The sequence below is a fragment of the Pinus tabuliformis genome, chromosome 6, assembly GCF_031772625.1.
Source record: "Pinus tabuliformis cultivar Carrire ecotype Pingquan chromosome 6, CPIR1, whole genome shotgun sequence".
Classification (NCBI taxonomy): domain Eukaryota; kingdom Viridiplantae; phylum Streptophyta; class Pinopsida; order Pinales; family Pinaceae; genus Pinus; species Pinus tabuliformis.
The window spans coordinates 463,219,755-463,291,843 of record NC_142292.1 but is presented as its reverse complement, the minus strand read 5'-3'; the positions used below and the strand labels follow the sequence as shown (position 1 = coordinate 463,291,843).

General features: G+C 37.5%; 1 protein-coding gene and 1 pseudogene across 1 annotated transcript; both read right to left on the bottom strand.

Moving 5' to 3' along the window:
• Positions 1–810: 810 nt before the first annotated feature.
• Positions 811–5,031, bottom strand: LOC149259313 (uncharacterized). Its single transcript, XM_089418061.1, is given in 3 exon segments — positions 811–2,064; positions 2,184–3,813; positions 3,815–5,031. Coding segments are annotated over 3 exon segments (3,045 nt in total). The 5' UTR covers positions 4,784–5,031; the 3' UTR covers positions 811–1,618.
• Positions 5,032–28,919: 23,888 nt separating this feature from the next.
• On the bottom strand, positions 28,920–43,837 carry LOC149259312 (uncharacterized; annotated as a pseudogene).
• Positions 43,838–72,089: the final 28,252 nt, after the last annotated feature.

Genomic DNA, 72,089 nt, shown 5'->3' with positions numbered 1-72,089 from the left:
CTCTCTTGTGCTTGGTTTTCTCTCTTACAACCATTCTTGAGTTGTTTTCTCTTTCTAGGGTTTCACTCCTTTTGTATGATATCTATTAAAGTGTTGTGTTGCCTTAATATTAATTATTTCTCTTTATTACATATTTATGATTAATATTAATTCCATTCAATTATTTCTTATAAATTTAACCTATAAAAATAATAAAAAATCAAATGTGAATACATAAGAACCGTTCATAATACATTTAAAATTTTATTTTAAAAATATAAAGTTGTTCATAATACATTTAAAATTTCATTTTAAAAATTTAAAAGTTGGAAAGTGTTAGAGAAGCATGTATCTCAAGAAGACTAAGATTGGAATCAGAACACATGATCTTAATTGACTAGACCTGCAAAACAACAATCCACTTATTAACATGAGAAATGCGTTTATGACTTGAACACTATTATTATGTTTTATGGCAAATAAGTTAAATGTAATAGTCATTTTAATTTTAATATCAAATATCATTTTTCCCTGTGAGACTATTATGTTATTGTATCTGCAATTACATATGCATTTTTCATTTTAATGTGGTTTAAGGTGTGTGAATTAATTAATAAGTGGGTTGTAAATTTATTTGGTGATTGTTTTAAAGAGAATATAATTAAAAGTATTAGATAAATTTATTATAGGGATAGATAATGAAAAAAATGGGTATAATGGTTAAGGGTATGGGATTTTTTTTTTTTAAATAGGCTTTAGCAATCATACACCAATTTTATATCTACCCTCAATTAAAAAGAATATGTAATAAAACTTTCTATATATACACAATTTTCAGTAACAAAATGAAAATTACTCAAATTTATTCTATTTCATACGACTCTTGGAGGTAGCCTTCAGACTCTGGTATGCTGTTTGTATATCCTCCTTTGGTAGTTACTACTTTTTGTGCTTACAATTCATCTGCTGATGCCTTATTAAAGGGTAAAATACACTACAATTCTCAATGCAATAACTAGACAGCAAAGCCTCATGACTACCCTTAAATGGTAGATGAGATTCAGCGAAGTTACTGTCAGTCACCCATCCATGATGATGAGCTCAAGGATATATATACCGCATTGCTTTTCAGCTATTACTTTGTCATCATCTCTTTGATAGAACAATCTCAAAACAGGCTACCCTGCATAAGTTGTTTCACAGTTGGGCTACCAAAAGGTCCTATTATATACACTAAAGGGAATGTGAAACTCAAAGGATTCTTGCTTTGAAGGCTATGCTACAGAACAACAGCTCATATACGTGCTGCTATGGAGAGAGTTAGATCCTAGCTCTGCTATAACTTGTTACCAAATCTGGCTGGTGGATCTCCTGATGCCTTTGATGAAGACCAAACAGGTCTATTCTTTGCCTGCAACGTTGTTCTTGGTGATTTGGCGGATAACAACTGCTTCTGTGCAAGGGATTGATGAAATGTTTCCACTGGGATAGATGCATCTCCTGTTTGGAACAAACTAATAAAACCATTGTATGATAGAGATCTAGTACTTCTCTGTGAATCAAATTCTCCTACAGTTCAGCAAGGTATAGGGCATCACTGAACAGTGCTTTTAATATCAGCTATAAATTAAGATAAAGGTCACAAGTCTATGCCACATTTATTGTCATCAAATGGACATGTGCTAGTGCATACAGAAGGGGAAGCATATCTAAAAGCACTGGGATTCCTCTTGAGATGGGGAGACAAAGTGGTAGCTGCTTCCTTTCTAATTCGTTCATCTGTGCTGCAGAAAAGCAACATTTTCACAACTTCCCTCATGGAAGGCCTGTTGATGGGCAGAGTGCTAGTGCATAACAGAGCCACCCTTAACACCAACATCATTTCTTCTCTATATGAGTTTGCTACTTGTGCATCCAGGATGTTATTGATATCGATGTGAATCTGATTCCGAACCCACCTAACAATGTCTGAGTAATCTCCAAATTCTACATCATTGGGCTTCTTGCCAGTCACAAGCTCCAGCAGGACCACACCAAAGCTGTATATGTCACTTTTCTCATTCACTTTGTGGGTGTAAGCATACTCTGCACACATGTCCATCAATTTAATCAGTTCATATAAAATTGTTTATTTCTTGTTGACTGTCACATATATATACACACATATATTTACAGGCATTAACAGTTCGGTTGTAAATTCTTACCTGGGGCAATATATCCATATGTTCCAGCAACCCCTGATACTACGTTGTTCTCACCCAGCTTCTCTACAATTCTAGCTAAACCAAAATCAGCGATATGGGCCTCCAATTCAGAATCCAGCAATATATTATATGATTTAACATCCCTGTGTATTATTGGAGGGGAACAGCCATGATGCAGGTAGGACATTCCCTTAGCAGCACCAAAAGCAATCTTATAACGAGTAGGCCAATCCAACGTTTCCCCTTGAGAACTATGAAGCCGTTCATACAGGCTACCATTTGGCATGTATTCATACACTAACAGATTAGAATCTGAACTAGATATACAGCAAAGCAGCTTGACAATGTTGGCATGCCTAATCTTCCCTAGAGTCTCCACCTCTGCTTGAAATCCCTTGTCTTGGGCAGACTGCAGTTTTCTGTTGTTCCAGATCCTTTTCACAGCAACAATATCATCATTTCTCAGTGTTGCCTTGTACACTTTGCCCGCACCTCCACTTCCAATAACATTATCTTCTGTCAATCTCTTCAGAATGTCTGACTCATCAAATTCTACCCTATGAAAGGCTGTGAGATTCCATGACTCTGTAATTGATTTAACTGGAGCAAAATTCTTGTATGTCTTATACAAGAAACCTATACCAATCAAGCAGAGTACTACTATCACAGCAATGACCGAAATCAATACCCTATATAGATGACTTTCAGATCTGCCTTTCTGCTGGAAACATGAAGGTAGCATTAATGGCCTGCCTCCACAAAGGCCCAGATTGTCAAGAAAACCTTTGTCATAGGCCAGATTATTGTAACCAAGAGGAACAGAGCCAGACAAAAGGTTGTCAGACACATTCAGAAAACTCAACTTGAGATTGTCTAACTCAGGAGGTATTTTCCCTGAAAGCAAATTGTTTGAGAGGTCAAGGCTGTTAAGAACAGGCAGCAACCCAAGCGATGCAGGAATTGATCCGGTGATGCGGTTGTTGGCAAGGTTAAGCTGAGAAAGACCTTTCCATGATATTATTGTCTCAGGAAGTTCCCCATACAACATATTGTGATCAAGAGAAAGCATCGACAGTGAGGATAATCTAGTGATTTCCACTGGAATAGTCCCTGATATATTGTTGTGACTGGCGAGAAAGCTGCTGAGATTCCACAGTTGTCCAATGCCAGAGGGAATAGTTCCACTGAATTGATTGTTTGATATCTCCAACGCCCACAGACTGGCAGCTTTAGTGATTTGAACAGGAATTTGGCCATGGAAAGCATTGTTTGTCAATCTGAATTCTCCAAGGAAAGGAGAAATCCATAACCCCAGAGGAACCTCACCACTTAGATGGTTATCCTGGACTTGGACACTGGTCAGACTAGGACAATCTCCTAGAAATTCAGGCAGGCTGCCATTAAATTTATTCTTAAAAACAATGAAAGCTATCAGTACTCCGCCTTTACAGACATTCTGCGGAAGAGGACCCGAAAGCTCATTCGTTGATACATCAAACTCAACAAATTTAGAACCCATTCCAATTCCCGGGGGCACTAGTCCTGTGAGCTTGTTGGTAAAAAGCTTGAGATGGACTAAATTAGTAAGCTTTTCAAGCCCAGAGGGTATAGACCCAGAGAGCTTGTTGTTGGAATAACTGCAGTGTCTCTAGGTTTGTCAAATCCCCAATTCCATCGGGGATGCTTCCATTTAGCTCATTGATTGACAGATCCAAATTCACAAGACTCTTAAGATTGTTGATATTGTCTGGAATTGGTCCATATAAATTGTTCTTATATAAAAATAAATCCGTCATGTTTGAAAAGACCATCAATGTGTTGGGGATCCTTCCAGTCAAAAGATTAAGTGAGAGGTCCAACTGTACCATATCTGCCATATTCCCTAATGACTCTGGAATTTCTCCCACTAAATTACAACTCCTCATCCACAACTGCTGTAGCCTTATCAATTTCCCGAGCTCATGTGGGATAACCCCTTGAGCCAGGGGGTTGTTGGCCAGTGTTAAGTATTTCAACGAAGAGAGATTTCCAAGGAAGAAAGGAACAGTACCATTCAACTGATTATAGTGCAAGAACAATACCTCAAGCTTAGGCAACCGTCCGAATCCAGCAGGAATGTCCCCAGAGAAATCGTTGCTTGAGAGGTCCAATTTCACCAGCTCCTCCAGTTTATATATCTCATTCGGCAAGAGCCCACCGAACACGTTCTGAGACAAATTCAAGCTTCGCAAACGGGTGCAATTCAGCAGCCCAGACGGAAAATCCCCCCCAAAATAATTCAAGTACAAGTTCAAGTCCCTCAGATTACTCAATTGACCGATACTATAAGGAATTGTTCCAGTGATATTCAAGTTTTGAAGGTCCAGACCCACAACAGACTTGGTGTTTCTATCACAGGTGACTCCAGTCCAGTTACAGTGGCCGTCACTATTTGAATCAGTTCTCCAATCACTAAGTTCCCCACTAGTATTCCAACTCGCCTTGAATTGCAATAGTAATTGGCCTTCCTCTGACGAGCAATTGCAATGCAAGCAGAGCAACAATCCAAGCAGTAACACAAAGACATAGCCATATGCATTTCCCATTTGGGTAGCGGCCATTTTTCTTAATTTTTCCTCGCAAATTCTCTCAGTTGCTTGTGGAGGCCCCTTGTTCTTTACAGAACGGATGGTTGAATATATTTGCAGAAGCAGTGGTCCATGAACTTGTATCGATTGGCTACCTTTTGCGTGTCAATCAATGAAAAAGCTACAGGCAATTTAATTCCAGTCAATGAATATGATTTTGCTGGGTCAGGAAACCAGCAGCTACGGCAATTTGATTCCATCGTGAATCGTGATTGAAATGCATCCACAAAAGTGAAATTGACATGTGCCATCGCTCTTTCCAAGAAGCCCACGAACGTGCGCGCTCATTGACTTGACCCTGCAAAAACAAATGGAGACAGGGAGCCCGCAGGTCCGTGCTCATTGTATTTAGTGATATATTTTAAATTTAATTTGACATTAAAATTAATCCGTGCACAACGTTCAGCACACTTTCCTTCTGGAAGAAAAACACACTACATCAGATTTTGGTCTGTGACCATTCTACGCGTTCAACCCGAGTCTGGATGACGCAGGGATAGAATTTTACGGCCAATTATTTAGTTTGATTTTCAAATACGGTCTAAAAAATTGTAGATGTTTATTACATGGTCAAATACGGTCTAGATTGATTGTTAAATACGATTAAAAAAAAGCCATATGTGAAAGTTGATAAAAATAAATATTTTTTATTAAGCCGTCGAAATCATTCCAGAACAATGTTTGAGTAGTATAGCCGCAGACATAAAATTTGGTAATTAAATTAATAATGACAAAGTAATTTGGTTAAATACAATAAAATTTATTTGGGTGTCTATCATAAAAGTTGAAATATTTAATATTTTCATTAGGATCTTGTTATTATTTTTAATTGGTTTTTTTTCATATAAAAATGGATATAATTTTATTATAAGCGATAAATATAATATATATAATTGATATTAATGTAAATTTTGTATTGATATTTAAATAATTTATTTAAATTTGAAATTGAGTTGAGAATAGGCGAGAATTGTGCTCTGCAACTCCAATGGCGATCTCTCTTCTACAACTTGCAGGGACCTTCCCACAGGCTCACAACAGACCGGTTGAGGGCGTTTTCGAGCCGGATGGCGTCTCCACCCATCTGGGAAATGAAACACGTTCAGAAGAGGTAACATTACAGTTTTTATTTTTGCAAAATGGGTTTCCTTTGTTACAACCACACCTGCATGCTCCCGATCTCCTCGGTGGGGGCAAAATACTCCTGTTTACTGCTCCTGAGCATGAACCTCGACCTCTCTTGCGTCTGGTCGGTAAATCGGTGGCCTGGGCTCCTGGCTCGCTGCGCGATATCGCGGTTATATCTCTTTCTGTCCAACCTGCGACATCCCCTGGCATCTATTCCGCCACCAGCATGCCGCCGCGTGCGTGGAAACGCGAAGTGGGGCTTTCAATGTCCTGGTACACATCTGAATGGGTGAAAGCTCAAGCAAATGAAAGGGGACGGAGTACAGCGGACCCAATTTTTTCTGGCGCAGCGACAGAGTATTTCAAAAATGTCCCTCATAATCCAAATCTGGAGGCACTAGGTAGCGGACAAAACATAAAAAGGTGGGGTGAATCGGGGTTTGTAGAGAACCTGCTCAAATCACCAGATCGTGGTTCCAAAATGGCGGATACTATCTGCAAGGGCGAAGAACAGATTCAAATCTTCATAAAAAAGACAGAGGGCAGCCATCATTGCATGAGGATCAGAAAGGGGCTAAATATACAAGAGGTAAAGAAGGAAATACAGAACCAACTTGGGACACCCACCAAATACCAAAACCTGATATTCTCTGGTCGTAGTCTATAGGACCTCCTCTCACTTCAGGAATATGGCATCAACAATGATTCAACCATTTTCCTTAATCTGAGACTGCGTGGAGGGTGTAATGGAGACAGCACAAAAACCACAGGCTCCTTTAGAGACGCAATCAGGGGAAAAGAAAAAATGCAGCATAAACCAGCACCAGCACCAGAGATTCCAGGTCCCTATATAGTGGAACAAAAACTGGAATCCCCAACGATCCAAGTACCTCTAACAGAGGTAACTGAACTACACACTAAACTATCCAAAAATGCTGTCATTTGTAGATTTAATGGATACTGGCCAAAATCTGATGCTCTGCATCAATGGATTTACTCCTCATGGACACCAGCCTGTGATATACACCTATGCTCAAAGGGATTTTTCATAGTTAACTTCTGCACAGAACAAGAACGCGACAATATTATCGAACAGGGGCCATGGTTTTGGGGAAATGCTAGCCTCTTCATCACTCCCTGGTTTGCTGAATTTGATGCAAACACTATGAAAATTTCTACAATGCCGGTATGGGTGAGACTCCATAACCTCCCTCTTCATTTTTGGCATCTAAAATTTTTAACAACCATTGGGAATTCCTTGGGGAAATTCCTAAAAATTGATGAAGACAGAGTAAACAGGGGAATTTTCACATTTGCCAGGATTTGCATTGAAGTGGACCTGAGTCAGGGACTGCCTGAACACATCACATTGAAATATAACAATTCACTGGAACACAGCATTCAGATGTCGCAGCTGCATGCAAACTGGACATCTGCAATTCAACTGTCCACTGTCCAGACAGAACCCCAAAGGAAAAAAGAAACAACAAAAAGGACCAAAAGGGTGGCAGCAAACCGACTTGATGGAAGAAGAGGACATGCAGACAGAACCTACAGAAAACCAAACAGAATCTGATATTCATCCGGGGTAGGAAAATACTCAGGAGGAAATTACCCCAGCCCCTCATCTGGGGCCAACCAATGCACATCAACATCAAGCACCTCAGATGGAAGTAAGCAGCATAAAGCGAACTCACGGATCTGAAGGATCTGAATTCGACAAGGAACTCCCATTGATCGCCCTGGAAAACGAGCTGGGCACTATTACACCCTCGCTCGATTAGGAAGGCTGGCGGAGGGTGGAGAAGAAGAAGGGCAGAAAAGCATAGGCCTGCTGAATTTTTATTTTTCTTTTATTGTAATTTATGTCCTCTTTATGGACAGCCTATCTGCATATGCTTCTAGCATTTACAACATGTAATTTTTTTCATATGAATGAAATTATGTCCTTTTTCCACGAAAAAAATAAAAAATAAATAAAAATAAAAATAAAAATTTATTTAAATTTTGTAATGAAATATTTTATTAATAAACAGTTTATTTTGGAGATTGGAATAGATAGATTTAGTATTTTTTTTGGAAATTATTATATTTTTATTTTAAAAAGGACATATGTTAATTTAAGGTTGAACATCTAGGAAATTACACAGAGCTTTTCACATTGAATTGTAAAATGTCTTTCTCCATGCAAAAACTTATTTCAATCTGCAAAGAGAAGTAATTAAAAGTAAAAAGTTTCAATAGAATATGCTTAGCATGTGCTTAGTCTTAACGCTTATCAATGGTTGTAGTGTATTAAAGAGTTTGTTAAGTTGCATTGACTTTTAATAAATTTAAATTAGATTATTTGTGTTGTAATAGTTTTTTTTTATTATATTTATGAAGTTTTTGGCTAATCAACCACATTAATATTTTTGATGTGATTGTACTAGTTGTGTAATTCATTTAAATTAATATAAAATTAACATATTGTGTTTAAAACATTAATGATAATAAACAATTATGGCTGTAGTGTATTAAACAGTTTGTTAAGTTGCATTGACTTTTAATAAATTTAAATTAGAGTATTTGTGTTGTAATAGTTTTTTTATATTATATTTATGAAGTTTTTGGCTATATCAACCACATTAATATTTTAATGTGATTGTACTAGTTGTGTAATTCATTTAAATTAATATAAAATTAACATATTGTGTTTAAAAGATTAATGATAATAAACAATTATGGTTGTAGTGTATTAAAGAGTTTGTTAAGTTGCATTGACTTTTAATAAATTTAAATTAAATTATTTGTGTTGTAATAGTTTTTTTATTATATTTATGAAGTTTTTGGCTATGTCAACCACATTAATATTTTTAATGTGATTGTACTAGTTGTGTAATTCATTTAAATTAATATAAAATTAACATATTGTGTTTAAAAGATTAATGATAATAAACAATTATGGTTGTAGTGTATTAAAGAGTTTGTTAAGTTGCATTGACTTTTAATAAATTTAAATTAGATTATTTGTGTTGTAATAGTTTTTTATTATTATATTTATGAAGTTTTTGGCTATATCAACCACATTAATATTTTTAATGTGATTATACTAGTTGTGTAATTCATTTAAATTAATATAAAATTAAAATATTGTATTTAAAAGATTAATGATAATAAACAATTCAATGTAGGTCACTGATAATTTTTTTTGATATGCACGGTTAAATTATATATAATTATATGAAAAAAATCTATGTATATATATATATATAAAGAAATTGAAAGAAAAAATTATGGTTAAAACATTTTAAATAATGTTAGGTATATTTTTTTGGTCAAATTTGTCTAAAATTCAGCAAAGATTTGTTGGAATTGCAAGTTTAAGTTGTGTAGATTACACAATCCAAATGCCCAAGGGGATTTTCAGTGCATTAAATCCATTTATACATTCAAAAATGCAATTTAAACAATGAAAAATTCACATGGTGCACACACATACAGATAGATTAACCACAAAACACTAAGCACCCAGATGGATCAAATATCTAGAAATGCAAACATTTTTTCAAGTTTTGCATTATAAAAGTCGTTTGCACCTCAAAAAATTTGATCCCTCACAACAATACTATGCTTAAGATAAATCTATATTGGTTTGCACATTAATTCTCCATAAACAAATTTTTTATATGAAACTTCCTTCTTACTGATATATTTCAAAAATAATTTCATAAAATGCACATAATGTGTATTTCTATAGATACAAAATAAATATATGTTAGAAGTAAAATATAAAATTTGTTATGTTAAAGAGTAAATAAATTTCATTTTCATACCAATCATGTTTACTTAAAATGTCCCTTATGGGGTGACATCTAGATCACTCATATAAGATGAAGCATAATCACAGTTCATTAATGTATATCACAATTGCAATTCATTAATGTTACGGGGGATTCACTCAGTGAACATTTGACATCACGTGCGTTCATGCCATACTAAACAATACCCCTAATTTGATTACATATTTGAAAATACCTCTAAAAATCACATTATTTAACCCCCTTCCAATACAAATCCAATACATCTTCCCAATTTAAAAAACCCATACTTTCACTAGATATTGCAGGTATCCATTTTTTCATTAACATTTTTTATACCCATTTAAATATTTTCATTAACTTTGAGCTCCATTTTTTGATACCTGCCAATATAAAAACCCTTTACCCCTAATATATGCTCAATATATTATGCCATTTTTTCCTAAATATGTATCCCTCAATATAAACCCACGTGGTATGGTATTTATCCTTAGTGAATCCCGATGTTTAATGTATGGCATTAAGTGGTCATGATAGATGGCATTCAGAAGTGTCAAGTCTAGACGTGTCGCATAAGTCGGTGATGGTAATCTATACCACAATCAAGGCTATTGTGCAAGCAAATCGCTTGAAGCGAATGTAACGTTCATCTCTCCTCCTCTTACTGTGTATACTCATTATGAAGTAGAATCAAGCAAACTCTAAGGCCACTAGGGAGCATCATCTTCTACAAGGTCAGTTTCTCCAGACACAATCCACTTGAGTTATATCATGCTTGGCTCGAAGTATATGTCCTTCTCAAGTTTCGTATTCCCATATATTGACAAGGTCCAATGCCTTCTGCAATCTCTTGTCACCTTTTGGTTAAATTTTGTTTCCATTCTGGTTGTTTGTTTCCTCCCTTCAAATCCTCCTTTTCAAACCTGCTTCCTCCGCCCTTAACACCTTGACTCCCTACTTCCCCTACCTCTCTCCTTTCAATATACTTCCTCTTACATTGTCATAGCTTAGCAAGGCTCAAGCCTCTTATGACTTCTTAGGATTATTTCCTCAATCCCTCTTTCTCAGCCTTTTATTATGCTCTTTGTCTTTTGAGTTGAAACCCAACCTCTCTTTGGATTTCCCTTAAGTTCTCTATTTCCCCTATTTGAATTCCACATTGGTTAGAAAGCTCACTCTTGGTGAAAATGCCTCGATGCAGAGTAGGTCATCAGAGCATAGGAATCTCTGGAAACAAGGGCTCACCTCTATCTAGAGTACAAATTCATGTAGTAAATTTAGTAGCTACTCACTAGAGAAATACACCCCCCTACCTCTACCTTTACAATTAGATAGAACAATAAACATAATAAAGGAGGAAGCCAAAGTAGAGAGGAGAATTTTAAGCATGATGAGGTCATTGACAATGTAGGTCAATGGATTCTAGACACAAGAATCAAGATAGACAGGTCTAACACAAGTATTAAGATAGACAGGTCTAGCAAATACATGCAAGTGGTTGAGATATATTAACAAATAAAAACAATTATGAGGACAGTCCTTGTTGAATGAAGCATGTGTATACCATATAATTACATACTAGAAGCTAGACAACAAGGCCATACAACTTAAAAAAAATATGACCATTATAAAATATGACCAATATAGAGTCATGACGCTCGAAGAAAAAAAAGAAAAAATAGAGAAAGGCATTGAGATAATAACATCAAATTATGCCTGCACAGTGTTTTCTTTTTCATATGTTTTTATTTTCTAGTATAAATGTTATCAAGCTAATACATCAACTAAGCTACATAAAACCAACTTTGATCATGATACAAATTTGGACGCTATCCAATTTTGTTGTTTAGCATCTGAGATAAATCAATTTTCAACTATGACAATATTCTTGAAGCTATGTTTTTTGATAAAAAAATTGTGATTATGTTGTAAATCTATTTTTTCCTAATAGCAAACCAATAACAGAAACATGTTACTTTTTTTTTTTCATGCCTTAATATAATACAAGAATGGAACTTACACGCAACGAAGAAAATCATGTTTTACAAAAAAAAATCTTAACATATCTTTGAAGTAATTGTTAAAATGCTTTATGAAGAAATAAATAATTGAACTATCTATAAAAGAATATGGGTGAACTTGTAGACGTGGGAGATCATTATTTCCATTCTTTTGGGTTTAAGTGTATTAAATTTTTATTAAAACTACTAAAATATAATTAAAGCTTGAATGAACATTAATTTTTTTTAATATAGTTTTTAAATTATGATATATCTATTTATTTTTTATGGTAAAGTAAAAATTTAAATTAAACATTAACACATGATAATATAACAATATTTGACTGCCTTTAGTAGGCCATTAGGGAATTAATTAAATCAATGGAAAAATCATATTTATGTATTATCCATACTAAATAATTATAATTGTTTATTAATAATTGACTAAGAAAAGTTGATAGAGTTTTTAGACACCATAGTGTACCAATTAGGGAAAAGAAAATTTTATTGAAAAGACTGAGAAAACCAAACTAAACCAAATAGAGCATATCAATTGGATTTTGATGAGTTGGAGGCATCCATGGGGATGGGCTCCTTCTTGTTTCTAGGAGAGCATCCAAAATCTAGAGGGAGGCTAAGATTCTTTTCAATGTGGCCTAGATGTTGATCCATACTCCTTATATTGAGTTGCAATTCATCTAACATAAGAATAATTTCCTCTTTGGTCTTATTTCTTTCAAGGAGAACCCAGCCTGAGAGGAGCTTTAAGTGCAAACACATTTTAATTTGATACATGTAGTTGTATTTCCCTTTGGTGTGTCCAATAGCTGGCACCCAATCTATAGTTCTAGTCAATACTTTCATGTTCATCAATCTGGCTCACTCAATAGCTATATCTCATTCTGCCTCAGTGATTTATACTTGGATATCCTGAGGTATATTCTTTTTATAATGCTAGGCAGAGCTTTCAACTATTTGTTAAGCCCATGAGCCACCATGCTCACAGAAGTAGGCTACAACATAAAATCTTCGAGCCCTTTGATGAGACATTTTTAGCTAGACACCAACCTTTAATAGAAGATTGAGGAATGAAGAACAAAAAGAGGAAGAAACTAGATGGACCCATATCTCAATATGTGAGAGCAGAGGGCGCCTCAGAACCAAAGGGTGGCAAGGCCAGGGGAAAAGAGGAGGCCAAAGAGGGAGGAAACTAGGTTCAAAATATTGCACCATAGTTTTTCACCCTACTAGGCTAGAGGAAAGACAAATTAGAAATCAAAGAAGACAGTTGACACTATCAGAGGAGAAGGAAGGAAAAAATTAAGGTTCCAGAGGGTAAGCCAAGGAGATAGGAATAAAATTAAAGAAAAAATATGAAGTATTCCTATGTCTACGAAGTCTCTTGGAGATCATCTATAATATGTAACATTCATTGATGACCACTCGAGGAAAAATTGGCTCTATTTGCTGAAGTGCACGGATGAAGTATTCGAAAAATTTCAAGAATTTAAAGTTGAAGTAGAGAACCTTACAAAAAGGGGGATAAATATACTAAGACCTGACAATGGAGGGGAATATACATCAAAGGAACTCATAGGTTTTTTGTAAGGAGGTTGGGATTAAGAGGGATCTGATAGTCTAGAGTTACTGAACAAAATAACGATCGATTGAGTAAAGTGATAGAGCCATGTTACATGATCAAGATTTGCCTAAATTTCAGTGGGGTGAAGCAACAAAAACTACTATGTATGTTCAAAATCGAAGCCCTCACAGATCACTAGACAACATGACTCCTGAGGAGGCATTCACTTGGAAGAAACCAAGCATAGACCATCTCTGAATATTTGGTTGTCCTATCTATATTCACATTTTGAAAGATAAGAGAAAAAAGTTGGATGCTACAAGCATGAAAAGAATATTTGTTGGATATAGTAACACTTTAAAGGCATATAGGATCTACATAACAGAAGGGAACCTAATAGAACTAAGTCGAGATGTGATCTTTGATGAAAGTATTGCATTCAAGAAATCGAAGGACCTCCCAATTGACTCTGATGATGAAGAACATACAATATTTGAAGAAGAATGCACTAGGGAGGAAGAGGATTCAAATCATCAAGAAGTAGGTCCTAGTGAACCTATGCAACAAGTCATCATCCCCGAGATTATAAAGAGACCTAATTGGTTAAAGTCTACTCTTATAGATGTAAAGGGACATGGAGCAGCCAAGGGTACATTTAGGGAAAGTAAGAAGCCTAAAAGATATTCAGGGTATGCAGACTATATGACAAATTTAATTGAAGAAAAACCATCCAACATTAAAGAGCTTGTCAAACATCAATAATGGAAAGATACCATGAATGAAGAATATCAATCAATAATGAAAAATGGAGTTTGGGAAATTGTTCCTATACCTGAAGAAAAATTTGTAGGAACTTCCAAGTGGCTCTACAAGATTAAACATGTAGCAGATAGAAGTATTGATAAATATAAGGAAATAGTTGTGGCTAGGGGTTTATCCTAACAAGGAGGCATCGATTATGAAGAGACATTTGCACCAACTACAGGGTATACAACTATACGTTTGTTGGTCTCTTTGGCAACATTGATGGGATGGAGAATCCATCAAATGGATTTAAAGACAACATTCTTGAATGGTACTATCGATGAAGAAGTATATATAGAACAACCCTTGGGATTTGAAGTGAAAGATAGAGAGATTCATGTTTGCATGTTGAACAAGGCACTTTATGGCCTTAAGTAAGCTCCAAGGGCTTGGTATGCTAGAATTGACACATATCTGCAAAGATTGGGCTTCTAGAAGAGCTTTGCTAATCCAAATCTCTATATCAAGGTTGTGAAGGATGAGTCGGTAATCATTCTTCTATATGTGGATGATCTTCTCATGAAATTGTGAGAGTGCAAGAAACAATTGGCAGAAAAATTCAATATGAAGGATCTAGGGTTGATGCACTATTATTTGGGGTTGGAAGTGTGGCAAGGATCTGATGAGATATATCTAGGTTAAGGTAAATATGTGATTGAGATATTGAAAAGGTTTGACATTATGGATTACAGACCTATGATAACCCCTATGGTCACAAACTTGAAGAGACTAAGAAGTTTTGATTCAAGCCCAGTGGATCCGACAAGGTATAGGAAATTGGTTGGATCTTTGATGTATTTGGTAATTACTCGACCATACATTTGTTTTGCAGTGAATATTTTCAGTCATTTCCAAGTAAAGCCCAAGCATGGCCATTGGATTGCATCCAAGCATATACAAAGATATCTACAAGGACCAATCCACTATTGCCTGAAGTATGATAGAAAGAATGATATCCACTTGATTAGATATGTGTATTCCAACTAGGGAGGTAGTGAGATGGATGGGAGAAGCACTATTGGAGGATTTTTTAGTTTGGGATCCTCCATGATATCCCCGATGAGTAGAAATCAAGTATCGATTTCTTTGAGTAGTGCTTAGGTTGAATACATTGCAGCCTGCGAAGTAAGCAAAGAAGTTGTTTGGTTGAGGAAGTTGTTGTCTGACTTGTTTGAAGGACCGATGGACGCTATGGTGATACATTGTGACAAAAATAATTACATAAGGTTGTTTGAAGACCTAGTGTTACATGGAAAGACAAAGCACATAAATAAAAAGTATGACTACATACAAAATCTTGTGCAATATGGAGTGTTGTAGCTACAATATATCTCCACCGATGAGCAGGTAGGTGACATCTTGACAAAATATCTTCCTAATAATAAGCTTGTGTATTTGATAGACAAGCTTGTCTTGGTTGATATATCCTCCCTAGTTGAGAGGGCGAGATAGACACATCATTCTTGTCTTCACTTTGTGAAGAAAGAATGGAGGATTGGGTAAGCATCTAGTTTCCAATACTCTTTGCGGATGAGGTAGTGGATCCAAGAGGTAAGAGTAGTCAAAGAGGAAATTCCTTGAGGATGTGTTATTCCAATATAGGAATTGTTGTCCTAAAAGGACATACCCTGTGAACACTTGGGTGGGGTGTATGCCTTGATATACAATGATGATGGTGTCTATCAATCATTTGTCTCGCCAACATTATGCTCTGATCTTGTGGAGATATAGAGTTGTTAGTCAATGCCTTGCTATCTGACAATGTTGGTTGGTATGATGCAAAGAGATAAGTTGAAATGATAGCTTATGAGATGGCTTACCAATATGACTCTTCTTATGAGATCTCTTCACTTTGATAATTTCCATGTACCATTATGAATACCTCCCTAGTTAAGAGGGAGTGTTGAAATGTGTAACTAGGTTCAGTCTTCATAAATATGGAATGTACTTTTGATTCTTGTAAAATGTAAAAATAAAGAAAATTTATTATTGTTATTTTTGTAGCATGGGTTTCATGCTCAAGATCTTTTTATTTAGAGGTAAAGCACCCATTGAGTGCTTCTAGGGTTTATCCTAGGTTCAAGAAGTCAAAAGAGTCATTGTCATATGAAGAAGACCCCATTTGGCACATTATAACATGTCAAAATAATTATTTTTGTATTTAAAAGTGTTGAAATACCTCAATGACCAAGTCGGCCTGACAGTTAAGAATTCAACCTCATTAAGGCATGATGTCCTCCTTGGAAGCCTATATATAGGAGGGAACTTGACCTCCTATGGACACACACTCACTTCTCATCATCTAAGTGAAGGAGAAGCAAAAGAACGCTAGCGAATAAGGAAGAAGGATGAAGCACAAATGTTTGGATTATTTCTCACTCTCTTTCTCACACGTGCGAAGAAGGAAGGCTAGGGTTTTAATGTTGCAAGATCAAAGTTGAGGAAATTGTAGAAAGAAGGTCAAAGGAAGGTCTATTAGGTCACCTACAAGCCCTAAAAGAAGGAGGAACCCAAGTGAAGGTCAAAGGAAGCCTTGGAAGCCCTGAAATTTCTCACACATGTGGAAGTAGTAACTATTGCAGGCGCCAAAAATTTCATACCTACAGTGGAGGCTGAAAATTTGTAGCTCGGGATTGAAATTGTACAACTGGAAGAGGTTTGACTGGGTTTGACTTGGATAGAGGAAGCACATCATCAAAAAGGTCAGAATTGGTCTTGGAAGGGTATTGGTCTTGGTCTAGAGGTCTTGGAATTCATCATTTGAAGAATCCATAAAAAGAGAAGAGATTTTTAGAATTTGCTCTCAAATGGAGAGGTTTTGGCCTTGACTTGCAACCTACATCTATTTCTTGTATATTGTTGATATTCTTATTTTGGTAGTTGTTTGATGATAAGAATACCATAATAATAAGAGAAGAAGCTAATAATAAAGAAAAATAAAAATACATCACAAGCAATCAACAAGTTTAAGAGAAATCATCTTAGTTGCAACCTTTTAGATTTCTCAACAAATTTGACATCCAAAGCATCTGATATATGTACCCTCGGGTGCTGCAAACAAATATGTGATATCATGTAGTGACTCCTTAACTTGATCAGTCATGCAAGGAGGATCAATCTCATATATCACATGGAATATGACTGCCAAGAAATTCTCTGCCAACCTGTCGTATGCATCTCTAAAACTTGATTCTGACAAGAACCTGTAGTGGAAGTAGAATGGAAACTTACATTGCGGGGTCCAATTCCAATACATTCATGGGAATTCATATCGTGCATAGATACCATCCAATAGAAATGCAGACATATAGAATTTTGGTGTCCGATTTGTCCTCAAAGATGCTTTTGCCTGCCCCACATGATGCTAGAATTAAAATGAAAATATATCTCCCCAATTGAAGACTTTACCATGGGTAACCACCATATTGAGCATATATATCCAGTTCTCCTCAAATATCTCAACGTTCTTTCACCCATGCAGCCGACAACACATAGAAATGATGTACTGATATACGTCCCTACAAATCCTAGTCAAGTAAATTAGAGATGAGCGGTGACAAAACTTAGCAGGCTCTCAGCACTAAGATTTAATGATGTCACTTATGTTGAGATTGGCCCATCTGGTGTAAAAGTTGTTATTGGCATATTTTGTGGGCCTTGTGACAAGCTGACCACCACTTTCACTACAAAGAACAAGATGAGAATCATCCATGTGTGTAAGAATCCAATCAATTACTTCTACACAAGGGATGACTCGAAATCTGCATATGACCTTATCCATCTTGGACTACTTGATATTGATGTAAATCTTCCAAGTTCTTAGTGAACTGTTTCTACATGAATATGTCTTTGATGTCATTCCATGTGACAACAATAGACTTATCTATGAAACTCTGTGTATTTGTATAGATGGGAATGGTAAGATTTGTAACTTCAATTACTTCCTCAATGCTTGCCTCTGAAGTTTCTTTGGAGGCCACTTGATGTGTAGCGGGAGGCATGGTTCCAACAGATGATGAAAGAGTAACAATACTTCAGCAAAAACATCTGTTTGTGGAAGCACACTCATGGCGAAACTGATTAACTTTATGAATTTTCCTATCTATTACAAGAAATAGCTTAGAAAATCATATTCAAAGGGCCATCAAATATAACCAAGAATGTAAGCCTATCAATGACGACACATAGCTACTTGCATGGGCAAGAAATATGAATGCAAACAAGGAGGGCACACTTCCAAAGCATGAAGGAAATTCAAAGGTCATTCGGGTCTTTTAAGTGCGCTCATGCACTCAAGCAAGAGAGTGAAAACATCAAGGGCATGAGGCGTACTGACGAAGTTTGAAGGAGGTTCATTCAGGTCTTCAAGGTGTGCTCATGTGCTCAAGGAGACTGAGAGAGTGCAATGGTGCACTCTCAAGAGATGAAGGAGTGAAGCTTCGTGCCTTCAGACCTTCAAGGTGCACTCATGTTGATCTAGGAGGATCTTGTCAGTCGAGTGTATCTAGAGAGTTCAATTCATCTTCAACTTCGTCAGCTCGCCAGTATGGTCTTCAAATTTATTCATGGTGGATGCGGTCCAAATTGTCAATATGGTGTTTGATGGTTAATCTCACAATATGAAAATTTGTGTAATGGGTTATTTTTAATAAGGTTACAACCTAGTGCTAAACCTTAGCACTAAACTAATGTAATGAACCTATGCTAAAAACCTATGTTCTAAACCTAAGAACTAAAGCTAAATTCCTAAGGCTCAATATTAAGACATGGGGTAATACCAAACCATCGCAAAACCCACTTTTGGACCATGTAATAAAACAATGCAATGCAAAACACAGCTAAACCGCGTGGGGAGAAGACCACAATGGAACCCGGGCCATGTAAACAGACGGAATACCACAATCGCACAAGCATGGAAGACCGACATGGTTTGGAAGTTGCGCAGTCAGGGTATCCGCCACCGCTAGTTTTCACACAAACAGTTGGGTCACCACACTGTCAACCGGAACCACAGGGATAAACAGTGCAGGTGGTTGCTAAGGGTTAGACCACCTAGTCACATGCCAGCAGAACACCCATTCTACACTGTCAGTTGACTGTTAGTGGGTTCGGAGATAACCAAAGTTTGTTTTTGGATTTTTTTTGTAGTTTAGTCTATTTTTAATTCAACAACCACGTGACTAGGTCATTAAGTGTCCTATTGTAACAAGACCGAGGCCAATAAACCTTTAATGCAACCCATACATGCCAGTTTTAGCCTAAGAGAGCTCGAATGAACCTAAGGAGTTATAAATTTAGCCTTTTGTTCATGAAGAAGAACATTAGAGTGATTCGGAGACTTGTATGCAGATGCTGAGCCAGAGAAGCAGTTGTTGTTTTCAGTGTATCTTGGTCGTACGAAGGCGGAATTGTGAACCAAGACAGGCATTAGAAAGCTAGGAGAGAGAGATTTATGTTGAAAGAGACCAGAAGTGACTATGTGCACATTCAGTCTGGTGTTTTTTCTATGTAAAAGACCTCTTCGATCAATCCTAATAAAGCGGACCGAGAGACGTAGTCCATCAGGAACGAACTCTGTAATCAATGTTTGTTGTCTACTATCTCTGTTCTCACTGCAAATTCATGTTTAAGTATGCTTATTAAGTCTTAAATCAACTGTTTTCCTTTAGTCTTTCACATTCAGCATATAAGGTTAATGATCAATTCACTGTTGGCAAATAATCAAATCTACTTCTGTTTAGTTTATGATCAATATCAGGTCTTATAATTTGGTGACAGAGCAGGTTGTGTTTTGTAGAATTTTTTCGAGTGAATGTTAACCAGTTCTAAGTCACGACGTGGAGAAGGAATACTTAAGGAGTTTGATCCAGAGATTGGAAAGCGAAAAGTCGCTTATAAATCGACAATGACAAGATCTGATGCAGGTGAAACTCCTGAAGAGAAGATGAGTGAGGAACAGTTTCAGAAAGTGTTTTTGAGTATGCAGCAGTTGTTGGGAGAACTCTACGAAAATAAGAAGGTGAGAGATGCATCTTCTTCTTCAAAGACATCGAAGAAGGAAAAGGGAAAAGACAAGGCTGATAAACCTCCTTCTCCTCCATCATCTCCATCATCATCTTCTTCTTCTTCTTCTTCCAGTTCTGATTCTGAAACATAAAAGAAACCTAAGAAATCATCTCTTTTGAAACTTGATGTAAAATTTGAGCTACCTATTTATGATGGCAAAATGAATCCTGAAAAGTTAGATAACTGGATTAAGCAGTTAGAAGTGTATTGTTGTATTCAGAACATTTCTGATGAAAAGACAAAAATTCAATTAGCTACACTTAGAATGGGGGGAACAACTTTAATTTGGTGGGAAAGTAAAACTCAAATAGATGTAAAGTGGAAAGGTAAAGTCATCTCTTCATGGTCTAAGTTTTTAAAATCTCTCAGAAAACAATTCTATCCTTTGGGATACATGCAGCAAGTTGTTATTGATTGGCAGAATTTGAGGCAAGGTAAGGGGCAAAATGTTCAGGAGTTTACTCAGGAGTTCAGGAAGAAAGCTTTGGCACTTGGTATTCCATTGGATACACGTGAAACTTTATTAAAGTACATTGGCAATTTACATTCATATTTACAGCATACATTATTGATGTTTAATCCTGATGACTTTGATGAAGTGTGTGTTCAAGCCATACATATTGAATTAGGTGGTAGACCTTTCAAGTTTTCACCAAAACATCCAAGAAGTTGGAAACCAAGGATTCAAAAGACTACAAGAGGAAGATAAATTTGAAGGGAAAGAGATCAGTGACAACTCAGAAGGAAAGTGAAAGACCTACTTGTCCTCATTGACAGAGGATTGTACATGATGAATCTAGATGTTGGAAACTTCACCCAAAACTCAGACCAAAGAAGTTCCAGAAGAAGAAATGTGAAAAGAAGGCTAATGCAATAATCCAACAAGATTTAGGTTCCGACTCAGGTGATGAAGGTAAAATAACCGTAATGGTTTCGACAAGTAAAACTTCTGACACTGGTTCAAGTTCTAGTACTTCTGCACCTTCTTCAAACATAAATCATCTGAATGAGGATAAAAAGGTTGAATTATTTCATATAAGGATAACTTCTAAGCACAAGAAAATAGATACATTATTTGACAGTGGATCACAAGCAAATTTAATATTTGAAGATTTAGTTAAGAAATTGGGTTTGGAGACATAGAATCATCCAAGACCATACCCATTAGGTTGGCTAAATAAAGAAACTCAGATTAATGTCACAAAGTAGTGTCGGTTAAAATTTTCCATTACAACTAATTACATTGATGAAGTGGATTTAGATGTGATTCCAGCAGACATATGTGGAGTAGTGCTAGGAAGTCCTTATCTCTATGATCGTGATGCAGTGTTTCATAGGAAAAAGCATAAATATCACCTTAAGAAAGATGGGGTTGAATATATTGTCAGAGCACATAAACTCAAATCACACTTGGATTTAGTTTCAATTAATCAGATGAAGCGATTAATAAGTTCAAGTAAGAAATATGTACTCATGGTTGTCAAAGAAAAACATAAGGATCTACATGATGCTTTTTTCAGGTTGTGAGTCTCAGTTTAAATATAGTTTGGTTGAAGTGGTAGAATCTTTTCCAAGTCTATTTAAAGAACCAAAACATCTTCCTCCTAAGTGAGAAATACAAAATGAGATACAATTGATGTCTGATTCCCCTCTTCCTAATATCGTAATATATCTCATGTCAGTTATAGAGAACGAAGAAATAAAGAAACAATTCCAGGAATTGATTGAAAAAGGTTTCATCCGACCCAGATTATCTCCATGTGGCTCACCTATAATTTTGGTTCCTAAGAAAGATGGAACATGGAGAATGTGTGTCGACTTTAGGGCCTTAAACAAAATCACAATAAAAAACAGCTATCCTCTTCCCAGGATAGATGATTTACTTGATCGACTGAAAAATGTTGTTTACTTCACTAAGTTAGATTTAAGAAGTGGGTGTCATCAAATTCGCATTGCAGAAAATGACATCTAAAAAACTGCATTCAAAACTAGGCAGGGACTATTTGAATGGTTAGTAATGCCTTTTGGTTTGTGTAATGCCCCAACAACTTTCATGCGGGTTATGAATGATATATTCTGCCCATACATTGATAAATTTGTCATAAACTACTTAGATGATATTTTTATTTTTAGTTCAAGTATGGAAGAGCATGTTAGGCATGTTAAGAAGGTGTTTGAAGTGTTGCACAGGGAAAAATTGTACCTTAAACTTTCCAAATGTGAGTTTGGGAAAACTTCATTGAATTATCTTGGTTACATAGTTGGAGGTGGAAGTTTGAAAATAGATCCAGCTAAAATCGATGTGATTGTTAAGTGGCCAAGACCATAGAATGTGACTGAAGTTAGAAGTTTCATAGGTGCAATTCAGTATTGGAGGAAATTTATTTCTCAGTTTTCTTTGATTGCATCATTGTTACATGCTTTAACAGGTTCTAAAGTTCCCTTTCAGTGGGGAGGAAAACAAAAAAAATCTTTTGATACACTTAAGAAGAAAATTGTCACAGTACTAATCTTAGCTTTACCAGATCTTCAACAACCATTCGAAATTGAAACAAATGCTAGTGGTTATGCAATGGGTGCATTCTTACTTTAGAAAGGGAAACCAATTTGTTTTCATTCTGAAACTTTTTCTAAGGCAGTAATGAATTATCCAACATGTGATAAAGAACTGTTTGCTTTAGTTGAAAGTGTTAAGAAATGGAAACATTATTTAATGGGTAAGGAAACAATGATTCACACAGATCATCAGTCACTTCAGTACCTTCAGTCTCAAACTAAGTTGCAACAATCTCGTCATTAAAGATGGATGGCATTTCTTCATCAATTTCACTTAGTAATTAAGTACAAGAAAGGTGTCGCAAACAAAGTAGCTAATATGTTGTCTAGACCATGTTTGAATGCTTCAGTAGTGCTGCAGAATAGTTCTTTAAAACATGAAAGTTATATAGAACCATATAGTATAGATGCTGATTTCAAATATATTTATGAATCACTAACTCATGGTGCTCGGGTGGAAGAAGTCAATTATCATATTCATGACATGTTGTTATATCATTTGGGTAAGTTGTGCATACCACAGACAGAAAGAGCGCATGTTATTCGGGAAGCACATTCTTCTTGCATTTCAAGACATTTTGGAGTAAGAAAAACAATGGCACAAATTCAAAGGTATTGTTACTGGCCTCGCATGTATGAAACAATTGTTAATTACATTAAAGGATGTGTAATGTGTTCTACCAGCAAGCCAAGCAATTGAAAGATCGGTTTGTACATGCCACTTACAGTTCCTTTACGACCATGGGTCAACATTTCCATGGATTTTGTTGGAGGACTTCCTATGTCCAGAAAAGGGCATGATTACATATATGTCATGGTTGACATATTCAACAAGATGTGCATTCTTGTTCCGTGCAAAAAGAAAGTGACAGTTGAACAGATTACAAAGATGTTCTTCGAATAGGTATGGGTTCATTTTGGGTTACCTACTTCTATTATTTATGATCGAGACACTCGTTTTGTAGGAGAGTTTTGGTCCACTTTGCAGGGACTCATGGACACAAAGCTAAAGAAGAGCACAAATTTTCATCCACAGACCGATGGACAGACATAGGTGGTGAACAAGACAATCATACATATTCTCCGAGGTTACTACAATAAACATCCTAAGTTGTGGGATGAATATTTACCTTATGTGCAACATGCTTACAATCAAGCCTTACATTCCTCGACTAATCGATTGCCATTTGAAACATGTATTGGGTACCTACCAAAGTCACCGATGGATTTCATGTTTAGTGAGGAGGATAAAGTGGGTGAACATGATGATGCAAACAAAGCAGTTAAGTTCATTCAATGGATACATCAGATACATGAAGCAGTGCAGGATTAGTTAGAGAAGAGTCAGGCCAAGTACAAAATGCTCCATGACAAGCATCAATTCGATCATCATTTTCAGGTCGGCGATCAAGTATGGTTGTATATCAGTAAATATAGGTTGAAAGGAGAAGGTAAGAAACTAAAACCTATAAGGTATGGCCCGTTCAAGATTGTTGAGAAGATTGGAAATAATGCATTTCGATTAGATTTACCTCCTTACATGCGTATTTACTCAGTTGTAAATGTAGAAAATATGAAGTTGTATGAACCTTCGATGATCATGGATCCCGAGGAAGATACACATATTCTGACTATTGATGATTTGGCACCTGAATATATGAATGAGTTGCAGGAAGATACCATCTTGGATAGGAAGGTTCGATCTTCAAGGCATGGATATGTTGAATATCTTCAAGTGGGACTCAAGGGCATGAATCTGAGCAAGGCAAGGTGGATGGAGATCGGAAGAGTGAGGGAGTTGTACCCTCACCTGATATATGCTTAAATCAAATTTTTGTGGTCCAAAAGCTTTCAAGTGGAGAGGATTGATCCAGAAGGATCTTGTCAGTCCAGTGTATCTAAAGAGTTCAGTTCATCTTCATATTCGTCAGCTTCCAGTATGGTCTTCAGTGTTATTCATGGTGGATGTGGTCCAAATTGTTGATATGGTGTTTGATGGTTAATGTCACAATATGACAATTTGTGTAATGGGTTATTTTTAATAAGGTTACAACCTAGTGCTAAACCTTAACATTAAACTAATGTAATGAACCTATGCTAAAAACCTATGTTCTAAACCTTAGCACTAAAGTTAAAGTCTTAAGACTCAATATTAAGACATGGGGTAATACCAAACCATCGCAAAACCCACTTTTAGACCATATAATAAAACAATGCAATGCAAAACACAACTAAATCGTGCGGGGAGAAGACTGCAGTAGAACCCGGGCCATGTAAACATGCGGAGGACCGTAACCGCACAGGTAAGGAAGACCACCATGGTTTGGAAGCCACGCAATCAGGGTATCCACCACCACCAGTTGTCACACGAATAGTTGGGTCACCGTGCTGTTAGTCGGAAACACAAGGATAAACAGCGCAAGTGGCCGACAAGGGTTAGACTGCCTGGTCACATGCCAACGAAACACCCATTTCGTGTTGTTAGTTGACTATTAGCGAGTTCAGAGATAACCAAAATATTTTTTTGGGTTTTTTGTTGCAGTTTAGTCTATTTTTAAGTCAACCACCATGTGACTAGGCCATTAAGTGTCCTCTTGTAACAAGGTCGAGGCCAATAAACCTTTAATGCAACCCATACATGCCAAATTTAGCCTAAGAGAGCTTGAATGAACCTAAGGAGTTATAAATTCAACCCTTTTTTCATGAAGAAGAACATTAGAGTGATTTGGAGACTTGTATGCAGATGTTGAGCCAGAGAAGCAGTTGTTGTTTTCAGTGTATCTTGGTCGTTTGGAGGCGGAATTGGGTACCGAGATAGACGTTGGAAAGCTAGGAGAGAGAGATTTCTGTTGATAGAGACCAAAAGTGCCTTTGTGCACATTCAGGCTGGTGTTTTTAATGTGTAAAAGACCTCTTTCGATCAATCCTAATAAAGCGGACGCCCATCTTGAAAGCGGACCCGGAGACATAGTCCATCAGGGACAAACTCTGTAATCAATGTTTGTTGTCTATTATCTCTGTTCTCGCTGCAACTTCATGTTTAATTATGCTTCTTAAGTTCTTTATTAAGTCTTAAATCAACTGTTTTCCTTCAGTCTTTCACATTCAACATATAAGGTTAACAATCAATTCATTGTTGGCAAATAATCAAATCTACTTCAATTTAGTTTATGATCAATATTTGATCACATGCACTCAAGAGGACAAGAAGGATGCACTGACGCATGCTGAAGGGACAAAGGGAGAACATTCAAGCTTTTGAGGTGCACTCATGTGCTCAAGGAGGGCGCAGTTCTTCGTGACGAATGAGTGTGCTCTTGAGGAGAACTTTTCTTTTCTGGGCACAAGTTTAGGAATTAGTCGGGGCTTCAACTTCCGGAAGTGCACTCTGTCATAGAATGGCTCAAGGACAATTTCAACAACAAGGTTGCATGATGGAAATGCAAAGAGGAAATGTCTACAAGTTTTTATGGGTGTTGTCGCAATCATGATTAGAATGTGAAGATTTATGGAATATGCAAAGTCACAGTTTGTGACAACAAATTAACACTTGTAAAAGCAAGAAGGAATTGAAATGCTAATAAATAAATTGAAAAGAAAGAAACACCAACGAAAAAAACACGCATGATTGTATTTTGACAAACATGCCTTATAGTCCACAACGAGGCAGGAGAAGTTGGGGAATTTTGAGGTCTAAAATGGGCCTCTTAAGAAAAATGTACAACCAAAATTAACTTTATAAGAACCAATGGGATTCAAGATGATGATGTCAACCATATGGGATTATTCACCATTTTTGGAGTAAAAAAGTAAAAAGATTAAAAAATAATAAAATAATAAAACTAGTTTTTTCAACTTGTATTTTCAACTTATCTCCCTAAGGTTTTACTCAAATTTCGAGTGGGAGTACTCATTGGATGCAAATTTAATTCCTCATCCAAGGATTACCCATGTTGCATAGTTTTGATGGACCCTACTACACGAAAAATGAGAAATACATGAAAAATGTGATTGCAATAACGTTTTTCATGTATTTCTCATTTTTCGTGTAGCAAGGTCTATCGAAAGTATGCAACATGGGCAATCCTTGGATGAGGAATCAAATTCTACATCCAATGAGTGTTTCCGCTCGAAATTTGAGTAAACCCATTGGGAGATAAGTTGAAAAGATAGTTTTCTATTTTTTCCCTCAAAAGTTTGATGATGTAATGTAATCTTATTTTATTATTTTCACTATTATTTTATAATTTTCTTATGAGGCCCATTTTAGACCTCAAAAGTGCCCTAATGAACCAAAGGCATGCCAAATGGATAGAATACATACAATTCTTCTTATTTTTTTTGTAAAGCATATTAGTAGGAATGATATTAAAGTTGTGGATGCCTTGGGTAGGATGTGCTTGGTCTTGCAGGAACTCCAAATTAGTACTTAGGATATGAACACCTCAAAGAAATGTACAAGAAGGATCCAAAGTTTAAAGAAATTTATGAAGCCTATGAAAATCCCATAATCAGAGACCAAAGCTCTTGGATCGAGTACATGACTAAGGAATGGTTGTTGTTCAAAGGCATCTACTTGTGCATTCTAAAAGGTTCGATGAGAGATGATTTGCTGAAAGAGAAACATAGCAGAGGTTGGCTAGTCATTTTGGCCATGACAAAACTTATTGTTATTGGTCATGTATGAGGTGTGATGTCAAAGAATTTGTGGACAATTGTAGAATCTGTCAATATGTCAAAAGAAGACATCAAAACATTGGTTTATATCAACCATTGCCTGTTGCTTTTTTGGGCATGTGGTATTGATAAGCCATAGTATTGTCCCATGGCATTGTAACAAAGTCTATTTAAAAGTTAAGAATCTCCGTGGTAAAGCGGAGGTGAAACCCCTTGGTTAAGAATCTTGTTACGTGTTTTTAATGTATATACGTTTAACTCATATATTAATTCATTTTATATAATAATAATAAATAATATAAAGTAAAATATGATTTTGTTAACTTTTATGATTTGATTTTAATACTATGAATGTGAGATATATCATGAAGTAAGTCTTTTGATGCTTCTCATGGATTGATACCAATGAAAGTTTATTAGCCATATAATTTATATAACTCCACTAATATAATATATTGTGAAAAATTCAATCCTACTCATAAAAGTAAAGTTATGTAATAAAAAATTCTACATAGACATAATCTTAGTAACAAAATCTTATTCAATGCTATTCTACTTCATACTTTAGAATACATATATAATATATTGTGAAAAGATCAATCCAACTCATAGATGAGAAGTTATGTCATAAAACATCACATATAGACACAATCTTCGTAACAAAAAGTTATTCACTGTTGTTCTACTCCATACACTTTTAAAGGTATCCTTTAAAGTCTGGTAGGTTGTGTGTATCCTCTTTTGACAGCTGATATTTTCTGGTGCTTACAATTCTTCATGTGTTGGTGCCTAAACAATAATGGAGTAACGAGGCTTCTAAGCCTCATGAATAACTTCAAATGTTAGAGGAATGCAGCGAAGTGAAGTTAATGTTAATCATTCATTCATGATGACGAGCTCAATGATATATGGACCACACTGTGTGACATCCATTCCATCACCATCTTCTCTTTGGTAGAACGATCTCAAAACAGGCTACCTTGCATAAGATGTTTTACAGTTGGGTTGCCAAAATGGTCTATTTTACATTATAACTCAGTGATAAAAGGATGAGAAAGTCCAAGGATTGATCGTTTTGAAACTTATGTTACAGAATGCAAGTGCTGCTATGGAGACACTGAAATTCTAATTGTGACTTGTTACCAAATCTGCACAGCTGATCTCTTGATATCTTTGCTGAAGAGCCAATGGGGTTATTCTTTTCCTGCAACGTTGCTCTTAGTATTTGAAGGCACAACAAATTCTGTGCAAGGAACTGATGAAATGCTTCCATTGGGACAGATGCATCCTCTGTTTGGAACAAACTTATAAAACCAGTATAAGATACAAATCTCGTACTGCTTTATGAATCAAATTCTTCAACAATCCAGGAAGGTAAAGGGCATCACTGTGACAATGTTTTTATTATTGTTGATAAAATTAACATAAAGGTCACAGGTCTATGCACATGTATTGTCATTAAATGGACTTGCACTAGCGTGTGTGGAAGAGGGAGCCTATGGAGACTTGGATCTAAACGGACTGGGATTGCTATTGAGATGGGGAGACAAAGGGGTAGCTGCTGCTTTCCTAATTTCTTCATCTAAGCAGAGTCTCCACAACTTCCCTCATGGCAGGCCTATTGACAGGCAGAGTGCTAGTGCATCTCAGAGCCAACCTTAACACATGCATCATTTCTTCCCTATATGATCCAGCTACTCGTGAATCCAGGACATTATTAATATCGATGTGAATCTGCTTCTGAGTCCACCTAACAATGTCTAAGTCATCTCTGAACCCTGTATCATTGGGTTTCTTACCAGTCACAAGCTCTAGCAGGACCACGACAAAGCTATATATGTCACTTTTCTCATTCACCTTGCAGCTACAAGCATACTATGCACACATGTCCATCAATTAGATCATTTCAGCTAGAATTGTTCATTTTCTGCTGACTGACACATTGGGTTAATACACACATATAATCATAGACATTAACTATTCAACTGTATAAAATGCTTACCTGGGGCAATATATCCATATGAGCCAGCAACCATTGACATTACATTCTCCTGACCCAGCTTCTCTACAGTTCTAGCTAAACCAAAATCAGTAATATGGGCCTCTAATTCAGAATCCAGCAATATATTATATGATTGATATCCCTATGTAGTATTGGAGGGGAACAACCATGATGCAGGTAGGACACTGCCTTAGTAGGACCAAAAGCAATTTTATAATGAGTAGGCCAATCCAATGTTTTCCCTCGAGAAGTATGAAGACATTCATACAGACTACCATTTGGCATGTATTCATACACTAAGAGATTAGAATCTGAACTAGATATGCAACAAAGTAGTTTAACAATGTTGGCATGCCTAATCTTCCCTAAAGTCTCCACCTCTGCTCGAAATTCCATGTCTTGGTTCTTGTTGTTCCTGATCCTTTTCACAGCAACAATATTATCATTTTCCAGTTTTGCCTTGTACACCTTGCCTGCACCTCCACTTCCAATAACATTATCTTCTGTCAATCTCTTTAGAATATCTGTTAGTTTGACAATGAATTATGTAATTTTGGGTAAAATGTAACTAGTCAGTTCTATACCAAAATGTTAGTTATGTAATAGAGGTTGATGGTATAAAACTAGTGAATGCCCGAGAAATGTAAGTGTGGAGAATCATTGTTCAATTAATAAATTCCAATCCCTTGCCCTGTGGATGTTTCCTTGACACCCTATCGCGGTTTTACCACGTAAATCCTGTGTGTCTATTTGCATGAGTTTGAATTCAGTTTCTTTTCTTGGTCAATGTATAACTGAATGAGTTTAGTTTCTTTTCTTCATTATTTCCATATTCATTCAACAATTGGTATCAGAGCGTGAGGTTGAAGAGCTAGCGGGCATGAGGTTGAAGAGCCAACGGCTACGTGTGAAGACCAGAGCGCGTTTTTGCTGCGTATTAGAGCGTGAGTTAAGTGGAGGAGGGACGAATGCTGTCAAGAGGAAGGTGGTATCTGCGTGGAACGATTTACAAAGAGGAAGTGCCAAACGTTGAAGAGGTAGAGCTGCTGCCTGCGTGGAAGTGCCAGATCTCCCTCTGCATGAATGAAGTGCCAGACACTGAAGAGGCAGAGCCGCTGCCCGCGTGGAAGTGCCAGATCTCCCTCTGCGTGAAGGAAAGGTGGTTTGCCTGCATCCCTGTGTGTTGCTGCGTGGAAGTGCCAGATCTCCCTCTGCGTGGAGGAAAGGTGGTCTGCATAAAGATCAAATACTTTGCATCCAGAGCCATCTGTTTGTGAGGAAGAAATCGTGGAGTCGCTACTAGAACCTCGTCGTGTTCGCTGCCACAGTTGCTGTCAGCAGTGCTACTAGATCTGCGTGTTGGATCCGGGTATTTTTTTGTGGTTAAATTTGAGAGAAACATCTGTTTCAGAATTTTTTTATTTTTAGTTTTATTTATTTATTTATTTTTATTATTATTATTATTTATTATTATTTTTTTTATTTTTATTTTTAATTTTTTAATTTTATTATTATTATTTATTTATTAATTATTTTATTTTATTTTTATTCTATTATTTTTTATTTATTTATTTGTTTTTTTCAGAACGTTGTGGAAAATAAAGGGGTGGATGTGTTTTGAAGAAAAAGAAGACAATTTTTTTTTTTTAATTGAAGGAAAGGAGAAAAAGTGTTTTTTTAAAGGGTTTTTTCTGTTTAAATTGAAGTTTTTTTTTGGGGGAAATAAGGAAATATACACCTTAGTTGAAGAAAAAACTTTCAATGGAAAATAAGGAAATATAAACCCTAGCTGAAAAAACTAAAACCATCGGAGAAGAACAAAATGGCCAAGATGTCGAATGCGAAATTCGAGGTGGAGAAATTCACCGAAAAGAGCAATTTTGCTCTTTGGAAATTGAAGGTTAGGGATCTGCTTATGCAACAAGGGTTGCACAAGGCATTGGATGGGGCAACTAAGAAAACTGTAACCATGACTATTTCAGATTGGGAGGACTTGGATGCCTGAGCTCTCAGTACCATCCAGTTATGCCTAGCGGATGAAGTTCTCTTCAATATTGTTGAAGAGACTACAGCTTCAGGATTGTGGGAAAAACTTGAAAAACTCTATATGACAAAGTCATTAGCCAACATAATTTATCTGGAACTGCAATAAAATTGGACACTTGAAGAAGAACTCTTAGAAACGAAAGGAATCTGAAAACCTGAAGAAGGAAGCAAATAAGGTCGATTCAGGTATGATAGACAAAGTTTTATCTGCTGAAGAATTATGTATGATAGATGAAACTTCACCTGAATGTAATGTCTCTCAGGGTTTAGATAGCTGGCTGTTAGACTCTGGTGCTTCGCATCACATGTGCCCACATAGAAATTGGTTTACTTCGTATAAAAATGTAAACGGTAGTTCTGTGTTTATGGGTAACAATGTGTCATGTCAGACTGTTGGGATGGGAGATATCAGGATTAAGATGTATGATAACACAGTTAGAACATTAACTAGTGTTAGACATGTACCTGATTTGAAGAAAAATTTGATTTCTTTGGGAGTGTTGGATTCAGATGGTTATAAGTTTACAGGTCAGGATGGCGTCTTGAAAGTCTTTAAAGGAGCCCTTGTGGTTATGAAGGCAGAAAAGGTTGAAAATCTTTACAGGTTAAAAGGAAGTACTCAGGTCAGTGAAGCAGCGGTTGCATCAGAAAAGGAAGAAGCAGGTACTCGTCTATGGCATTAGCGATTTGGTCATATGAGCGAGAAAGCTCTTCAGATATTGATGAAATGTAAATCTCTTCCTGATCTGAAATTCTTGAAGTTATATTTCTATAAACATTGTGTGTATGGAAAACAGTGTAAACAAAGATTTAAAGTTGGAAATCATAATAGTAAAGATGTTTTAGACTATATTCATTCTGATCTATGGGGACCATCCCCTGTTGTGTCATATGGAGGTGCAGTATATTTTTTAACGTTTATTGATGATCACTCCCGTAAAGTTTGGGTCTATATGCTAAAAGGGAAAGCTGATGTATTAAATGTCTTTAAACAATTTAAAGTAATGGTAGAGAAAAGAATAGGCAAATCTATTAAATGTTTAAGAACTGACAATGGTGGTGAGTTCACTTCAGTTGAATTTGAACAATACTGTAAGGATGAGGGAATTGTTAGACACATAACTTCTGTTTATACTCCTTAGCAAAATGGTGTTGCTGAGCGTATGAATCAGACTCTTATGGAAAGAGGCAGAAGCATGATTAGAAATGCTAACTTGCAAAAGGAGTTGTGGGCAGAAGCAGTATCTACTGCTTGTTATTTAGTTAATAGATCACCTTCAGTAGCAATTGATTGTAAACTTCCTGAACAAGTTTGGACAGGTCAGTCTTGTGACTATTCACATTTGAGGATATTTGGCTGTGATGCTTATTCTCTTATTCCGAAAAATCAGCGTTCAAAATTAGATCCAAAGTTGAAATGTTATGTCTTTGTTGGGTATGACTATGCAGTGAAAGGATATAGGTTGTGGGATCCTACATTGCCGAAGATAGTCATTAGTAGAGATGTAACATTTGATGAATCATCTCTTTTAAAATCAAATGTTGAAAGAATTGAACAGGAACAGGTATCGCCAAATCAATGAGCTCAGTTGGAGGCTAGACCTTTCGGTGACAGTCGAAAGGAAGGAGAGACTTCTAGAGAAAAAGGTGTTGAAGACACAAAGGAAACCGTTGAAGCTTCTGAACCAATTCAAGTTTCTAAACCAGTTCAACAACCAGTCATTTCAAGAAGGTCTACAAGGGAAAGGAAAATCCCAAAAGGTATGAAGATTCTGCTTCATCTTTTTCTTTGATTACTGAAGATGGGGAACCTTCTTGTTATCAGGAAGCAGTAGATGATACAGATAGCGAAAAATGGAAAATGGCTATGGAATAAGAAATGGACTCCTTAGCCAAGAACAATACCTGGGATCTTGTAGAGCTTCCTGAAGGGAGAAGTGTTGTTGGATGCAAATGGGTCTTCAAGCTGAAACGGAAAGTTGATGGAAGTATTGAAAGGTATAAGGCGAGACTGGTAGAAAAAGGGTATTCTCAGGTTGAAGGTATAGACTTTCATGAGATTTTTTCTCCAGTTGTAAAACTTGTTTCTATTCGTACTGTGTTGGCACTAACTGCGTTACTTAACCTTGAGTTAGAACAGTTATATGTTAAAACAACTTTTCTACATGGTGATTTGAACGAAGAGATATATATGGAACAACCAGAAGATTTTGTACAAGGTCGCAGCAGAAGATTAGTTTGCAAGCTCACGAAATCATTGTATGGTCTGAGGCGGTCTCCCAGACAATGGTACAAGAAGTTTGATTCCTTCATGGTGAGCCAGAACTTTATAAGAAGTGAGTATGATCATTGTGTATACTTCAAAAGTTATAATGGCATATTCATTATCTTAGCTTTGTATGTTGACGATATGCTTATTGCAAGCAAAAGCATGGAAGAGATCAACAGGTTAAAGGCTCAACTCTCTAGGACATTTGATATGAAGGATCTTGGAGCAACAAAACATATGTTGGGCATGGAGATACACAGAGACAAGAAAAATGGTAAGCTTTGGTTATCACAACAGAAGTATGTGGAGAAAGTACTTGAAAAGTTCTCCATGAACAATGTGAAACCTGTTAATGTTCCACTAACTTCCCATTTTAAGCTTTCTTCAGTTTGAGTCCTAGAGTTGATGAAGAAAAGCAGTATATGTCTCATGTACCATATGCAAACGCTGTAGGCAACTTAATGTATGCGATGGTATCTACAAGACCTGACATTTCACATGCAGTTGGAGTTGTCAGCAGATTCATGGCAAATCCAGGTAAAGATCATTGGCAAGCAGCGAAATGGATGCTTCGATATCTAAGAGGCACAAGTGACCATTGCATCGTCTTTAATGGTAGTGAAGGATCAATCTGTGGATATGTAGATGCTGACTATGCAGGTGATTTGGACAAAAGAAGATCTACTACAGGTTATGTCTTTACTCTTGCAGGTGGAGCAATTAGTTGGATGTCAAAGCTTCAAGAAACAATTACGTTGTCCACTACCGAAGCTGAATATATGGCTGCTTGAGATGCCAGTAAAGAAGCAATCTGGTTAAAGGGGCTGCTTGATGAGATTGGAAGGATGCAGGAGAAAGTGAATGTACTTTGTGACAGTCAAAGTGCTATTCATTTGGCTACAAATCCTGCTTATCACAGCAGAACCAAGCACATTGATGTAAGGTATCATTTTCTGAGACATGTGATCGATGGTGGAAAAGTAGCTCTTCAAAAGTGTTGAGATTGCAACAAGATGATGGAGCTTAGTGAAAAGAGTCGCCTTCACTAAGTGGGCCCGCAGGCTATTTTTGGTGCAAGTCTATTTTTAGACATATGGATCATGTCTATGGATTGCAGGTTGCTGTTTATGGATGATTGGTCAAGTTGGGAAAAATAGATGGACTTCTATTTTTTATCAAAGTGTGAGTGATCAAAGTCTATTTTTAGACTGGCTGTCAAAAATAGAAAAGTCAAATATTATTGTCTCATAATAATATTTGGACTATAAACTTGATATTATTCTCTTGGAGCACTTCAGTTTGAGCTACAGAGGTGGCACATGCAGCTGTCAGAAGGAAATACGCTTTTCTTATGAGTCAATTGAGTTGTTGCATGCATGACTTCAGTTAGAACTCAATCAGTTGAGTTTGGTGGAGTTGATTGTGGAGTTGATGGAGTTGTGTTCAGATTGACTTAGTTAAAGTAGTTGTAATTAGTCTAACTGCAAATAGACTAATGATGAGTTGTTAAACTAATTATTAACTCATGATGCAACTAATGAATACATCAATTAACTCAGTTGCATGTCAGTCCATGTTCAGTTCAACAGGGACAGGTGGTAGAGAATTAGATTGCTATCAGTTGTGACTATAGTTGTGCACCAGATCTTGCACAATCAAGGGATTGAGTATGCCAATGAGTTTGCTCATGTATTTGCCTAGTATTGTAGCCTTTTCTCACGTCCAACAAAGTGTGAGTGATTATTTTAAGGTGAAATACGAGTTTGGTAAGCCATTCTCATCAATTCTTGAGCAGGTATTGAGCAGTGGAGGCAGGCAAGCAGTGGAATCGATTTGGAGATCAGATCTTAGTTGTATTGTGTGTAACAGGTGGAGCTGGTACTGGATTGCTTGTGATAAGCATTGTACTTTGTAATGTTACATGGTCTCAATCATTAATATACAGATAGTTGGGGTTTTTAGCGAGATGCTTTCCCCGGGTTACATACTGTGTTAATGTGTGAATGCTCTTGATGTTTTATTGTTAATGATGCTGCTATATTGATGATCAACGTAGAGGAGCTTATGTATTGTGTATGTATTCCGCAATAGTACATGATCAGGATAATCTCTGTTGAATATGTGTTAAATTATTCAAAATTTCTACATGGTATCGGAGCGAGCTGATTTGTAGAAGAAGTTCTACATGATATCAGTGCTGTTGATCATCAGATCTACTATTCAGGAAGTGTTTACATTTTATTTCTTCAGGCAGAGTCTGTAATCGGGCCAGGTAGCCTCTGGATTCATCCTTCCTTTGGAAGGTGAGATATCCGGTGAATGCCCATACAGTCAATCTCTGTACGAGAAATATTTTGTTCTCACGAATTTTAGATCGGAAGCGGTTGAGTTGGTTGCTGGTGGAATTCGAATTTGCAGCAGTGTTTTCTTGGTGACAACGCAGCAATGTCTTTCAACGGATTGCGATTGGAGTATGCTCTTGAGGGCAGCTCAAACTATATTGCATGGAAGGATAGGATGGAGGCAGTATTGGATGATAACGGGCTGAAGGAGTTCATAGATACGGATATCCCAAAGCCTATTGATGCTACTCAAGCTGATGCTTGACAAAAGAAGACCGCAAAATGTCGAAGGATTCTGTTGGAGGGCGCGAAGGATCACATTGTGTCCAGCCTCCATGGAAAGGCTACTCCATATTTGATGTGGAAATCATTAACAGAATTATTCCAAAGCAAGAGCGATCAGAGGAAGCTGGCGCTCAAAGATAAACTCAGAAACATCAAATGCGAGAAGGGTGACAGTATTCCCAAGTATCTCACGAAGTTCACTCAGTGTCGAGATGAGCTGGGAAGTGTGGGGGTTACTGTCGATGATGAGGACTTGGTGAGATTGGCTCTCCTTGGTCTTCCGAAGAGTTGGCATTCCTATCAGGACTCTGTCAATGGTCGGGAGAATTTGCCAGGATGGGAAAGACTATGGTCAGATCTTGTGCAGGAGGCAGGCGGAGTACCAGGGACGGATCTTCGTCAAAGGGAGCTGATGAAGAGAATTGTTCTTTGGCTGCCAAAGCAAAGAAGGGGAAGAGCAAGAAAGCTTCTCAGTCTGGTGCGAAAGGCAAGAAGCAGGATATGTCCAAGGTGAAGTGCTTTCACTGTCACCAGCACGGACACTATGCCACTAATTTTCCGCAGAAGAAGAAGAACAAGCAGGCTGCTGGATCTTCAGCAGGAGAGGCTCTAGCCTCACAATTTGAGCTTGATTTTTCATTGATCGCATGCTTGGTTTCAAGTGTGATGGGATCCATGTGGTTCTTGGACAGTGGTGCGTCTTTTTACATGACGGGAGATAAAGATTTGTTCTCTGATCTGGAGGACAAAGATCTTGGAGTGCACATCGAGATGGGCGATGATGGTAGATACAGTGCGACCGGTATCGGTACCATTTCCTTTGAGAGGGAGTCTAGTAAACCCTTCGTATTGAAGGAAGTCATGCATGTTCCAGGATTGAAGAAGAATCTTATCTCAGTGGCGATGTTAGAAGACAAGGGGTATGATGTTGTTTTCAGCGAGGGAAAGGCCTTCCTGCGCAGCAAGACAACCGGTGAGACCCGGAAGATAGGGGTTCGAGTGAGGAACCTTTATCAGTTGCATGTAGATGGATGCGCAGCAATGGCAAGAAAGGTAGAAGGATTGGTGAGCCGGGATGATGGCGAGTTGTGGCACAGGAGATTGGGTCACCTTCACCATGGAGCCTTGAAGATACTGCAGCAGATCACTACAGGGCTTCCTAAAGGCACACTTGCGCAGTCAGATCAGTGCAAGGGGTGTACTTTGGGGAAGTTTGTGAAAGCCACCTTTGACGAGAAGGATAGTTGTGCCACGACGATCCTTGAGAGAATTCACACATACATGTGTGGACCTTTCTCAGTTGCTTCGACAGCAAAACACAGGTATTATGTGATTTTTGTTGATGATTTCTCTCGTAAGTGCTGGATCTTCTTCATGCAGAAGAAGAGCGAGACATATTCAAAGTCCTGTGAATTCAAAGAATTGGTCGAGAAGGAGTTGGGGAAGAAGGTGAAGGCTCTTAGGAGCGATAATGGTGGTGAATACATCTCGGACGAGTTCAAGGATTTCTGCAAGGCAGAAGGGATTCGTAGAGAGCTCATAGCTCCCCATAACCCACAGCTGAACAGGGTAGCTGAGCGGAAGAACAGAACGATTGTGGGTGCTGCACGGGCAATGTTGCATGATCAGGGCCTACCCCTTCACTTGTGGGTGGAAGAATGCAATACAGCAGTTTATGTGCAGAACCGTTGTCCTCATAGGATACTTGGCATGAGTACACCCGAGGAGGCTTATTCTGGTAAGAAGCCTGATCTTTCTCATTTGAGGATTTTTGGTGCTAACGTTTACATGCATGTGACGAAGGATGCCAGGAAGAAGTTGGAGCCGACCGCAGAGGTTGGGATATTTGTGGGGTACACTGATACGCCCCACAACTATCGTGTGTATTTGCCAGACAGTGGTAAAACTGTTGTGCGACGGGATATAAAATTTCAAGAGGAGAAAGCCATGAAGTGTTCGCTTGAGAGGGAGCTACACTTGCATGCAGATGAGGAGCTATTAGTTCCTAAGGATGAGCTTCAGGACATGGATCAGCCACAGGATGAGGTTCATGGAGTGGACGAGTCCACTCATGCAGCACCAACCATCAGAGGGCGAAAGCGCTTGACAGAAGCTGAGCAACTGGCTCAAGATGCAGAGAAAGTTGTAGGACCACCTACAACCCAACGCAGGCAGAGACAGTCACCTGATCGGTACACTGGATACATGGCTCTTATGAGCAAGTGTGTTGTGACTGAGCCATCCTCTTTTGAGGAAGCTGTGGAGGATCCCGCATGGGTAGACGCCATGGTGGAAGAGTATGATTCTATTGTCAGAAACAGTGCATGGGAGATTGTTCCTAGACCCGAAGGGAAATCAGTGGTGGGTTCGAGATGGATCTACAAAGTTAAGCAAGCAGCTGACGGGAGTGTGGAGAAGTACAAGGTAAGGTTTGTTGCCCGAGGCTTTTCACAGATTGAGGGGATCGATTATGAGGAGACCTTTGCACCTGTCGCAAGGTATTCTTCCATACGGACGATTCTTGCTCTCTCAGCGCAGATGGGATGGCACATTCATCAGATGGATGTGAAGACTGCGTTCCTCAACGGAGTCATTGAGGAGGAGGTGTGCATTGAGCAGCCCGAAGGCTTTGAGGTCTTCAACAGCGAGTCGCATGTGTGCAGGCTCAAGAGAGCGTTGTATGGGTTGAAGCAAGCACCACGTGCTTGGTACACACGGATAGACAACTATTTCACAAGACTTGGATTCTCCAAGAGCGAGGCGGATCCTAACCTATACCAGATTGTGGTGGAGGGTAAGTTGCTTATCATTGTACTGTATGTTGATGATTTGATTCTAACGGGTGATGAGCTGTTGATACTGTCATGCAAGAAGGATCTTGCTACAGAGTTTGAGATGAAGGACTTGGGCCTCCTTCACTATTTCCTAGGATTGGAAATATGGCACCGCAGTGGTGGACTGTTTGTTTCTCAGGGCAAGTATGCTCGGGAGATACTGGAGAAGTTCAACATGCATGGCTGCAAGCCTGTTGATACTCCTCTTCCTGGAGGTGAAGGAGGATGCCACTTCGGGAGAAGAAGTGGATGCCACTGTTTATCGACAGTTGGTGGGATCGCTGATGTATTTGGTCAATACACGACCTGATATATGCTATGCAGTTAACCAGCTTTCACAAGCTATGGTTAAGCCTACCAAGCTCTTCTGGAAGGCGGGCAAGCATGTATTGCGCTACTTGAGAGGCACATCGGGATATGGTTTGTGGTACAGACAGGAGGATGAGGTGAAGCTATGTGGCTTCATGGATGCAGATTAGGCAGGGAGCCCAACAGATAGAAAGAGCACATCAGGAGGGGTCTTCAGTATCGGATCGACAACAGTTTCTTGGTACAGCAGGAAGCAGAGATCCGTGGCACTCAGTTCAGCGGAGGCCGAGTATATGGCAGCAAGTTTGGCTGCATGCGAGGCTATATGGATGAGGAAGATCCTGGTTGGTTTGTTTGATTCTCATTTGGATCCTACTGTGATTTACTGTGATAACCAGAGTTGCATTAAACTCTCGTCTAATCCTGTATTTCATGATAGATCTAAACATATTGACATCAGGTACCGTCATATCAGAGATTGTGTGCAGCGGAGGATCATGTTGCTTTCATACATTCCAACGGAGGATTAGGATGCTGATATTCTGACGAAGGCTCTCACCAGGAGCAAATTCAAGTACCACCGAGGCAGGATAGGGGTTGCTGATAATCCATATCTTGTCGAGAGGGAGTGTTGAGATTGCAACAAGATGATGGAGCTTAGTGAAAAGAGTCGCCTTCACTAAGTGGGCCCGCAGGCTATTTTTGGCGCAAGTCTATTTTTAGACATATGGATCATGTCTATGGATTGCAGGTTGCTGTTTATGGATGATTGGTCAAGTTGGGAAAAATAGATGGACTTCTATTTTTGATCAAAGTGTGAGTGATCACAGTGTGAGTGATCAAAGTCTATTTTTAGACTGGCTGTCAAAAATAGAAAAGTCAAATATTATTGTCTCATAATAATATTTGGACTATAAACTTGATCTTATTCTCTTTGAGCACTTCAGTTTGAGCTACAGAGGTGGCACATGCAGCTGTCAGAAGGAAATACGATTTTCTTATGAGTCAGTTGAGTTGTTGCATGCATGACTTCAGTTAGAACTCAATCAGTTGAGTTTGGTGGAGTTGATTGTGGAGTTGATGGAGTTGTGTTCAGTTTGACTTAGTTAAACTAGTTGTAATTAGTCTAACTGCAAATAGACTAATGATGAGTTGTTAAACTAATTATTAACTCATGATGCAACTAATGAATACATCAGTTAACTCAGTTGCATGTCAGTGCATGTTCAGTTCTACAGGGACAGGTGGTAGAGAATCAGATTGCTATCAGTTGTGACTATAGTTGTGCACCAGATCTTGCACAATCAAGGGATTGAGTATGCCAATGAGTTTGCTCACGTATTTGCCCAGTATTGTAGCCTTTGCTCACGTCCAACAAAGTGTGAGTGATTATTTTGAGGTGAAATACGAGTTTGGTAAGCCATTCTCATCAATTCTTGAGCAGGTATTGAGCAGTGGAGGCAGGCAAGCAGTGGAATAGATTTGGAGATCAGATCTTAGCTGTATTGTGTGTAACAGGTGGAGTTGGTACTAGATTGCTTGTGATAAGCATTGTACTTTGTAATGTTACATGGTCTCAATCATTAATATACAGATAGTTGGGGTTTTTAGCGAGATGCTTTCCCCGGGTTACATACTGTGTTAATGTGTGAATGCTCTTGATGTTTTATTGTTAGTGATGTTGCTATATTGATGATCAACGTAGAGGAGCTTATGTATTGTGTATGTATTCCGCAATAGTACATGATCAGGATAATCTCTGTTGAATATGTGTTAAATTATTCAAAATTTCTACAAAAAGGTCCATACACGAGAGAATTGTGCAGACATATTCACAAAGCCAGTTACAGTAGAGAAGCTGCGATGGTGTTTAGCTTCTCTTGGCTTGCAGAAAAGATGATGAATGGGCATGGGCAAGGGATTAGGAAAATTGTTGTCAAGGTGGAGTTTGTTAGTTTGACAATGAATTATGTAATTTTGGGTAAAATGTAACTAGTCAGTTCTATACCGAAATGTTAGTTATGTAACGAAGGTCGATGGTATAAAACTAGTGAATGCCCGAGAAATGTAAGTGTGGAGAATCATTGTTGAATTAATAAATTCCAATCCCTTGCCCCGTGGATGTTTCCTTGACACCCTGTCGAGGTTTTACCACGTAAATCCTGTGTGTCTATTTGCATGAGTTTGAATTCAGTTTCTTTTCTTGGTCAATGTATAACTGAATGAGTTTAGTTTCTTTTCTTCATTATTTCCATATTCATTCAACAATATCTGACTCATCGAATTCCACCCTGTGAAAGGCTGTAAGACTCCATGACTCTCTACTTGATTTGACTCAATCAAACTTCTTGCATTTCTTATACAAGAAACCTATACCAATCAAGCAGACCACTGCTATTGCAGCAATAACTGCAATCAATACCCTATATAGATGGCTTTCATATTTGTCTTTCTGTTGGAAACATGAAGGTAGCATTAATTTCCCACCTCCACAAAGGCCCGAATTGCCTAGAAAACTTTTATCATAGGCCAGATTATTGTAATCAATAGGAAAAGAACCAGACAAGAGGTTGCCAGACAAATTCAGAAAACTCAACTTGAGATTATCTAACTCGACGGGTATTTTCCCTAAAAGCAGGTTGTTTGAGAGGTCAAGGCTGTTAAGAATACGTAGCAACCCAAGAGATGTAGGAATTGATCCTGTGATGTGGTTGTTGGCAAGGTTAAGCTGGGAAAGATGCTTCCATGATATTATTGTCCCAGGAAGCTCCCCGTACAACATATTGTGATCAAGTGAAAGTTTCAGCAGTGAGGATAATCTAGTGAGTTCCATTGGAATAGTCCCTGATATATGGTTGTGACTTGCCATAAAGCTGCTGAGTTTACACAGTTGTCCAATGCCAGAGGGAATTGTTCCACTGAATTGATTGTTTGATTCCTCCAACGCCCACAGATTGGCCGCTTTGGTGATTTGAGCAGGAATTCGGCCATGGAATGCATTGTTTGTCAATCTGAATTCTCTGACGAGAGGAGAAATCCATAAACCCAGAGGAACTTCACCACTTAGTTGGTTATCGTGGACTTGGACAGCGGTTAGACTAGTACAATTTCCAAGAAATTCAGGCAGGGTGCCATTAAACTTATTCTTAAAAACAATGAAAGCTCTCAGTACTCCACCTTTTCATTTTACGGAAGAGGACCTGAAAGGTCATTCATTGATACATCAAACTCAACAAGTTTAGAACCCATCCCAATTCCTAGGGGAACTTGTCCACTAAAATTGTTGGTAAAAAGCTTGAGATGGACTAAATTAGTAAGTTTATCAAGCTCAGAGGGTATAGACCCAGAAAGTCGATTGTTGTATAACTGAAGTCTCTTTAAGTTTGTCAAGTCTCCAATCTAATTAGGAATGCTTCCATTTAGCCCATTGATTGACAGATTCAAATTCACAAGACTCTTAAGATTGTTGATATTGTCTGGAATTGGTCCAGATAAATTGTTATCATATAGAAGCAAATCTGTCATGTTTGAAAGGACCATCAATTTGTTGGGGATCCTGCCCGTAAATTGATTCTTTGAGAGATCCAAGAGCACCATAGTTGTTATATTCCCTAACGACTCTGGAATTTTTTCTACTAAATCGCAATCTGCCATCCACAACTACTGCAACCTTGTCAAGTTTCTGAGTTCATGTGGGATTACCCCTTGAGCAAGAGGATTGTTGGCCAGTGTTAAGTTTTTCAACGAAGAGAGATTTCCAAGGAAGAAAGGAACAATACCATTCAACAAATTAGAGTGCAAGAACAATACCTCAAGCTTAGGCAACCTTCCAAATCCAGCAGGGATATCCCCAAAGAAATTGTTGGTTCAGAGGTCCAATAGCACCAACTCCTCCAGTTTATATATCTCATCCGACAAGAACCCAACGAACATGTTCTTAGACAAATTCAAGTTTCGAAGATGGGTGCAATTCAGCAGACCAGACAGAAACCCCCCCCCCCAAAAAATAATTTGAGTACAAGTTCAAGTCCCTCAGATTACTTAATTAACCGATACTGGAAGGAATTGTTCCACTGATATTCAAGTTTTGAAGGTCCAGACCCACAATGGACTTGGTGTTTCCATCACAGGTGACTCCAATCCAGTTACAATAGTTGTCAATATGTGAATCACTTCTCCAATCTCTAAGTTCCCCACTAGTGTTCAAACTCGCCTTGAATTGCATTAGTATTTGGCCTTCCTCAGATAGGCAATAACACTGCAAGCAGAGCAACAATCCAAGCAATAATACAAAGCAGTATGCATTTTCCATTTGGGTGGCAACCATTTTTCATAATATTTCTTTGGAAATTCTCTCAGTTTGTTGTGGAAGTACCTTATTCATCACAACGAGAGATGAGTATATTTGCACAACCAATGCTCCATGGACGTGCGTTGATATGATATCTTTGGTGGGTCAACAAGTTAGTAAATATGGATTTTCGTGGGGTCAGAAAATCAGGCAGTTCCGGATATTGAAATATGGTAATGTAGTGCAATGTCGATCGAGGATCCCATTTCCCGAGTGATAATGAGCAATAAGAAAACATACGATAGTTTATAGTGTCAGGCATTCCCCAAGTAAGTTTTCTCTTGGCCATATTTAAATGTGATTTTCCACGGCTCATGTTGCGAGTGGCTAGTGATGGTTTGCTCCCTTTTTTATTCAAGTTCATTTTTTACGGATATGTTAACTTATTATGACAAGCTTAGAAAGGCTAGATATCAACGATATCTTTTGTTGGGTGGGATTTTCTTTGTCATTGTGTTGTCGGAAGTTTCGATTTTTGGTTAAGTTAAGTTTTTTTTGTTAGGCCTTGCTTTCAAGATGTTGACAAACTTAAGGATTATAATGGTAGCCAATTGAAACAACTTAAGCATTATAATGGTAGCCAATTGGTTTCAAACCTAGATTTCACTTAGATGGAAAGTTACTGATTCTTCTAAATCTTAAAACAAAAACAAAAAACACATCTAAATGTAAATTAATCAAAAAATTGTTCCTCATGCTTCCTTCTAGAGGAGAAATGAAAGATATCAAATGCTAGCATTTTGATCTCTTTCTATTATTAATGAAGTCCTCTAGTTCATATGATGAAAATGTTTCTAAAACCAGTGGTCCATGGTGATCCAAGTAGATATTGGTGGCCACCCACTTATTCCACTTGGACGACCAACACAGTTTCCTATTTTTCAGCACGGTTTCTTTTTTTTGACAATTTTCTATTTTGACAGTTTTCGGGTCTTGAACTTCCAGAGTTGTTTTGAGGTCCTAAAAGATGTTTTTTGGGGAAACAAGAAAACATAGGTTATTGATTTATGTTTGCAGTACAAATTTGTTGTCCTCGAATATATCTTTCCAAAGGACTATTGTGCATGTCATACGAAATCATATGCTAAAGTTACGACCCCAGGAAGTTGGCATTCCAATTAACCCCATCGGGGCCCATAAGCTTTTGGTGCTTCATCTCCTAGGGTTATGTTTTTGGATGTTTATGATTTTTCATTGTTTTTCCATGATAAAAGGCTTCAAAGCCTCATTATAAAATAGTTCAAAAGACATTTAACTATTACATCTCTTCTTAGAGATAAGCTACCATCGTCCAAACTAGTTTTCTTTCATTATGCATGTAAACAGTTTTCAACATTTGTTATTTATTAATTTAAGTTTAGTTTCATTATATCTTCGTGTTTCTATTTTAAATATATATTTCATTTTATTCCTTCAAAAATATGGATTAGTGGTATCAAAGCAGTTTTCTCTTTCTCTGTTTTTCTTTGCATGTCCCCAATGAGGTTGGGGTATAAGGAGTTTGGACTCGAGTTGCTTGGGCCCTTGTAAGACCGACCTCACTAACCCTAATGACCTCCCATAGTTGAAGAAAAGAAAGACGAGGGAGCACGAGATCTTATCAAATTGTTGCTCGAACAAGCCCTTAAATGACAAAGGAACGAGATGAAGGATAATTTTTCTTAGATCCTTCGACAGATACCAATGGGTGACACATCTTCATCCAGTAGTCACTTTGCAGGTACCGCCACCTTTAAGGTACAAAATGATTTTGACATTCCTATATTTGAAGGTTAGATAGATGCAAATACTCTAGATAAATGGTTAAATCTGTTGAAAGGATATTTTTCAGTCCATAAATTTTCAGATAGAGAAAAAATTAATTTTACACTCCTTAAGGTCACACCCCATGTCAAGGATTGGTGGAAAACTTACTATGAGCAAAGGGCCGAGGAGGAATCCTCATTATTTTCAGTCATGCCCTTTTGGGACTCTTTCTGAGATGTTGTTAAGGAATAGTATTTCCCTGTTGAGAGCTATGAAGACAAGTACATAAAATGGAGCATGCTACAACAAGGGACCAAGAGGTGGAGGAGTTCACAAATATCTTTCATACCCTATGCATGAAGCTTGGTATCGAGGACTCTAGGCAACATCTAGTGCTCAAGTATTGTGATTGTTTGCACAAATACATCCAAGTAGAAATTGATTTCTTGGACATCTCTTTGCTTGGTGCAACATACTAATATACTATCAAGATTGAACATAAATTTAAACAAAAAAAGAAAGGCTTTGGATCGACGAATCTGAAGCAAGGAAAGGGTACCCCCAAACTACAGAACAAAGGACAGAGCCAAGGTGGAACAACCCAGGACAACTCGTCGAAGCCGCAAGCAAAGAATAGCAATGTGAAGACAAAGAAAGGCACATAAAAGTGGTGTGAGTTCCATAAGAGCCCCACTCACAACACAAATGAATGTTGCACAAACCAGTCACTGGTGGCCGAGCTAAAAGCTTCAAAGTCAAACACATGTTTCAGCTTTGATCCAGAACACAAAAGGGGGAAAAATCATTGATGTAGAACCCAACGCCATTATTGCCACCACCAAGGTCAAGAAAAGTGAGCTCGAAGATCCGAAGGAGGGTGAGTGTCTCTTCCACTCACAGATGTGGGTGAAGGGTGCTCTGTCACAGTTCATTATTGATAACGAAAGTCAAAAGAAGCTCATCTTATTAGAGATCATTAAACTGCTGGGCCTATCGACAATACTACACCCATACACCATCGGGTGGCTCCACCAAGGGTGAGATCTCCACGTGAGCCAGTCATGTCACTTGCCCTACAACATCAAGCCTTTCATAGACAAGGTATTGTGTGATGTTGCTCCCTTTGAAGTTTGTGATGTTTTATTAGGCCAACCATACTTGTGGAAGCATCATGTTGTATATAAGTCCAGACCTTATACTGTTATTATTACTTTGGGTAGAAAACTATGATAGATACCAGAGGTAGCCCCACCTACCGTCATTTCTTTGATCTTTGCTAAGAAATGCAGTAAGATCATCTCCCAGACTAGTAAATTTGTTTTTTTACTGATTTGATCACAAAGTAAGGGGAAGATTGTGACCACATCCATGGCATCCAGAAATGGCTCCTCCGTGCAACAGAATCAAGTGGATAAGGTCGTGGGAGAGTACAGAGACATATTCTCCTAACCCATGGGGTTATATTTACATTGTCAAGTCAAGAATTTGATCAATATGAACCCCAGTGCACCTCTACCCAATGGTGTTATGAAACCAGCTCAAGAAAAGATAGAAAAGATAGATCAACGCCTTAGAATTCAGCCTCTTCGAGGGGGCAACCTCCTTTACATTACATAAATGAATGATTCTTCGATGATTCAAATGACAAAACCTCCTTTCTATATATAGGAGTCTAAGGAGTCACAATATAACCCAGCCGACCTAACAATAATAATATAAAGCCACAAAAATAACAAGAGAGGGATTCTATGGGGCACAATAATAACAATATGGGGATAATAGGGGCACAACAATATTGATAAAGGATGCAAATACTATAGTAATGGTGTAATCACTAGTATTATAGGGACCCAACATGCCCCTCTCCTTCAAAAAAGTGTTGTCCTCAACGCTTGAGTAGTTCTGGATGCTTCTGTATAAAATTCTCATCCTCCCATGTGGAATCTTCAGTGGATAAGTTCTTCCACTTGATAAGATACTCTGAAATTGATCGATTTCATAGCTGTCAAGTTCTTGTTTTTGTGACTGCTTCTGGTTCCGATATAATTTTTCCTTCCTTGTCAAGTTTTGGCAATATTGTTTGAACTGGGAGCTTGTCGCCTATAACCTTCTTTAAACATGAAACATGGAAAACTGGGTGCAATCAAGAAGCTGCAGGAAGCTCCAATTTGTATTCCATAGTACCAATCTTTTGCAACACCTTGCACAGACCATAATACTTTGGTGATAATTTATTATCCTTCATAGCTTGCTTGAGGGACATTTGCTTATATGGTTGTAGCCGTAGGAATACCCAATCACCTACATCAAAACTTCTTTCACTGCGATGTTGATCTGCCTATTTTTTCATTCTATTCTGTGCCAACACGAAGTTATCCTTTAAGAGTTGGAGGACTTGTTGTTGATGTTTGATGTGATGTTCCACTACTTGAACCTTAGAATTTTCTCTTAAATATGATGTGATGGATGGTGGCTGATATCTATAAAGTGTCATAAATGGGGTCATTTTTGTTGTTGTATGGAAGGAAGTGTTATACCACCATTCATCCAGAGGCAACCATTTGACCCATTGTGTCTGTTTATCAGATATAAAACAACGAAGATATCCTTCCAAAAATTTGTTTACTATCTCAGTTTTCCCATCAGATTGAGGATGATAAGATGAGCTATGAGCTAACTGAGTACCAAGACAAGAAAATAATTCTATCCAAAAATTTCCAGTGAAAATGGGATCTCTGTCACTTACAATAATCTTTGGGTTTCCATGTAGCTTTTGAATTGTTTCCATAAATGCAGTAGAAATTGTACTGGCTTTAAATGGATGTGATAATGCACAAAAGTGTGCATACTTGGTAAGTCTGTCAACTACCACCATGATGATACTCTTTCCCTCAGACTTGGGTAAACCTGTGATAAAATCCATTGAAACCTCCTCCCAACGTTGGCTTGGAATGGCTAAAAGTTGTAATAGACCCAGTGTCTTAATTGTTTCAACTTTATTTTGTTGGCAAACCAAACATTCCGCCACAAATTTTTGAATATCTGATTTAAGGCCATCCCAAAAAATTCCTTCTTAACCCTGTGGTAAGTTTTTAAAAATCCTGAGTGCCCTCCTAAGGGAGAAGTGTGCAATTCCATAAGAATCTTTTGTTTTAGTTGGGAATTCTTACAAAGGTATAAGTGATCTTTGTAACATAAAGAATCATTTTGCCAGCTAAATGTATTAGACGTTCTGGAATCTTGTTGTAACTTTCGAATAAGTGCCCACACTTCTTTGTCATTCTTCCATTCCTCCATTGCTTTGTTTATCCAATCTGGTTGGATAATAGAAATGGCGAACAACAATTCTTCCACATCCTCATCCTTTCTTGAGAGTGCATCTGCCACCACATTTTGCTTCCCTTTTTTGTAGATGATTTCAAATTCATAACCCAACATCTTTGTGACCCACTTCTGTTGCTCTTCAGAGGATAATATTTGTTCTAAAAAGTATTTAAGGCTATCATGATCCGTTTTTACCTTGAAGTGTCTTCCCATTAGGTAGGGTCACCATTTCTTAAGTGCATGAAGTATTGCCAACATTTCCTTCTCATAAATATATTTATATAAAATCTTTCCCTTGATTGGACGACTTTCAAAAGAAATGGGTCTTTCATCTTGCATTAAAACAACACCAATTCCATTTCCTGAAGCATCACATTCCACAGTAAAGGTTTTTGTGAAGTCCGGTGTAGCTAAGACCGGTGCTTGGCACATTGCCTCTTTAAGATGTTCGAAGGCCTTTGTTGCTTCTGGAGTCCATGAAAATGCATCTTTCTTCAATAATGTTGTTAGAGGTGCTGCTATTCTCCCATAATTCTTAATAAACTTGCGATAATACCCTGTCAACCCGAGAAATCCTCGCAGATGCTTTATGGATGTGGGGATTTTCCATTACTTAATGGCTTTAATTTTGCTAGGGTCTACCTTAACTTCCTGAGATACAATATGACCCAGATATTCCACCTCTTGTACTCCAAAGAAACATTTGGATATTTTTGCATATAATTGTTTCTCCTCCAATAGTCGTAGCACCCTGTCAACATGTTCAAAATGATCCTTCCAAGACTTGCTGTAGATTAGTATATCATCAAAAAATAATAACACAAATTTTCTAAGGAATGGTCTGAAAATGGAATTCATCAAACCTTGAAATGTTGAAGGTGCATTGGTAAGGCCAAAAGGCATGACCAAAAATTCATAATGACCCTTATGAGTTCTAAATGCTGTTTTCGGAATGTCTTCAGTCTTCATTCTGATTTGATGATATCCTGAACGAAGATCCAACTTGGTGAAGTAAATTGATCCATGCAATTCATCCAGTAATTCATCAATGACGGGAATGGGAAACTTATCTTTAATAGTGAGCTTGTTGAGCTCCCTATAATCCGGACACATCCGCCATGATCCATCCTTCTTGTGCACTAATACTACTGGAGCAGAGAAAGAACTTTGACTCGATTGAATTATACCAGCCTCTAGCATTTCTGTAACCATACGTTCAATTTCACTCTTATGGGCATAGGGATATCTGTACGGCCTGATGTTTGGAGGAGCACTTCTTGGAATCAGATGAATAGCATGATCATGATCATGAATAGGTGGAAGACCTTTGGGAGTCTCAAATACCTTGGAATGATTGTCCAAGACTTTTTGGAGATCTGGACAAATAGATGATTGCAATGTGGAAACATCTAGCGAACATAATTGTGCAATTACACCCCTTTATTCCTTTTTTAAAAGCTTTGTCATACCGTTAGAGCCGATTATCTTTCTCAGTTTCCCTGCAATACCCCTTAATTAAACTTCCTTTCCTTCTACAGAAAATTTCATGAAAAGTTCTTGAAAATTAAAAGCTATTGTACCCAAGGATTGTAGCCATTGGACTCCTAGTACAACATCAACACCTCCCATTGGAATGGAAAGCATTGGGCTAGTCAATACATATTCTCCCATCGATAGCTTGATATTATGGCACTTTCTAGAGCAATTTATTGTTCCTCCATTTGCAACCATCACTTGACACTCTGGTGCTAGATATAAGAAGCAATTCAATTCTTTTGCTACCTTACAATGAATAAAATTGCGGGTACTTCCTGAATCAATCAACACTATTACCTTTTTCTTCTTGATTTGTCCTTCTATCTTGATGGTTTGAGGAGTGGTAATTCCTGCCAATGCATTACAAGATATGGTCGGATTCATTTCTTCTTTATCTAAGCTTTGTTCCTGGAGTATATCCTCTTCTTTTGACCTTTCTTGCTCCTTTTCTTCTTCCTCTTCGCAATCTATGTAGAATAATTTCTTCTCAGCACACTTATGACCTTTAGTGTATTTGCTATCACAACTGTAACAAAGCCCTTTTTCTCTTTTTTCTTCCAATTGTTGTGGTGTCAACCTTATAGGTTGTGGAAGACTAGGGGCAACAACACTTCCATCTTTATAGTTGTGAGTGGTATGCTTCCTAGTTTCCATAATGTTGCTTTCCATTTTTCTTGCTATCCTGAATGCCTTCTCTAATGAATCAGGTTCCCAAAGGCAAACATCATGTTGGATATTATCCTTTAAAGTCCCTATGAACACATCAATCCTATGCTCCTCTGGAATATTTTTTACCCTTATGTTCAATTTTTGGAACTCCTCAATGTGCTCCATTATTGAACCCTTTTGTTTGAGACTTATCAATTAGTTAAAAAAAGTGTTGCTTTTTGTATCCTCATAATGTGCTGTCAATTATTCCGTAAAAATTGCCCAAGTGATAATTTGTTTACGAGAGCAAAGCCATTGATACCATACAAACTGATTTGGTTCCAAATATAAAGTTGCAATACGTACCTTTTGTGTGTTTTTCACATTACTGAGATCGAAAAATTGCTCCATCTGTAATATCCATGTTGCGGGATCCTTGCCATCAAACTTCCTCATATCGATTTTTGGAATATGGTGGGTTTTCGATCCCACATTAGAGTCTAAAAAATCATGATTAACATTTCTTTTGTTCGCATCATGAGTTTCCTTTACTACCTTTTCACCATTAGTAAGTATTTCTTGTAGAAAATTTGTCAAATCTATCTTCAAATCTGCCATGTCTGTCTTCAGATCTACCATGTCTCTCTTCAAATCATCTTCAAATCTATCTTCAAATCATCCATCTTAGCTTCCACACCCTTTATCCTAGATTCCACGCCATTTGTCTTAGCTTCGGTTATCTTTTGTGAGAGTGACATTTGTTGCACTTGTTCTTGTAATTTTGATATATCATGTAGCATTTCTTCCTCTTCTTCATGAGTCATGCTAGAGCTTTCAGGTTGCTTACTATGTGTTTGAATTTTCTTTCCTTGGGGCATCAGTTACTGATAATAATGCTCTAATATGCCCTTTGGATTCCTTCAAAATAAATTTTCAAACCAAGCTTAAGCAAAAATTTAAAAAAATCTACACAACTTTTTTCACTTTGTAGGAGCTCAATATTGCCTCTGATGTATCTCTGTACTTTCTAATCATCTAGTTCTGAAATTGTGACCTATAGTAGCCCTCTGTGTCCTCTTTCCAATGCCACTAGTCTGACCCAAATTGGATTCTCCAAGGAAGAGTAATGTGAAATCTCCCACAGTGACTTGATTATAGACTAGTTCAGTAGAGAGAACTTGTACGACATGCCACGAGTCACTGTTTTGACCTTTGGCTATGAAAAATAACTACAAGAAACTAAAGTTCATCCTCTTTCTATAAATTCTTGTGAAATCTCAATCTGATTCTCAGAGAGAAAGTTATGACAATTTTACCCAGGTCACCTGTTTGGAATGTAATTCAAGAGTCTGCAAAAAGACCAACTTACTCAGATCATATCTCCGCAAATATAGCGCGAAAAGCTCTGAAATTCAGACCCGAGGTTCAACGCGATGTCTTCTCAAATGGGTTTTTTTTTAGCTTCTGAAACGTTGCAAAAAAAAAGTTATAGCGAAAATACCACGATGACCTATTTGGAGCAGCGAAACCTTAGAATCCAAATCTCTGATACCAAATGTTATGAAACCAGCTCAAGAAAAGATAGAAAAGATAGATCAATACCTTAGAATTCAGCCTCTTCGAGGGGGAAACCTCCTTTAAATTACATAAATGAACAATTATTCGATGATTCAAATGACAAAACCTCCTTTCTATATATAGGAGTCTAAGGAGTCACAATATAACCTAGCCGACCTAACAATAATAATATAAAGCCACAAAAATAACAATAGAGGGATTCTATGGGGCACAATAATAACAATATGGCGATAATAGGGGCACAACAATATTAATAAGGGATGCAACTACAATAGTAATGGGGTAATCACTAGTATTATAGGGACCCAACAAATGGACTAATCTATTGTCACTCTCTTGTGGAAAACAAGGAAATCAAGCGACAAATCTAGGAGTTGCTACAAAAAGGGAACATCTGACCAATTTCCTCACCTTGTGGGAGCCCAATTGTACTTGTACAAAAGAAGTATGGGACCTAGAGACTCTGCATTGATTACTGAGAACTAAAAAAAATCACAGTTAGGAACAGATACTCGATCCCACAAAGTGTTGACCTTCTTGACCAGCTCAAAGGGGCTAAGTACTTCAGCAGATTGATTTGAAGTCTAGCTCTCACCAAGTTCCAACAGAACCCATGAATGTATGGAAGACCACCTTCAATTCTAAGGAGGGTATCTTTGAGTTGTTGGTCATGCCCTTCGGGTTGAAAAATACCCCCACATCTTTTATGAGGTTTATGAATGATACCTTGTGGCCTTTCACCAACTCCTTCATGGTTGTATATCCAGATGATATCCCCATCTTTAGCAAGAGTTGGGAAAAAAACTTTCAACATATTCGACAAGTCCATCAAACCCTGCGACAATGCAAGCTATGTAGCAACCTAGAGAAATTCTCCTTTGGAATGTCCAATATTTAGGTTACATAATTGATGAGTAAGGAATGCATGTGGATCCAGCTAAGATCCAATCCATTTGGGATTGTCTAGCCCTGACAACTCTAATAGAGCTTCACAACTTCTTAGGCCTTGCTGATTTATATCAGAAATTCGTGTTGGGGTTCCCTCATATCATTTGGCCCTTAAGTCAAGTTACCAAAGGCAGAGAAAAATATTTTTTTTTTTGGTTCGAGTCACAACAAAATAAATTCATTGATCTAAAACATTGTATTTTCTCTGCATCGGTCCTCACATTTCTAGACCTGTAATAACCATTTGAGATTATGATAGATGCCTTTGATTATGCTATTGGTTCAATCCTCACTCAATAAGGGCATACAATGTCCTATCACAGTGATACACACTCTAATATTGTTCAAAGGTACCCCACCTATGATAAGGAAATGTATTCTATCATACACGCCTACTGGCAATGGAAACATTATATTCTATGGAAGGGGATGATCATCCACATAGATTATTGACCTCTTCAATTTATGTAGACACAGGGGAAGTTGCAAAGTGATTGCAATCACAAATGGTCCACATATCTGCAACAATTCCATTTAATATTAAATACAAGAAGGATAGCATCAATCACGTCACAGGCTGCCTCAATCGACCCCCAATTGTGGCACTAAGCACAATTCTCAACTCTTATGGTAACGATACCTCTAGATGGCCACAACAATATGACAATGACTTGGAATTCTCTGCCACTTACAAGATGTTGATGGTTGGAAAGCCAGTTCCACATTTCCACATTTAGGATGGGTTGTTGTGTTATTTAGGACATCTTTGTGTTCCTTTAAGTCGGTGTGCTAATCTGATTTTGGAGATGCATTATAGCTGGGCCACAAAACACTTTGGTGTGGAGAAGATAGTGGAAGTACTACAAAAGTACTTTTATTGGCCAAAAATCTGACGTGATGTTGGAAAATATATTAGATCCTACATTATCTATCTCATCACCAGGCCAAGCGTTAAGAAGAAAATATTGTACACCCCTCTTCGTACTCCTAACCGGCCTTGGGAATCCATCTCCATGGACTATATGTCTAGCCTTCCTTCTACCAAGCAGGGGAATGACTGTGTGTTTGTGGTCATTGATAGATTTTCTAAGATGGCCATATTGGTTGTCTTCAAGAATAGTATCATAGAAAAAGTCACCGCCAAGCTCTTGTTTAACGGATGTGGGTACATTTTGGGATCTCGTAGACCATTATATCAGATCGAGATAGAATATTCCTAAGTGAATTCTGGTTGAGCCTCTAGTCATTGTTGGACACCAAGCTCACCAAGTCAATTGCATTCTACCCCAGACTGATGGCTAGACAGAGGTCGTCAACAGGATGATAGTGCACATACTACACATGTACAACTGTAAACATCCATGAACATGGGATGAGAGTCTCCCCTATGTGGCACACAACCACAACAGAGCTCTCCATAGCTCAACTGGCCACGACCTCTTTCAAGTGGGCCTGGGATTTTAATAATTGTGTGTCATTGATGTTGTAATGCATGTTGAAACCATGCAAAAAAAATCTAAACATGTTCAATCTGAAGCTAATAAAGCCATCAAGTTTATTGAATGCATTCAACACATCTGCTAGCAGGTTCATGATATCCTGGACAAAGCCAATACTAAGTACAAACAATGTCATGATCAACATTGGGTGCCACAAATTTTCAAGTGGATGATAAGGTTTGGTTGCATTTGCTAAAGGAACACCTTACGAAGCCATCAAAAGCTTCGACCACTCTGATACGAGTAGTACACCATTACCAAGAACGTGGGTGAACACGCTTTCATTAGAGGAATTTTGAGGTCTAAATGGACCTCCTAAGAAAAACGTACAACCAAAATAAACTTTATAAGAACCAATAGGATTCAAGATGATGATGTCAACCATGGGGTATGATTCATCATTTTTGGAGTAAAAAAGTAAAAAGATTAAAAAATAATAAAATAATAAAACTAGTTTTTCAACTTATCTCCCTAAGGTTTTACTCAAATTTCGAGTGGGAGTACTCGTTGGATGCAAAATTTAATTCCTCGTCCAAAGAGTACCCATGTTGCATACTTTTGATGGATCTTACTACACAAAAATGAGAAATACATGAAAAACGTGATTGCAACCACGTTTTTCATGTATTTCTCATTTTTCTTGTATTAATGTCCATCGAAAGTATGTAACATGGGTACTCATTGGATGAAGAATCAAAAATTTCATCCAACGTGTGTTTCCACTCAAAATTTGAGTAAACCCATTGGGAGATAAGTTGAAAATATGGGTTTTTTTCTTTTTTCCCTCTAAAATTTGATGAAGTAATCTAATATTATTTTATTATTTCCACTATTATTTTATAATTTCCTTAGGAGGCCCATTTTAGACCTCAAAATTCCCTTAATGCATGCTAAGTATCTCCCCATTCCTTGGCCTACACCTAGTATTCAATGTGGACTTACTTTGACCATAATTTTCACCATTATTGGACACATCAGACATTGTCAAGCAAATAACACCAATAGAGCTTAACCCATATTGCATTGAGCAGGCCACAACTGATTGGATCATGGACACACATATTAAGAATGTAACCACCCTCCTCCCACACTTACCCAAGTTCACTGGTCGACTAGGGTGATTATGGGATGAAAATTTACTATGATATGACTAAACCTCCTACGTACAATTAAGGAAGTGGAATAAAAAAACTAAAACTTTACTGACCTTCCTGAAGAGCTACAGGACCCCCAAGAGCTAAAAAACCACTCTAGGTACCATAACCTGAGTTAACTTTATTTTTCCTTGACCTAGAACCCTATCTCCTAGCAATTGTAGGCCTCTAGTTGCATGGATAACCCTGCCTCCCAGTGACTGCAGTCTAAATTTCTCAGTTTTGTGCACGCAACCCCGCGATCTGAGCCACTTTGTCAGGGCTAGGATCCAAATCTCTATCCAGAACTTAATGAGACTTTCTAGCCTCATAAAATACATCAAGAGAAAGTTATTTACACAAAACTTAGTTAAGAACTTCACCTAAACAGGCCTAACTATGGTAGATATTTTGTCAAACACATTGTGAACATGCAATCTATAGGTCATAAATGCATATTTGAACATAAGGGTCCCATACTTATCTGAGAATCAACAAGAAGGTCTAATTTCCTCTCATAATAACTACAAAAACATATATTAGATCATGCATTCAATAACCATTCATTTACTAATCAAAATATGTTGAGAACCATAAATAGAATTTGTCATGAAACCATGCTTATAACCAACATGTAACCATAATAATAACAGCGATAGAACATGTAACATCCCTGGTGAAAATTCCTTGTAATAAAGTTAATAAAGGAAAAATAAGACCATGGTTAAGGGACACTTATTCCAAGCCGAATGGTGGGAAAAACATCCTAGTGGGTGTTCATTTTAGTTATTATGGCTAAAGGAAATTGGAAAAGGTAATGGCAAAGACCTTGGAAAGGAAAAAAGGCATGTTTGGCACAATTATTTATGAAAATAAAGGAAAATAGGAGAAAAGGGATGTTAAAGGTCACATGTTGCATGTGAGGAAAATGAAGGAAAATAATGGAAATTGAAGAAAATAGAGGTTTCATTGATAAAAATGCTTCTTCATTGATAAAAAGGCTTTTGAGGATCAACTGGCGAGATTGGTCCGTTTAGGCTTGGTCAGTTTAATTTTGGAGCTCTCTCATTATTCTCTCTCTTTCACTCTTGGACACTTAGAATTTTCTTGGAGCACTTTAGCTTTAGAGAAAGGAAGGAAAAACAAGCAAAGGGAAATGAAAGAAAGCAAGGATCAAGCAAGGAAGAGCAGGATCAAGCAGCTTCTACCAGAATACTTGCAGGTAACATATTGCATGTGTGATTTCATAGCTAGTTTTGACATGCATGGCTTTGCATGTTGGTGTATGGTTCTGTTGTTGTTGGTGGCATGGTTTTGTTAGGTTATGATAGTGGTTTTCAACCTAGCCTTTCCTTTTTTCGGATGCCATGGTGTGTTGGGATGTTAATCTTGATTTTGAGCTTTGGAATTGCCAGATGGATTTCAGAATCCAGGGCAGAGGTGGTCTCAAGGTTCATTCCTAAAGGCCTAAGAATCCCTTGACCAGTTTTGGTGGGATACATGGTAAAATTTGAGGGAGGTGTCTTAGTTTAGGGCCTAGTGACGCAGGATTGAATTGCGGTAAAGCCTGAGCAACAAGGAGACAGAAAATTCCTCAAGGATAGTGATGGATTCCTGATGGCATTCCAATTTCGATTCAAGTTTGTGATTAGAGCACTAGTTTTGGTGTGATCACGAATTGGTGAAGGTGGAGGTGGTTTAACCTCTAGATTCCCTTCGTTGTTTTTGGATTGGTTTTTCCATGAGATCCCACATTCATGCTTGGAATATGGCACGAGGGTCTAGATGAAAGAAAGATTTGGTTTAGCCATTTCTACGTTTGGGTGGTAAGTTTTGTTGTGTGCAGGTGGTGTTGTGTACATGTCTTGCATATGATACTATGTACATGTGGTGTCGTGTATATATCGTGCATGTGGTGTTGTGTACATCTAGCATTCTATACGTGTTGTACAGGTGGTACAATGTACATGTGGCATTGTGTACATGATGTACAAGTGGTGCCGTATACATGTGATGATGTGTACATGTTATGCAAACGGTGTTGTGTATAGGTGGTACTGTGTACATGTTGTACATGTGGTATTGGTGTACATGCGATATTATGTTCATGTCGTACATGTTGTGTTGTGTACATGTGGTATTATGTATGTGCATGGTGTAGTCATGATATCATGACATGTGTATTCGTTGTGTTGTACTCTGTGTATGTATATGTATTGTGTTGTACATCGAGTGTAGGTGTATTTATTATGTTGTGGTGTACACCAGATGTAGGTGTATGTATTGTGTTGTGTTCTACATTGGGTGTAGGTGTATTCGTTATGTTGTACATCGAGTGTAGGTGTATGTATTATGTTGTGGTGTACACCAGATGTAGGTGTATGTATTGTGTTGTGTTCTACATTGGGTGTAGGTTTATGCGTTGTACATCAAGTATAGGTGCATGAATTGCATGGCATTGTATGCATGTGTGGTTGTATGTGTGTGATGCACACTATGTGTATGTGCACATGGTTGAGGAGAAGAAACTAGGTGTTTCTCGGGTGTGGAAACTGATCCGGAGTGTGTACAAAATAAAGACAAAGGTAGAAACTAAGGACTGATTAAAAGATAAGTATCAGTATTTTATTTCAGTTTTATTATGCATGTGAATTATGATTCTGGTTTATGATGGTTACAAGTGATTTAAGATTTTGATCTATGATTGTTGTGTTTTGAGCTAACCTAAAGTGATATATTTATACATGATGATTTGGTCAAAGATGCTAGTTTGACTTGTTGTGACAAAAAGTAAACAGGATTGCAAGTGTACCTTATTGACGAGCTACCAATGAGGTATGATTTGGAGTTATTTCAATTTATTTTAATCTAATGGAAGTTATGTGCTTGGTATAGGAAGCACGAAAATTCCCGGTTGGGTGGTTGAAATCGACTACAAGCATTAACAACAATGACGAAAGGAAATGGAACAGGCAAAAATATGTTGGTAAAGTACTCCAGGAGTAGGGCCATTGTGGGATATTGGTACTCAATAGTTTCCATTGATTGCCATGAGCATGCTATGACCGATATGATGGTTTCGAGGTAGGTATATGCCATGGTTGTTTGACTTTCCAATGCAAGGAAGCCTTGCTAAGGGATTGATCTCTCGGGATAGGGATGCCGAGGAAGTTGGAAGGGAAGTGACTGCACGGAAGGGGTGACTAGATTGCCCGAGGCACTGTGTAGCAAAGAAGGGAAGGACGGGGATATATTGTTTTGGTCATTATCATTGCAAAATGGAATCAAATGCACATTGGGAGTGTGCCCTGGAACAATGAGTCGGTAACTTTTCACTGAGGGGACATGTAGCGTGGGATTATAGCAATGGGCATTGGATGCAGTTTGAATGTGGCAATGGATTCTGGACTTCCTAGGAAGGGGGTTAATCTTGGTATTACTTTGAGGGTGGAGGTGTGAGCCTCTGGATTCCCTTGTTGATTGACATGGGCATCATGTCCTTTTATTTGTTGGCTTAGCAAATGTGCATATGTGTATATGTGGCTATTGTAAATATCGTAATGAGTTATGTTATAAATCTCCAGTAAACGATATGTTTGTCATGTTGTCATGATGTGTTTTTTTTGAGAAAGTCTTTTATTGTAAATACTGCAACGAGCTAAGTTATAAAGCTCCATGGGCAATATGTTTCCTTTTCAGTAGTTTTGTTGAGGTCTTGGTGTGGTTTAACACCGAGGACGGTTGTAACAACCCTGGTGAAAATTCCATGTAATAAAAGTTAATAAAGGAAAAATAAGACTACAATTAAGGGACACTTATTCCAAGCTGAATGGTGGGAAAAACATCCTAGTGGGTGTTCATTTCGGTTATTATGGCTAAAGTAAATTAGCAAAGGTAATGACAAAGGCTTTGGAAATGAAAAAATGCATTTTTGGCACACTTATTTATAAATATAAAGGAAAATAGGAGAAAAGGGAGGTGAAAGGTCACAGGTTACATGTGAGGAGGAAAATGAAGGAAAATAATGGAAATTGAAGAAACTAGAGGCCTCATTGATCGAAATCTAGATTAGGGGCAAAAATTTCCTCAAAATTCAAAGTGCTCAAAATCACTCAAAAACAGAACGATTGCGTTCATCTTGATGATACGATCCCAATGCAATTCGTTTCAATCAAAATGGAGCTTGTATGAGAAAGATAGAGACCTCTGTCCACTTTGTCAAACATGCAAAATTTTGGGTACAAGGCTGACTGGGATGCTGACTAGGCATCCATACAACCTAGTCAGCAAAAAGAATATTCCAAGGAATATTTCATCAAGTTGCTCAATCGGATTGTGACAAGTGTCAGCAAGTTATTGGTCAAGTGCATTTGAGGTGGACCAATGAGAGGCTAACACATGGCAAGCTCGGAGGCTGCCACGTGCCCTCTCAAAGGTTGGGTAAAATGTTATTTGGGAGGCCGGTGGAGTTGAACCCACGACCTCATCCACACAAGCCCCACACCTTACCCTATCACGTAACGATGTTACTTAACATACATGGAGCACGTTTTCATTTAAAGAGATTAAATGTGGCGATTGGGGAAAGAGAGGGCCAACCCCCTCCGCATGTGACCAACTTCGTAATCGGAGGCCAACACTAACACTAACCATGCATTTAACGCGCTAAATGGATATTAGCTCTAATTAAACAAGCTTATCCCCTAATTAATTAAAGATTTAGTTGGCGGTAGTTTTGGCAGGTCCGACAAATCTGACGTTGCTCCATTTTTGGCGGGGTTAACTGGAGTTTCTCCAGATTTGGAGTTTTCCTAGAGAAAACTGAAGAGACCATAAATTTTGCTAAATTTGACCAATTTTGGCTCAAAAAGAGTCATTACTAGATGATTTGGATGCTATTAACATAATGGAACAGGTTGAAAAGGAAGAAAGGCACTTTTGTACGTGATTTTGCTACGTTAAAGTTTAAGGAAGCCTAGGGCCACCAGGAGAGGAGGTCAAACCCAGATGAGCTGAAGTCCAATTGTAAAGCTTGAATAGTCATTTTTGGGGTTTTTGGGTATTATGAATCCACTGAAATAGGTTGAAAATCCATTTGAGCAATGCATGTGCATGTATCAAAGAATTGACCATTAATCCAAAGAGGTCCTAGCCATTGAAGCAGGTCCAAGGAGATGTAGCCCAGGAGGGGTGAACTCCTTTATCAACTTTGTGTTATGAGTTACTGTGTTTTGCTTCTCTGTAATTTACTTGATTTATATGTGTTTTAAACAACTAATTAACATCATAAATTTCTATTGAAAAGACACTCAACACTTGACACATAATTCCTCACATTTTGGTTAATATGAGACGATCCTAAACACATTTTTATTTAATACTGATGGGGGAGCTTGTATAGCATTAACAAGTTTTCCCAAAATTTAGATCAAGTTGCTATTAAAGCACTTGTTAGCTCATTTTAACCCTGAGATGGTTTTCCAAGGTTAACTAGAAAATTAGCTATTGGTTTTGTATTTGTGCAAGGAGAATTTAACTGTGTGAAAGTTTGTGTGTAAGCTAAAGAAGGGAGATGGGTTGAGATGCTTTTTTGTTGAGAACCTTTTCGAAGCTTTGTGAATATTTTTGATGCATTACAAGTGTGATGGCAGCTTCAACAAGTGATGTTTCTAATCCATTTTCCTTAGCAAGACTCTTTGATTTAGAGATGTTGCAAGAGCTTATCGTCATGAGAGATATGGTGCAAGAGATGAATGAAGATAGGAAGGAAAACACTATACTTCAAGAAGAGTTGATGGCCTTGAAGGAGGAGAAGAAAGAGCTTCTTGAAAACATGCATGGGATGGAGATTCAACTCCGTGCTGCCAAGGAAACCCTAGCCAAGTATGTGCATGAAAATGAGGTATGCAATTCAATTTTATCTTCAATTTCCTCTCAAAATAAATGTTTTGGTGCTTTTGAAAGACACACTAAGGAATAGGGTCCAAATTATTGATGAAGATGGGTTATGAAGGTAAAGGGTTAGGAAAACATGCACAAGGCATAGTTGAGCCAATTGTTTTTTAGGAAAGGCCTAGGTGTTTTGGTCTTGGTTATGGATAATATGATGGAGAATGCTCCAAGGCCAAGGAGGCGCATGAAGGTGTTCCAAGAAGGACTTTCATTACATGTTCATTACCTCAAGCTTGTGAAGTTTGTGTTCATGAGGAATGCAAAATTTTTATACCCACTTTGCAAGAAGATGCTCATTAGCATGCAACTAGTGGAAATGGAAAACAAGAGGATGCTGAAGGCTCTAAGGTCATTGAAACCATTGTTGGTATTCCAAAGAGAGCCACTACCTCATCAAATTCACCTTTTCAAGAAGGCAAAAAAGGTGAATGTACAAGGTATAAATCTGCCTTTAATCAAGTTTCTTTTGATTATGATAAACATGGTAAATCTTCACATAAGATTTGGAGAAAATTTACATGTTCCTTTTGTGGTTTAAATAACCATACTACTTCGAGGTGTTGGAAGAGGATATCCATACACATGAAACTTTCAAAACAAAAGAGGCAGAAAGCCAAAGGTCCATTGGATAATGGAAACCATGTTGAAAAATAGATGCGATTATTTTTCACTCATTGCCATAAGCAGGGTAATCTTGTAGACAAGTGTTGGACTTTGCATCCAACAAGTCATCCATGACCTTTGAAGAAGGTGGAGAGAGATTTTAGCAAGAATGGAAAAGAGGATTCCATAATTGATGTGGGTCAGGATGATACACATGATGAAGTGCAACTGAAAGAAGCGCCATTGAAATGGTATGGAAAGAGATGGTTAGATTTCTTAACCAATTAAGGCCTTGCATTTCTTTTGATAATTGATGAAAATATTGCCTTACTGATGCATTTCCTTGTTATTTGGATGCATTTCTTTTCTCCTGAAAGTATGCTGCATATTGCATGAAGCAAGATGAAAGATGTTGGAAGAGTAGAGTTATGTTGACTCACTTAGATGCATCAAAGATGGCAATTTGCAACTACAAATTTGCATACATGTTGCATTATTGAACTTGCATGTTTACGCCAGGAAGGTGCTCGAAAGTGGAGTATGTTGACTCACTTTATTGCAACAAATTTGGTCATTTCATCTCTTTAAGTACTTGTACAGACCAATGCAATCTTTTACTTGTGTTTGTACGTGTGAGAGAGTTCAGAATTTTTATACATGCATGAGAGTTTGGGTGTGTGAACAGTAGAATTTTTAATAGTTTCTTTGTGCTTGAACATACATGAGTGATTGACTTGTGTTGGTTGATTGTTTTGTTAACATGTATGTTCTCAACTTGAGAATGTTGATCATTTACACATGCATGAGTGTCGGTTTGTGTGTTCGATTGATTGTTACATGTATGTTATATCGACTTGAAAGAGTTGATTTTGTCTCCAAAGATGAAAGGGAGATGTGACGAATTGTTTCATGAGAATGTGGAATTCTTGTTGTAAATTGTCAAGTTGTTGTACATACTTTTGCTTGACTTGAAAGTCAATTGTTTGAAGAAGCATGTTTTGTCGACTTGTGTTTAGTCGATGGTTTATACACCAAGATGTAAGAGTACATAGCGATGTTCACATGATGTGAAATTTGTTGCTTTGAAGAAGCAAAATGAAGAGGTCATCAAGTTATATTCTTGCATGAGTGTTTTTCAAGGTTAATGGTGTTTCATGTGACAAGATGTTGCAGGATTTTGGAAGGGCCACGCTTGAGCAAGAGGCTCATGATTAGCATTCATTCTCAGATCATGACATGAACAACATGTTAATACTAGAGGATGATGGAAAAAAGAAGCGAAAGTGGACAAAAATGCCAAAAAAGAAAATGCAACCATTGTAGATCATTTGATGTGTTGACAACAAGAAGCGAAAGAGATGGCGAATGCATTCTTCCAGATGTGAAATTTGGAACTGTGGAGGTAGAAGAATGGTCATTTATTTTCTTTTTATTACTGATATTGGAACTCATTGTTGTAGTTCACTTCGATGGGCTTAACTTGGGAAAATGGTTTCCAAGGAGAAGCTTGCATCGAATGCATGTGTTTCAAAGGAGGAACATGATTCTCAATGGGAAGGCCATCAGATTAACTTTCCAAGCACCCAGGGATCGCTTTGGTACAATAGGGTGTTTAATCAACACGAAGCCAACAAGTGTTGGATTGGGTCAACAACAAAAGGAGAACATTGGTTGAAGTATCAAGCCATTTGCAAGGCAAGGCATATCAATGAACCCAAGTGGTTTTCATGGAGATTTTTCCAAGTAGAATCAATTGATAAACTTGTGAAGGAGAAGAGTATTCAACTCTTATTAGATAACCATCTTTTGTGGGTCCAAAATCCTGTCAGTGGGAAGGAGTGATCAGAATCTGGATTAGGGGCAAAAATTTGATCAAACATCAAAGTGCTTAGAATTGCTCAAAAACTGAACAACCGTGTTTGTCTCGGTGATACGATCCAACACAACTTGTTTCACTCAAAATAGAGCTCGTATGAGAAAGATAGAGACTTCTGTTAGCTTTGTCAAACAAGCAAAATTTTGGGTACAGGGTTGACTAGGATGCTGACTAGGCATCTGTACAGCCTAGTCAGTAAAAATAATATTCCAAAGAATATTCCTTGGAATATTGCCAAAATATTTCGATAGGTGGCTCAATTGGATTGTGACAAGTGTCGGCAGGTTATTGGTCAAGTGCATTTGAGGTGGACCAATGAGAGGCTGACACGTGGAAGGCTCAGAGGCTGCCACGTGGAAAGCTCGGAGGCTACCACGTGCCCTCTCAAAGATCGAGTAAAATTTTATTTGGGAGGCCGGCGGAGTTGTACTTGCAACCTCGCACATGCAAGCCCCACCCCTTACCGCTATGTCGCAATGATGTTACTTAACATAATTGGAGCAAGAAATTCATTTAAAGAGATTAAATGTGGCAATTGGGGAAAGAGAGGGCCAACCCCCTCCGCATGTGACCAACTTCGTAGCCGAAGGCTAGCGCTAACACTAACCACACATTTAACGCGCTAAATGGATATTAGCACTAATTAAACAAGCTTATCCCCTAATTAATTGCGGATTTAGTTGGCAGAAGTTTTGGCAGGTCCGACAAGTCCAACATTGCTCCATTTTTGGTGGGGTTAACTGGAGTTTCTCCAGATTTGGTGGAGTTTTCCTAGGGAAAACAAAATAGACCATAACGTTTGCTAAATTCGACCAATTTTGGCTCAAAAAGAGTCATTCCTAGATGATTTGGATGCTATGAACACAATGGAACAAGTTGTAGAGGGATAAAAGCACTTATGCATGTGATTTTTCTACGTGGAGGTTTAAGGAAGCCTAGGGCCACCAGGAGAGGAGGTCAAGCCTAGATCAGCTGAAGTCCAATTGCATAGCTTGGATAGTCCTTTTTGGGGTTTTTGGATCTTCTGAATCCAATGGAGTAGGTTGCAAAGCCATTAGAGCACTGCGGGTGCATGTAATCATAGAATTGACCATTAGTCCAAAGAGGGCCTAGCCATTGAAGCAGGTCCAAGGAGATGTAGCCTAGGATGGGTGAACTCCTTTATCATCTTTGTGTTATGAGTTGTTGTGTTTTACTTCTCTGCAATTTACTTGATGTATATGTGTTTTAAACAACTAATTAACATCATAAATTGCTCTTGAAAAGACACTCAACACTTGAAACATAATTCCTCACTTTTTGGTTAATATGAGACTATCCTAAACACATTTTTATGTAATACTGATGAGGTATATTGCATAGCATTAACAAGTTTTACCAACATTCAGATCGCGCATTGATAAAAAGCATTATGAGGATCAGTTGGCGGGCTTGGTCCGTGTAGGCTTGGTTAGTTCAGCTTTGGAGCTCTCTCATTATTCTCGCTCTCTCTCACTCTTGGACACTTAGAATTTTCTTTGAGCACTCTAGCTTTGGAGCAAGGAAGGAAAAACAGGAAAAGGGAAAGGAAGGAAAGAAAGGATCAAGCAAGGAAGAGCAAGTTCAAGCAACTTCAGTCAGAATACTTGCAGGTAATATATTACACGTGTGATTTCCTAGCTAGTTTTGACATGCATGGCATTGCTTGTTGGTGTATGGTTCTCTTATTATTAGTTCCAAGTCATGATAGTGGTTTTCAGCTTCACCTTGCCTTTTTCCAGATGCCATGGTGTGTTGGGATGTTGATCTCGGTTTTGAGATTTTAGAATCTAGGGTGGATGTGGTCTCAAGGTTCATTTCAAAAGGCCTAGGAATCCCTTAACTGATTTTGGCAGGATAGACAGTAAAGCCTGAGGGAGGTGTCTTGGTTTAGGGCCTAGTGATCCAGGATTGGATTGCGATAAATCCTAAGAGACAAGGAGACAAAAAATTCCTCAAGGATAGTGATGGATTCTGGATGGCATTCCAAGTTCAGTTCAGTTTTGTGATCAAAGCATCAGTTTCGGTGTGATCAAGGATTGGTGAGGGTGGAGGTGGTTTAACCTCTGGACTCCCTTGGTTATTTTTGGACTGGTTTTTCCATGAGATACCACATTCATGCTTGGAATATGGCATGGGGGTGACTCGCTGAAAGAAAGATTTGGTTCAACCATGTCTACGGTTGGATGGTACGTCGAAGTCCCGAACCTGGTTGGATTTTCCTATGTCTAATAAAATCTAACTTCTCTAGCTTTTGTGCTTATTAATATGTGGATTTAATGGTTGATTTGTCACTGATATTTTCATGGTTTAATGTTGGTTATAAGCATGATTATATGACTGGTTATTTTCATGGTTATTTCATGTATTGACTTGTAACTAAAAGGATAATGGATGAAAGACCTAATTGATGTCATAAAAGTTCAAGGGAGAAGGTGGTGATCCTTCTTGTCATGTCGCGTAAGAGTTTTCAGTCATTCATGCTCTGCCTTGCATCTTATACATGTAGATTGTATTTATGCCAAGTGTTTGACAAAATGTCAATCCTATTTGGGGATGGTAAGGCCTAGTACTAGAGTTATTTTTTAGTTTATCAGTATTGTCATTATGTGGTTAATGGATTCTAAAAGTTACAACAAGTTCTGGGCAGTGGCCGGGATTCTAGGCTTGAAAAATGCCTTAAATCCCATGGATTTTGGCATAGGTCTGTTGGAAATAGTCCCTGGACGCAGGCTTGTAGGAGCATCCATAACTCTCTAGATGCTAGCACGCCCATAGAATGGGAGCATCCAGAGCTTTAATAGATTAAAAACTCAGTGGGACCCAGGGGTATGATACCTGTGTGGTTGGGATGGCTCTTGGGAGTGTTGTTGTTGATGTGGAAGGTATATTTGATGGGTTTTCATTGATTTTTCTTCCTTCAGGATACTTAGGAGATTGAATCATATCATAGTAGCCTCTCGTCACATGTTTACCCTAGTTGGTCGGTTACTGGGGTAGATATGGGAGGAGGGTGTTACAGAACAACCATCAAAACCATATAATAACAAGTACATTTAATCATAAAATAAAAAAGGAAATGATCTCTTATTAACATATTCAAATCCAACGAAGTCAGGGACTTCCACGTACCACCCGACCATAGATTGGGATGAAGTAAATCTGTCTTTCAACCAATCATTTCCACACCATATTCCAAGCATGAATGTGAGATCTCATGGAATAAACTAAGGAAAACCAAATCAGGGCTTTCAGAGGCCAAACCACCTCAACCCTCAAACAATGATTCCATCTCATGTTCAGACATCACTAACCATCGTTAGAATGGTCTCTACCAAAGGTGTCGAGGGCTCCAGAGCATTTATTCCAACCCGACTCCAATACTAGTAACTTAACCCACAACTGTTGCAGGGATCCAGAGCGTTTGTCCAACCAAGGCTCCAATACTAGTAACTCAACCCACATCCATTAGGAACATGAGCACCAATTAGAAAAAAAGGGAAAAAACCCACAACACCATGGCTATCTAGGAAATGACAAGGCTAGGCAAAACCATTGTCAATCCAGACAATCCTCCATGCCAATGACATGTCGTAACCAAATAAATGCATGCATATGCTATGCATGCGAAAATTAGCAAGGAAATCTTACATGCAACTCGATACCTACAAAGAAAAACCGTTGTAGCTTTTGATCCCATTGTCCCCTTGCACTTTCTTGGTTTTCCTTTGCCTTCTTTCTCCAAATCCCAAGTATGCCACAATGATCCAAGAAACTCTAAGTGTGCAAGAGTATGAGAAAGAGAGAGAATAGAATGTGAGTGTGAAACAATGAACTGACAAAAGCTATGAATTGATCATCAAAAGCATTTTTATCATTGAGGCCTCTATTTTCTCCATTTTTCTCTATTTTTCCTTCAATTTTCCCCACATGCAATTCTGTGATCTTTCACCTTCCTTTTCTCCTATTTTCCTTTATTTTTATAAATAAATGCCAAGTAATGCCTCTTTGTCGTTGCCAATGTGTTTTCCAATTTCCATAGCCATTTATTAATCACCAGTGATCCCCATCGCTATGTGTTTGCCCAACATTCACCTTGGAATACATGTCCCATGACCTTGGTCTTATTTTGCATTTATTAACTTTATTACATGGATTTTAAACAGGGTTGTTACAAAGAACACTCTCCAACAAAGGAACCATCTATATCAAATCTGGCTAGCTCTTGCAATAAGGCAAGTGGCTCACCAGGGACCAAATTTAGGAAAAAAATTCCCATCTCATGGAGCCATTTAACGGAATGGAAACCATTGCTTCCTAAGGGGGGAGGACTGATCTAGGTTGATATTAGTGGTCACCCTCCTGTTCCACTTATATCCCCATCATTGTTTTATCAGTTTCCTATTTTTTAACACAATTTCCTATTTTGACAGTTTTTCTATTTTTGGAAGTTTTTGGATCCTCAACTTTCGATGTCGTTTTGGGGCTCTAAATGGAGTTTTTTGGGAAAGAATGAAATATAAGTCAAAATTTATGTTTGCAATATAAAGTTGTTGTCCTCAAATAGAACTTTCTAATGGACTATCGTGTGTGCCAAATGGAGATCATATGCCAAAGTCACGACCCTAGGAAGTTGGCATTCCAACTAACCCCATCAAGGCCCATAAGCTTTTGGCATTTCATCTCCTAGGGTTAGGTTTTTGGTTGTTTAAGGTTTTTCATTTTTTCTTCATGATAAAAAATGTTCAAAGTGTCACTTTAACTTAGTTTTGAAGGCATGTAGCCATCACATCTCTTCTTAGAGATAAGCTACCATTGCCTGAACTAGTTTTCTGTCATTCTGCATGTAAACAATTTTCAACATTTTTTATTTATTAACTGAATTTCATTTTCACTGTATCTCTATGTTTTTGTTTTAAATTTGTATTTCATTTTGTTCCTTCATAAATCTGGATCATATGGACTTGTATGTATTGGGCATCATCTGAAGGTTAACAAGTTAATGATTATGGATTTTCAAAGTTAGAAAATAGGGCAACAATGGGTTAAAGGCGTGGATGGATTTTGCAATATGGTAATCAACCATAAAAGAAAAACTAACATCCTAGTGTTCGTACTAGGGTAGGCTCAAGTTTTGAATTATGTATGAGAATGTGTTATGCACAAGTTTTGTTGTGTGTGTAATGTTTTTCATTGCATATTATTTTTCATCACATAATAACAAATTTATATTGCATCATGAAATGTATTAATTCTTCAATTATAATGGATTAGTTGATAAGACTAACCATGTTTGTAACTAGTTGATGTTGAATGCGGAAATTATGTTGATTAGGGTTGTAATGTACTATAAAAGAATGTACAAGGAAAGACTTAGTGGCTTTTTGAGTGTTATTGTTTTAGTCTATACACTTTTATTCTTGTTTTAGCATGTCTCTCTTGTTTAACAAAAGGCCTTTGGACCAATGTATGAATACATAGATTTGACATGTGAATGAAGATAATGAATTGTAATGCTTAATCCTAATCCTATTTTCTCTCTCGAGGGTTTCTCTACTCTCGTGTGATCTCTCTTCAAGTGTCATGTTTCCCTAATAGTGGTTATTTCTCACATTATTTGTGTTGGGTTCTAACATATAGGAACTCTAAATTCATGAACTAATAATAAATTCAAATAATTGAGGAAAATCCATAATACTTATGGTGTTCATTTCAAAGTTTAAGAATTAGGAAGTGTTAAGCAAACATTGATCTCAAGGAGACAAGGTAGTGAATCACACTAAAAAGTCTAATGATGTTGATTAGAAAGACATCTAGAACAATAAGTCATTTTTTAGCATCGGAGATGCATTGCATCCTAACAACTATTGTTGTAAGAAAATAATGACAATGCTTTGTGGCAAATAAGTTAAATGTAATAGTCAATTTAGCTTTAATAACAGACACCGTTTTTACTCAATTAAAGCATTAAGACTATTAGTTAAAGCATTGAGACTATTTTTTAATTGTATATTCATTTTACATTAGAGTTTTTTGTTGTTGTGTCTAAACCAACCTAGATCTATCTTCACTCCGAATCTATCAAGCGCTGATGGGGACACTTGGTAGATGTAGAGTTAAGATGGATCTAGGATGGTTTAATTTCTTCCTTTAAATAGGCTACATTCCGCATGAATATGATGGGTCAATACCCTGGATCATGTTTATTTTTATTATTTTTTGGTTATTTTTATTTTTTTATTACATTACATGACATTAATATGATTCTGAAATATGATTTCTAGAATTTTAATTTGATTACCAATAACACTTAGGTGGATGGTAGGACTTAACCTCCATGGGATATTTAAAAATATTCTTATTTGTAGATGTTAGAAATTTATTTCAAAAGTAGTTATGTCATTTCTTCCTTTGTGTTTATTTTGGAATAGAGCTTCTAGATTTAATTTAATTATCAATAATTATTGGGTGGATGATAGAGATTCAACCTCCATGAAATATTCTAAAATATTCATAGTAGTTGTTATGTTCAATAAATGTAATCTGAAATGAGTTATGGTTTTTTCAGCGTCTAATATTAAATACGCCACAATATTGGCCCATGGTAAAGTGGGGTGAATATCCATAGTTAAAAAATTGATAGGCATAAATCTATAATTGGCATCAAAACACTCATTTCATAATACATCTCACATTGCTGACATTAGAAAAATCACAAACATTAAGTAAATTATAACTTTATTTTAAATTATTATTATTATTAATTATAAAAACAATTAATATTTAAGTTAAACATATATACATTTGAAAAAACATGGAACAAGACAGAGATCTACTCATTTTACCATGGGAATTCTTAATTTGTAAATAAGCTTTGTTACAATAACATGGGTCAATCCCACATGCCTCAAAAACTATAATTTACTTCAAATAACACTTTTTGACATGCCTTTTTTTTAAAAGGCATAATTGCTTTGATGATAAATTTCAACTTTTAATTGATGTATATTACTAAGAATATTCTATAATACTTTCTAAAATTAAATCTCTACCATCCATATAATTGTTACTGATAATTATATTTAAAATTATAAAAACCTTATTGCAAAATAAACCCAAAAAAATCAATCCAACTCACAGAAAAGAAGATGAAATTATGTAAGAAACATCCCATATAAACACCATCAGTAACCAAAAAATATATATATATAAAATATATTTTAATGCGGTTCTACTTCATGCAATTTTGAAATTTTGAAGGTATCCTTTTGTATATCTCTTTTGACAGCTGCTCCTTTTCTAGTGCTTACAATTCTTCATGTGCTGCTGCCTAAATAATGGAGTAACGAGACATCTAAGCCTCAGGA